This window comes from Apium graveolens, chromosome 2 (assembly GCF_009905375.1).
Source record: "Apium graveolens cultivar Ventura chromosome 2, ASM990537v1, whole genome shotgun sequence".
NCBI lineage: Eukaryota > Viridiplantae > Streptophyta > Magnoliopsida > Apiales > Apiaceae > Apium > Apium graveolens.
Window position 1 is genome coordinate 24,850,311 of NC_133648.1, and position 72,089 is coordinate 24,922,399.

Here is a 72,089-nt window from a genome sequence, read left to right on the forward strand (position 1 = left end):
AATCCTATCTAAATATTCTATTTTATTTCCCCCCACTTACTTGTCTATACCCATTCTCTCACCACCGACTCTTATCCTTCTCTTTTCTCTCCCTTCTCTCTGCCGCCATCAAAACCCTAATTTCTCTTCTTCATAAATATGAGTGTTCATTACGGGTTTTCCGATTCCGATGATGAATCTACAAATATGTACGAGTGCTCTGATCTCAATCACTGTGATAAAGGTGATTTATGTGATGGGGAACACAGTTACAGTCGAGAAGATATTCGATTGAGATGTGGTCCAAATAGTTTTGAGGAATCGGTGGCGAAATCAGATGAGACGGTGGCGAAATCAGATGAAAACCCTAAATCGGCGTTGCATGCAAATGAGATTGAAGTCCCCTTGGATCAAAACGATGCTCCTCCATCCCCTCTTTCTTCGAATCCAATGGTTGCTCCTTGCTCCGGATCCGTCGAGCGACGACTTGGATGTTGAGGCCGATTCAGAAGATGCATGTTCTCAGTCCTAATCGTTTATTCGATTGTTGTTGTAAGGAATCGTTTTACTTCGACTGTTGTTATTGAAAGAGATATGTCCTAAGTTCAATCATGTATGAGGATTTAGGAATAACTTTTATGTAATCTGTTTTGATTTCATTGATATTAATAAAAGACTTGTTTTATTTTTATTACTGGCTCTATCTATTTAAATGTTTAAACAAGATATACCACAGTTTAGAGTAAAGCTTTTGATGGATTGTGATGAGATCATAATAATGAGACCTAAAAGATGATAACTCTAAACTTAAATAGTTCCTGGTCGTAGGATTACTAACTGGTAATTAATAATCGGCAAAGATCGGTACATACTATGCTTGCTTCATTATGAAGGATATTTGTTCTCCTAGACATTTGTGTGGTGACACTATAGCTAGTATGTAGGTGCTTATTATATAATAAGTTCACTGAATATGACTCACACAGCTGCACAACTGATGGAGTTCACTCACGTGTCAGCCGTTGTTCACATAGTGATAGTTGTACAAGTATCCTTAGACTTGAGGTCATCAAGTAATTGACTAATGACACAACGGGCTTGTGTCGGTCACAGCCTTCCAACATGGTAGAAAGTGGTTCTTATTTTTAAATCATTGTCGTTTCGCAGGGCTTTGATTTCGAAATAAGAAATACTTGTCTATTACATAGAGATGTGTACATTGAATTAGAATCTAAAGGTCGGTACGTGCCACAGCCGTGGGCCGTTGGAGACTGATTCAATTGTACGAAATGTTGGGTTAGACTTGACTTAGAATATTGAGTTTGTCGTGCCACATCCGTGACTCAATTATTCAAGAGGCTAAAGTTATATTAGGGAATAACATAAGATGTAATTGACAAGAGTTTTCTGCCTATTGAACATCACATGACGTTTCGTGCCACAGCCGAGGTTGTGTGATGGAATGTAGGATCCCTATTCCCACTACCATTATGAATGCTTAATTTTCACTTAGGGGGTTGAATAAATTAGATATACTAGTGGGAGACACTTATGAATAAAGACCCGATTCATATAGTGTTTTGAAATGGAATTGAATATTTACTAAGTGTTGTTATGTGTTTATCATTTACAGATTTACTATATTCGTCATGTCTTCTGCACTATCACTCTGAAGCATACTAGATGCTCACAAGTTGACTGGTCCTAATTTAGCTGTTTGTTTTCACTATAACAAGTTGGGGCACTGGAAGAGGAACGGCAAGGTTTACCTTGCAGAATTGAAGAAGAAGAAGGGTAGTAAGACTACCGCTTCTGATTCAGGCATGTTCATGATCGAAGTTAATATGTCACTATGTCAAATTTCTACTTGGGTATTAGATACCGCCTGTGGTTCTCATATTTGCAATTCGTTGCAAGGACTAAAGGGAAGTAGGACTCTTGAAAAAGATGAGGTGATTCTACGTATGGGCAATGGAGCAAGGGTTGCGGCCATATCTGTAGGATCATTTAGTTTACATATGCCTACGGGCAAGACTATTATTCTGAATAATTGTTATTACGTTCCCTCTATTGTGAGGAATATTGTTTCTATCCCTATGTTGGATTTGGATGGTTTTTCATTTATTATTAAGAATAATGAATGTTCTATCCTTAGAGATAATGTTTTTTATGGACGTGGTATTATAAATAATGGTCTGTATGTATGTGACATAGAGCATGATTTACTTTAGATTGAACAAACTAATAAAAGAAAATGAGATGATGAAAATCTGACCTATTTATGGCACTGTAGGCTAGGTCATATTAGTGAAAATAGACTGCGGACATTGCATAAGGAAGGGTTACTTGACCCCTTTGATTTTGAATCATATCCTACATGCGAGTCTTGTCTATTGGGTAAAATGACCAAATCTTCATTTAGTGGACATGGAGAGAGGGCTGCAGATTTGCTATGATTGGTACACACAAATGTATGTGGACCAATGTCTACGCAAGCCATGGGTTTTCGTACTTCATTACTTTCATAGATGCTAGATCTAGATTCGAATATGTGTATTTGATGAAACACAAGTCTGAAGCCTTTGAAAAGTTCAAAGAATATAAACATGAAGTGGAGAAACAAACCAAACACAGTATTATAACTCTTCGATCAGATTGAGGTGGTGAATACTTGAATGGAGAGTTTCTAGATTATCTCAAAGAAAATGGTATAGTCTCCCAGTGGACTCCTCCATATACTCCACAGTTGAATGGGGTATCTGAAAGGAGAAATTGAACTTTGTTAGACATGGTTCGGTCCATGATAAGCTATGCGAATCTTCCAGTATTCCTATGGGGTTATGCATTGGAAACCTCAGCATATTTACTGAATAAGGTGCCTTCCAAATTTGTTCCTCAAACACCATATGAGATATGGAAATAAAGGAAACCGAGTCTTAAACACGTTAAGATTTGGGGATATCCAGCTTATGTCAAGAAAGTTGACCCAGATAAGCTGGAATCTCGATCCGTAAAATATAATTTTGTGGGACATCCTAAAGAGACTTTGGGGTATTACTTTTACACCGATCATCGGGTGTTTGTCTCCAGACATGCTACCTTCTTGGAAAAGGAGTTTATCCTTGAAGGAAACAGTGGGAGAAAAATTGAACTTGATGAAGTTTAAGAAGCACAAACTACTACGGATCAAGTGGAAATACCTGTTCAGACTGAACAACCTTCTGTGGAACAGCCCATTCGTAGGACAGGGAGAGTGTCTCGCCAACTTGAGAGGTATTGTGGCCTTGTCATTAAGAATGAAAATGAGTTGTCAATCACTGATGATGACAACCCTGTGACCTATAATGAGGCTATGAGTAGTGTTGACTCAGAGAAATGGCATAGTGCCATGAAATCCGAAATGGAATTTATGTATACCAACCAAGTATGGACTCTGGTTGAGGCGCCTGAAGGTGTTAAGCCTATTGGGTGCAAGTGGGTATACAAAAGAAAGATTGGAGCAGATGGCCAGGTGGAGACCTATAAGGCCAGGCTCGTGGCAAAAGGATTCAAAAAAATTCAAGGGATTGACTTTGATGAAACTTTTTTGCATGTAGCCCTGTTAAAATCAATTCGGATTTTGCTTGCGATTGCTGCTTACTACGACTATGAAATCTAGCAAATGGACGTGAAAACGGCCTTCCTCAATGGGGAACTTGAGGAGGAAGTGTATATGACACAGCCAGAGGGTTTTCTTTCCAAGGAAAATAAACACCTAGTGTGTAAACTGCTGCGAACCATATATGGTTTAAGGCAAGCTTCTCGCAGATGGAACATCCGTTTTGATGAGACAATCAAAGAGTTTGGTTTTATCAAAAACATAGATGAACCATGTGTCTACAAGAAGGTTAGTGGGAGCGTGGTAACATTTCTTGTATTGTATATGGATGACATACTTCTTATAGGAAATGATATACCGATGCTACAATCAGTCAAAGTATGGCTATCAAAGAACTTCACCATGAAGGACTTGGGAGAAGCATCCCACATTCTCGATATGAAGATCTATAGAGATAGATCTAGAAGAATGATAGGTCTTACCCAGGGTACATACATCCAGAAAGTGCTTAAAAGGTTTAGCATGGAAAACTCCAAAAGAGGTCTCATACCGATGAGCCATGAAGTGTCCCTTTCCGAAAAAATGTCTCCTAAGACACCTGAGGAAAGAGAGCGTATGAGTAAGATTCATTATGCTTCAGCATTAGGATCTATCATGTACGCGATGTTGTGTACAAGGCCTGATGTTGCTTATTCAATTACTGTGACGAGCAGATATCAGTCCAATCCAGGTGAAGACCACTGGAAAGCAGTGAAAAATATCCTTAAGTACTTGCGAAAGATTCAGGACATTTTTCTTGTTTTTGGTGGTGAATCTGAGTTGAAAATAGAGGAGATGTAAACGTCGAGAGAGTTGACACACATAACAACGTAGCAGACCCACTCACAAAACCACTTTCTCAGAGTCACTTTGATAGTCATAAAGACAAGATGGGTATTAGATAGCAGAGTGATTGGCTTTAGTACAAGTGGGAGATTGAAAGAGATATGTCCTAAGTCCAATCAAGTATGAGGATTTAGGAATAACTTTTTTATAATATGTTTTGATTTCATTGATATTAATAAAAGACTTGTTTTATTTTTATTGCGGGCTCTATCTATTTAAATGTTTAAATAAGATATACCACAGTTTAGAGTAAAGCTTTTTATGGATTGTGATGAGATCATAATAATGAGACCTGAAAGATGATAAATCTAAACTTAAATAGTTCCTGGTCTTAGGATTACTAACTGGTAATTAATAATCCGCAAAGATCGGTACATACTATGTTTGCTTCATTATGAAGGATGTCTGTTGTCATAGATATTTGTGTGGTGACACTATAGCTAGTATGTAGGTGCTTATTATAGAATAAGTTCACTGAACATGACTCACACGGCTGAACAACTGATGGAGTTCACTCACGTGTCAGCATTGTTCACATGGTGATAGTTGTACAAGTATCCTTAGACTTGAGGTCATCATAGTCATCTTGTGTACACTGAACTATGCTTTGGTTTAGTTCTTAGTCTCAAGTGACAATTATAAGGGCTCTACTGGGTATAGGAATTTGTACACGAAGATAGTGTATGATCAATAAAGGATCTACCCCTTCCAGTGTAGGAAGAGAATGTTCAATGCTGATCCACTTATGTTAGTTCAGGAATCTCTGGCCAGAGTGAATGAAATTAGAAAGGAGTTTCTAATTTACATTAAATAGAACTAAACATAGTGAATGGGAAAGTAAGTGATTAAATAAGATAGGCTTGACACAAGTTCAAAGCCTTGTATTTAATCGTGATGTTAGATATATTTGATAATGTCATGGCTAATATGATTTATGTTTAGTTTTCAGATCTTACTTAAACAGGATAAATCAGTACTTACTGGAAGTCAGGACTTAAGGATATCAGTACTTATATTATCAGGAGATAATCATCAGAAGATGGATATCAGAACTTAAGTACTGAAGGACGTTCAGATAAGGACAGCAGCTGATTAAAGGAAAGAAGATTGAGACAAACATAAGTAGAGATATGCATGAAGAAGGAATTCTATGAAGAATAGAATACTTGGAAGAAAAGATATCTGATTGATATATTTTAGGAAGCAGAATTATATTCCATATCAATTAGAGATTATCTTGTAACTGTGTAGTATATAAACACAGACATAGGGTTTACACTACAAGTGTTATCATATTCGAGAAGTTTATTCATTGTAACCCTAGCAGCTCTCGTGATATTTGTTCATCACTGAGAGGTAACAGTTCCATACTGTAACAGAGTTTATTGTTTCAATAAAGTTTGTTTTCTGTTACTTGAGTTATTAAAGTTCGATTTGATTGTACTATACACTGTATTCACCCCCTCAACAGTGTGTGTGTGTGACCTAACAAGTGGTATCAGAGCCTATCTGTTAACGCACAAACAGTTTAAGATCCAAACACAATCATGTCTGAAACAGAAACTCCAACTAAGCCCACCAAAACTGAAGAACCTCCTAAGACACAAATTCAAAGCCGATATGAGACGTACAGAGTTCCCATATTGAGTCCATCTGAATATCCCATATGGAAGGTGAGGATGACCATGTTTCTGGAAGCAACAGATCCAGAATATCTTGATAGAATCATGGAAGGGCCTCACAAACCAACCAAGCTCGCGGTTGCAGTTGTAGGTGAAGCAGCAAAGACTGTACCAAAGGAGAACAGTGATTACACTGCTGAAGATATCACATCAATTGCTAAGGATGCTAAGGTACGACACTTAGTGCATGATGCCATTGATAATGTAATGTCAAACAGGGTAATAAACTGCAAGACTGCAAAAGAGATATGGGATGCCCTGGAAACAAGGTGTCAGGGAACTGATACGATTAAGAAGAACAGGAAGACAATACTCACTCAAGAGTATGAACACTTTGACTCAAAGGCTAATGAGTCATTGACTGATTTATATGATAGATTTGTCAAACTCTTGAATGATCTGTCACTGGTTGATAAGGAGTATGATCTTGAAGATTCAAACCTTAAATTCCTGTTATCTCTTCTAGAATGCTGGGATTTGAAGGCAACAACAATAAGAGACAACTACAATCTTGATGAAACAACTCTTGATGAAATTTATGGAATGCTCAAGACTCATGAACTTGAGATGGAACAAAGAAGCAAGAGGAAAGGTGGAAAGTCAAGGACAGTTGCTCTTAAGGCTGAAGAAGAATTTCCCAAGGCAGCTACCTCAAGGAAAGACAAGGGTAAAGCTCTCTTCACAAAGTCTGATACTGAGTCATCAAGTTCTGAAAGTGATGATGACTCAGAATCTGAAAGCCTGCCTGAGACGGATGCTGATGAAGAGATGATGAAGCTGTGTGCTCTTATGGTGAAAGGGATCACAAAGATTGCATACAGGAAGTTCAGGAAGGGATAGAAGTTTTCCAGAAAAGGCACAAGTTCTGATAAGAAGAATTTCAGAAAATCTGAGAGCAGAGGAGGAAAGTCTGACAGAGGAGATTATACAAATGTCAAATGCTACAACTGTGGTGAGAAAGGCCACATATCTCCTGATTGCAAGAAAGTGAAGAGTGACAAAGGCAAGGCTTTTGTCATAAAGAAGAAAAGCTGGACAGATACCTCAGATTCTGAAAGTGAGGAGAATTATGCCTTGATGGCAAATGCTGATAAGGCAAGTGTTGAAAGCAGTTCTGAAGCTGCTGAATCAAAGGTACCTCAAACTACTTATGCCTTTCATACTGATGATATAAATGAGTTGAGAAGATATCTTAAAACCATGTTTGTTAGTTATAGAGATCAAACTTTAACATGTGAAAGATTAACTTCTGAAAATCTTGCTTTTAAGAAAAGAAATGATTTCTTAGAAAAGGAGTTAGTTATGTTCCATCAAACTCAGAAAGATAGAGATGATGATTTTTATGTTAGGGATGAAGTGCTAAAAATGAATGAATCTCTAAAAACTGAGTTAGAAAAGGAAAGAGAGGTTATCAGGACTTGGACTAACTCTGGCAGAACAACTCAAAATTTGTTAAGCAGTGAAAACTGGAAAGAGGGCTTAGGTTATGGAGAGGATAAGAATGATAAAGGAACTGAAGGTATTAAGCCTGTAGTTGTTAAACAAAAGCCAAAGTTAAAACCTGTCAAGTTTGTAGCTGTAAAGTCTGATAATGAGAAATCAGAAGTTAAAAAATGAATTAACTTCTGACAAACTAAAACAGAAAAAGACAGCTGAAGTAAACATAGGCTTAATGACTAAGAAGCAGCTTAAGCATAAGCTGAAAGATGTTAAGAATGCAAACAAGGTAAAATCACCTAGGAAAAATAGGAATGGAAAGGAAGGAGTGAATAAAAGCAATGATTATAAGCCTGTTCCTGAAGCTCCTAGGAAAACGTGTCATAACTGTGGAAGTTTTAACCATCTGGCTTCATTTTGCAGGAAGAATAAGAACATAAACTCCTTACCTTCAAAGTCAGGAGTTAAGAGTCAGTCTGTTAGATATAAGCCACAAAATCTTTGTTTTTATTGTGGTAGTTTATGGCATTCCATTTATACTTGTAAGGAATATCATAGTTCGTACTATGATTATTATCAAATAAAACCTTCTTTAAAGAAAGTTTCCATTGTTCCTTCTAGTGTAAGTTCTGATTCAAAGTCTGATAGTGTAAATTCTGATAAGAAAAATGTTAACATAAACTCTGATGCTAAATCCGCTGCAAATGTTAACAAACTTAATAAGGTTAAAGGATCCAAGCAAGTCTGGGTCCTTAAAACTAATCATTAGTGGTCTTTGTGATTGCAGTGCAACAGGAAAAACATCCTAGTTCTGGACAGTGGATGTTCAGGACATATGACTGGAAATAAAGCCCTGTTATCAGACTTTGTGGAGAAAGTTGGCCCAAGTGTTTCTTATGGAGATGGCAACATTGGAAAAACATTGGGATATGGCAATATCAATCTTGGGAATGTCATCATTAAAGAAGTAGCTTTGGTCTCAGGACTTAAACACAATCTGCTGAGTATAAGTCAAATATGTGACAGAGGTTATCATGTTGATTTCTTTGAAGAACACTGTAAAGTTGTAAGTAAATCTAAAGGCAAAGTTGTTCTGAAAGGATACAGGCGTGGTAACATTTATGAAGCTAAGCTTTCAACAAGTACTGATGGTTCTGCAATCTGTCTGATAAGTAGAGCATCAATTGAAGAAAGCTAGAATTGGCACAAGAAACTCTCTCATTTAAATTTCAACAATATAAATGAGTTGGTCAAGAAAGATCTTGTGAGAGGACTTCTAAAGTCAGTATTTGCTCCTGATGGCCTTTGTGATTCTTGTGAGAAGGCCAAACAAAGGAAATCTTCATTCAAGAGCAAGACTGAATCATCAATTCTTGAGCCTTATCACCTACTATATGTTGATCTATTTGGTCCAATAAATGTCATGTCTATTGCAAAGAATAAATATGCTTTGGTCATAGTGGATGAGTTCTCCAGATACACATGGGTGTATTACTTGCACACAAAAAGTGAAACTGCATCTATCTTGATTGATCATGTCAGGCAACTGGATAAATTGGTCAAAGATTCAGTAAAGATAATAAGGAGTGATAATGGTACTGAGTTCAAGAATTTGATAATGGAAGAGTTCTGCAAAAACCATGGAATCAAGCAGGAATTTTCTGCTCCTGGAACTCCACAGCAAAATGGAGTTGTTGAAAGGAAGAATAGAACTCTCATTGAAGCTGCACGTATAATGCTTAATGAAGCAAAGCTTCCAACCTATTTCTGGGCTGAATCTGTGCAGACTGCTTGTTTTACTCAAAATGCAACACTCATAAACAAGCAAGGAAAGACACCATATGAGATGGTGAAGAAAAAGAATCCAAATTTGAAGTATTTTCATGTATTTGGATGCAAGTGTTTTGTTCTTAAGACTCATCCTGAACAGCTATCTAAATTTGATTTAAAAGCTGATGAAGGAATCTTTGTTGGATATCCACTTTCCACAAAAGCCTTCAGAGTCTATAACTTGAGAACAAGAGTGGTCATGGAATCTATCAACGTCTCTTTTGATGACAAGAAGATTACTGGACTTGAAGATTTTATTGATCATGATCAGCTGATTTGATAATAAAGACTCAAATTTTGATACTGATAATCCTGACAATCTAAGTCCTGATACTGCAAACTCTGATGGATTAAACTCTGATGTTATTGAAACTGTGGTGACTACGCCAAAGGAAGATGCATATATGCAGGGGGAGCATACTCAAGATCTTACCACATCTCAAGAAGCATCAGAACATACATCTGGCTCTTCAAGTTCTGATTTGTCAAGTTCTGATTTGTCAAGTTCTGATAAGCCAAGTTCTGATAGGTCTGAAAATTAAATTCTGAAGAATCCAACTCAGAGAGCATAGTTTCAGGGGGAGCATCAGAAAATGAAAATGAAGACAGCATGGATCATGGGGGAGCATCTAGTTCTAGAGAAAACCTTCCATCTGCAAGGAAGTGGACTAAATCATATACACCTGATTTGATAATTGGAAATCCTATGAGGATACCTGTGCTAGATGCTGACCTAGTAATCTTCAATATACTAAAGAACCCATGTTAGAAGTAATTATTTATGTGGAAAATCTATTGACACAAGCGAATTCTGATATTGAGCTTAGATGAGTTTACTTTGTCTATCTTATTACTAAGTCACAAACTAGAATACCACTTCTCATCTGTTAAGTTCTGATGCTAGTAAATCTGTTGAATGTACTAAGTGCTGATAAACCTCACTTATCAAAAGAAAAAGAAAAAAAATCAAGGATTAAAATCAGGTACTCCTTTGAGATCTATAGTAAAAATGTGGAAGGGACGACCCAAGTGCATTACTGGTATTAAGTAAATATGCATAAGAAAAGTAAAATATTTTCTTGGTGACTTTTCACACTCTATGATTACTGGAGAAATACTCTGATAGTAGCATAAATTCTGATAAGCAGTCGTGACTCACTTACACTGAGAAGCCACTGTACAATGGAATTTAAAAAGATGCACAAAATTAGCATAAAATAGTTGAGGTGGACTCAAGTATGAACTCATTCAGTAGTAGGCTTCAGAATAATGACAGGTTTTTAGTAAAACTTTAGTTATGCCTTATTTCTAAGATGTACTAAAGTGAATCAGACTTTACTCTTTGTCTGATATTTAGCTTAATGCACACACTAAACACTCCATATAAATGATGAAAATTACTGTGGTGATCTATGTTATTTTAGATGAACAGTTTATGTGTCAGAATGCACAAATTCTGAGGACAAGTTCTGTTGAATGTTCTGATGACTAAGTTTTGAAGAATCTACATCAGAATTTGTGTGAAGAATTACAAAAATAGGCATTCATTTTTCGAGTTAAGAAATCATGTTCTGATAACTGTTAAGTTCTGATATAAGTCTAAGTTCTGATATTAAACTCTGATCCTTTACTTGACTTATTTGTGGATAAAATCTAAAAACAGTCTCATTTTAAATCAGAATATGTTTGGGTAGAATATTAACAGTCAATCTAATTAGGGTTAGTAAAATATGTACATGCACAGTAATTTTTTTTACTTCTTACTTGTGCGCATTAAACCCTGACTTATACTTCCAATGACTGTTTTTCGTCTTCCCAGTCTAGGGAGACGAGGTAGAATTAATTCTACCTGTCAGCATTAAATTTATTTGCGTCTCCTGGCATTATCTTGCCTATATAAACGAACACTTCACATCAGCCTATACATCAATTCTTTCCTCAAACACTTACTCTCTTTTCCCTCATATATACAATATCATGGCTAACTACAATATGTTTTTAAACTATGAGACCTTCAACATGAAGTTAAGCTGTGAAGCCTGGCAGCAGGAATGGTACGTCACTGCCATTCATGATGAGATATAGGACTCAGTTCCCCAGGAGGTACTCACCCACCTCCTGTTCTTCTACATGGACTACCATCGCCATCTGGAGCGATTGGATGAGGAAAGGCTGGAAGCTCTCCACCAGCAAGAGCGAATCATCAGACTCGCTATTCTGTTCGTCGAGAGTAGGAAGAAGAAATAACTTATTTTCTTCTTCCTGTTCTTCTTCATCGTCAGCCTTGCCCTGCTTCTTAAGCTAGGACAAAGGCTGTTGATGTTAGGTTTAACAGCTTAGGACAATCTTGTAAAGTTCTGATGTAATTTAAATTTCATGAATGTATTCTCTTAATATATTAATGAAATTTCTTTTTTTTTACAAGTTCTTGTCTCTAAGATGCTTTGTAATGCATTGATAAATCCTGATAAATATTCATATTCTGATGACCATTTCTATTTTGATTTAAATTAAGTCCTGATCTTGCAATATCAGTACTTATTTACTTGATTTAATTTTGGTCATTCTCATACTTGAATTTCTTCTCAGAATATTGGTGTTGCAGTGAAACATAATTGAATAAGTGGGAACAGTTTTAATTTTGAATTAAAACTGATTTACCTCGATTAATGGAATTACTAGGTAAGTGGAACGGTTTTTCCTTGAAAAACTGCAAGTGGGTAAGTAATGATTACTGTTTTTCCGTGCCCATTAACTATTCATTATTACTGCATGTATGACAAGTGTCCAACGGTTATATTTTTTTTAAGTATAAGTAAGAGAGAGAGAAGATTATACAATCTTTTATTTACTTTTACACTTTATCTCTTTTTCTTTGCTTCTACTCTCTTTCATCTCCTGACGTTGGTTTTTCATATAGACAATTTATCAAACACTTAACAGGCACTCTTAAATCTCAATTAATCTCATGGCACCTAAGGATTTGATCATTGATGGAGCCAAATTTGTTCCAAATAACTATGCTGCAATTCTTGATAATGCTGAAGCTCCGTCTGAGTTGCATTTTGTGCAAGATCTTCTTGCACACAGTGAAATTGGGTATGCATTGACCCAGCCTTCAGTCTTTTCGAGCCAACAAGTTCTGACATTTTGGCGGACTGGGCACTTTGATAATGGTGGTACAAATGGTACTCCCAGTATTGTTTTCGAAGTGGATGATTCTACACATATGGTAACTCCTGGTACAATTCGCAAGGCCCTACATTTACCAGAAGGTTGTATTTTTTCAACCCCGGAGGAATCAACTCTACAAGAGTTAATGGACAGTTTGGGATATGAAAAGAGTTTGGCAAAGCTTGGGCAGGATAAACGGGCTCATATCAGAAAGGAATGGAGCTTCTTCTTTGACTGCATCACTAAAGCTTTTGGGAATAAGTGTTCCAACTTTGATGTCATCCCTATAATAAGTCAGCACATCGGGTATGCTATAATTAACCAAACTCATTTTGATTTTGCAAATGCTGTGATAGGTTTTATTGGGGATAGGATGACAGAGGATAGGAATGTAGTTTACTTTTCTAGATTCTGTCAGCTTATATATACATTTTGCTGTGCTGATGCCCCTCAACTAGCCAGTTCTTTATATCCACCATTTAAAATTGCAAAACGAGCCTTTAATACTTGGTAAATGCTGATCTTAAGAAAACGGTGGTTAGACCTTTATAGATTACTCAGTCTTTAAAACAGATCTTGGTAAATGCTGATCCTGAAACCTATAGATCTGTTTATTCTGATGTCCAACCCACAACCACCTCCCAAACACCACAGCAACCATCAGAACATACCACTCATACTACTCAACCATCCCTCAGAACATATCTCAAATCATATCTCTCCACTTCACAGACAGCTCAACCTTCATCCTCAGCACCTACTGTTAAGCCTTCATCTTCCAAGCCTAAGAGGACAAAGACTGTTCCTCAAACACCTCAGAAGAGAAGGAGGATTGTTTTGAGAGATGAGTCTGATAGTGAGGAACATGTTTCTACATCGAAACCTGTTATCAAATAAGCTGAGAAAGTTCCTTCTTAGAAGGATTCTGGAATTGGGGGATCTAAGCTTCTCAAAAGGCTTAGAAGAATGACTTCTGCTGAACCTCCCAAGGAATCCCCATCTTCAAAGAAATACAAGAAATAAAGAGCTAAAAGGCCAGTTTCAGATGATGAGGAAGCAGCACCTAAGGAAGGAGATCAAGAATCTCTGATCTCACAAGAAAAGGAATCTGCTCAAACCCCTGCTTCTCCATTAACTCAAACTAATGAAGCAGCTACTGAAATGGCTAACACACCATATGTGTCTCCTAAGACTGTATCTCCTGTTGATCCGGGCACAAGTGTTGAAATTGATATCCAGAACTTGGCTGTGCCTAAAGTGCTTTACTTAGAAGCTCCAACAGCAACTAATCCATCAACAACACCTGTTACTGATGTTGCTCAAACTCCAGAACTATCTACTACACCTTCTCTGCATCTAGATGCTGATGATCAGAATATAGGTGAGCATCAGGATATGGCTGTTGATCAGAACTTGGAACCAGATCAGCAATTAGAAGATGATGATGAAGCCTCAATTGCTTCTCATACTGTTGTTTTATCAGAAGATGCTGATTCTGAAAGTTCTGATGCTGCAAATGCTGGAGATACTGGTGATGTTGCTCCAAATGCAAATGTTGATGAAGTAGGTCCTTCAGGACATGTCCCTCAACAAACTATTCTTAAATCTGAACTAGTTAAGAAGTTTGTCATCAGAGAAGTACCAGTGCCTTGGAGTGAAACTTCTGCAGGACAGGAGTGGATTAAGGAATGGAACTCAGTTACCTGTGTTCCATCTGTAAAGAATCTTGCTGAGCACTTGACAAAAGCTGATGAGATGTTAATTACTGATGATTTCAAAATACAGCTTAGAGTCACTGCATTGAGTACTAAACATCTACAAGGTCTCCATTCAACTACTCATGCAGAGTTACATAAGATTCAGGAAGAATTAATGAAGCAAGAACAAGTTCAGAAGATTGACAAGAAAAAATTCTTCCAACCTACCTTTGACAGAGTTGCTTATATTGAGAAGACTCAAGAGAAACAACAAGCTCAGATTGATGATATTCTGAAAATTCAAGCTTCTCAGCAATCTCAACTTAATGAAATCCAAGCCTCAGTAGAATTGCTTGTCTCTCTTCTCTTACCTGCTGATGCCACAAAGGGGGAGAAAGTAATTAAGTTCAAATGTAAAACTGATAAGACACTGAAGGGGAAGGATGATGAAAAAGATGACCATGGAAACTCTGGAATGGGTAGAGGTCATAGTCAAGGTAGAGGTTTCTCATCAAGAAAAGCTAAAATCACAAGTCACATGACAAGTTCTGATACCGGAAAAAGAATTACTTCTGCTACTGGTAAAAGGATAAGTTCTGATGAACTTTTAGATCTTGATGAAGAAATGTCAAGACAGTTATTTCTTCAGGAAAATCCAGGAATGGACTTGGAGAGTTTAATGGAAGAAGAAGCCAGACTTAAATCAGGAAAAGTCAAATCTAAATCTGAAGCTTCTGGTAAAAAGACACTTCCAAAATTCAAAGGCATTGCGATAAAAAAAAGGATAAATCCTGAAGCAACCATGGCTAAATCACAACTGCATATAGATCCAAGGTCCAAGGGCAAAGAAAAAGTTGGTGAACCTATCAAGGTTTATGTGCCTCCTGTGAATGAAGAAATTACTGATGAAGATGATAATCTTGCCCCGACTTCAAGAAAAGTTTTTAAGACAACCTCTGACAAGGCTCAAGTTGTTCAGAGTCAAGAGATAGTAAGTTCTGATATTTCAAAGAAGCAAGTAACCTCTGACATAGCTCAAGTTAACTTGATATCACTCCTACCAGGATTCACTAAAGCAAAACAGACTCAACCTTTGAAGACTGATGCAAGTGGTTTTGAAGTAAGAGTAGTTACTGGAAAGGAAGCAAGAGATAAAACTGGATTGGGAAGTGCTGATGAAAGAAGAATACAGAACACTACCAATGATCCAACTTCCTTAAGTGAACCAGGTATTGGAGCAACTTCTAATAGATTGAATCAACTGGAATCTGTACAAATGGTTTACCATACCTACTTGAAAGAACACATCTTGTTGTACTTCATGACAGATGGTAGGGTTTATCATATAAGGGAAAATGTCATTCCATTGAAGTATTTTGAAGAACTAGAACATGTATTATTCTTACTTCAAGTGAATGACAGAATAACAGAAAGTGCTGCAAACTATTTGAAGAATCAGATTCAGAGACAGAAAAGGCTTTATTATGTTAAGTCTGACAGCACATATCTTCCAAAGTACAGAGATCACAAGGGTGATATAGTTGAAATGAAGCCCCACACTGCCAAGATTATAACTACCTTTCTGGGTTACAGGGCTGTGGAATTCAATCTTGAGTCTGATAAGGCATATTTGATCAGACTGGATCAGGATATAAGAAAAGCTAGAATTAATGATCTCGGGGCTGCAATCTTTCAAATTGGTGAAGATACTGCAGAACTTAAAGATGTTAAAAGGAGGATGATTGATGAACTTAGATATGCTGAGAGATGTTTGTTGAAGAACTATCTCAGAACAAATCCTGGCATCAGAGAGATCAGAAGATGAAGCCAAGTCAAGATCTACAACTGCTTAAATTCTGATATGAATACAGACTGAAGTTGTTATCAGAAATTAAAGATTGGTAAAGCTTTAAGGACTGTAAGTTGTAGTTATCTAGTCAAATTCTCATGCATTTGTACTTAATGTTTTTGACATCATCAAATATCTGTTAAACTTGTATATTATGCTAATTTACAAGTTGGGGGAGATTGTTAGATATATTTGATAATGTCATGGCTAATATGATTTATGTTTAGTTTTCAGATCTTATTTAAACAGGATAAATCAGTACTTACTGGAATTCAGGACTTAAGGATATCAGTACTTATATTATCAGGAGATAATCATCAGAAGATGGATATCAGAACTTAAGTACTGAAGGACGTTCAGATAAGGACAACAGCTGATTAAAGGAAAGAAGATCGAGATAAATATAAGTAGAGATATGCATGAAGAAGGAATTCTATGAAGAATAGAATACTTGGAAGAAAAGATATCTGATTGATATATTTTAGGAAGCAGAATTATATTCCATATCAATTAGTGATTATCTTGTAACTGTGTAGTATATAAACACAGACATAGGGTTTACACTATAAGTGTTATCATATTCGAGAAGATTATTCATTGTAACTCTAGCAGCTCTCGTGATATTTGTTCATCACTGAGAGGTAACAGTTCCATACTGTAACAAAGTTTATTGTTTCAATAAAGTTTGTTTTCTGTTAATTGAGTTATTAAAGTTCGATTTGATTGTACTATACACTGTATTCACCCCCTTTACAGTGTGTGTGTGTGACCTAACACGTGACATTGCAGGGTAGAAGGAATTAATTGTACGGTAACTACTCACTGAATAGGTTCTTGGTATTCTAAGCAGTGAATTCGTATTATCCGGATAGTCGCGATATGCTGAGAAGTATCCCTCACGATGTAGAATAAATATGATTAATTAATTAATCATATTTAATGAATTAGAGAATTTATATAAATAATGATAAAATAGTTTTATTATTATTTATTTCTACTACCGGCTTAATATTGAACCTACAGGGTCACACCATAAAAGAGAATGATTTAATGATGGAGGAATTAATTAATAATGGCTGATAATTATTTATTTATGAAATAAATAATTAATTGGCAAATTTAATAATTGATTAAATGAGATTTAATTGATTATAAATTAATTAAGAAAAGGTTCTTAATATTATTAATTAAGAATTTAATTTTCGGAAATTAAATCAAGTGAGATAATTATTTCTAAAGAGTTTAGAAAAAGGATTAATAATTAAAAGATGTTTTAATTATTAGTGAGAATAATAAAGGGTCAATAATAATAATAATTTATGGGAAAATTTTCAGCTGAAAATTTTGCCTATAAATATACTATTATAAACCTTATTTTTGCCTAAACCAAAAAGATTTACAAAACCCTAATTCTCTCCATCTCCTCCTCCTTCATTACATCGTTTTCTTGGTGGATACCGGTGGAGTGCTTCACACTTGAGGAGCAGCTGCTAAGGATCTCCGTTCATCGTTCTTGGATCGCTATTAAAGACCTCCATCTTTCCATTAACGTGTAAAATTTCTTAAGATAAACATACTGAACTACGAATTAAATATTATTTTTTCGCATGGATCCTGCGGAGGGTTTCATTTTTTTTAAGATTAAATTTACGTTTTCGCTGCGTTTATGTGCTAAAAACCCTTCAGTTATTTCTTTGATTTATTCTGTTAAATCGATCGTTGTTTATTCGATTGTTGTTTTAGTTTATTCGATTATTGTTTTAGTGTATTCGAATGATGCCCTGTGATTATTTGAGTGTATTGATTGTAAGGAATTGGGGTTGTGGTTTAGTGTTATTTATTTGATTTATTCGGTTAAATCGATTGTAATGAATCCCTGTTTATTTGATTGTTTATGTCCTTATCGGCTTCGATCGTTGATTTAGTGTACTTTTATTCGATTGTTGTATATTCGATTGTTGTTTTAGTTTATTCGATTGTTGGTTAGTGTAATCGGATGATGCCCTGTGATTATTTGAGTGTATTCGATTGTAAGGAATTGGTGTTGTGATGTTATAATGACTTGGTATATTTGATTGTAAGGAATTGGTGCTGTGATGTTATAATGACTTGGTATATTTGATTGTTTATGTGTTTGATTGTTAAACCATCTGTGATTGTAATTACTTGGTGTTATGGTATACTCCAGTGTTCATCCCCCTATTTGTTGTAATTACTTGGTATTGTGATTTAGTGTATGTGATCGATAATGATAGTTCTTATTGCCGAGAAAAATTACTGCCCTTATGTGCCATGAGCAACCAAATTACTGGTGGCTTGTGTGTGCTTAATGGTCGTGGAGGTTGTCGATGATGCTTGGGGACATTCTGAGATCAAATATTTATATATATATATGTTGTGCTTAAAACTAAGCTTACTTTTAATACAACCACTGCTTAAAACTAAGCTTACTTGTAGCACTAATACTGCAAAATAATGCTTACATGTCCCCAATTAATCTGTTGAATTCGATGCTCTGTTTGGTCCATGTATATAATTCCATGCCTCGTGAACAGCCCACATTGGTGCAGTGACTTGCACTGGTAGTTTCCCCTCAGCTGCTAATTTTTTCTTGTTAACATGAGGCACAAGGTAATCATTCGAGCCTTTTACTTTCAGCACTTCATTCATGACATATTGATATGATAACCATACATTTGCTAGTGTCCTTGCATCTAGTTCATAGAATGCTTGATGTACTGCATCCAACATATCATCGACATCTTTTGGTATTTTCTTGTGCATTTAAGACTGAATGCTTCTAAAAAAACCCAAGTCCTGAATATTTAAATCTTGACTGTTTGGAGGTTGTTGCACCAGAATGAATGTAAATTCCCTTTGTTGATAAACTTGTTGCCCCTCTGGGTCTTCTTGGCATATGTGTGTCCTTGCGTTGTCTTGCTGTATGTATATAGTTTTATGACCTTCACTTGTTGGCCATTTCTGAATGATTGCTGGTATAATATCATTGATTAACATGTTCCTTGTTTCTTTTTTCCCCACTGATTCAACTATCTTGGTGATAACTGTCCCCTTTGCTCTGTATTTGGATGCCCTCTTGGCTGGTTCTTGGTAAGTGAATGGGAAGATGCCTATCTTCCCATCAAAGATACACTCATTTTCTGCATTATATCTTGGTCTTGCTACAGCTGCTGTGAACATAACTTTAGGTATGAATTTGCTTGACTTGGCTGCCCTGTATTTTCCTTTTTCATTTCTTTCCAGGTAAACCCTCTGTGATTTTTTGCTTAGATAAAACCACTTCTCATCAATGTGTATGAAGCTGAACATGGGATAATATTGTCTCTTTGTTGTTGGTGTGTCTCCCTTTAGCAAATTTAGAACCCATTTAACCCTTTGAAATAGATTTGCCTCTTTCAAAACAGGATGTAAAGGGTTTGTGTGAGGTTTAATGAGTCCCCTCTTTATCATTCTGTTTGCTGTAGTTGAAGAAACTTTCAATTGTACTGCCAAGTCTCTTATGCATGCTTTGTCCCCCATGTTTATCTCAGTTATTGCATTAGGTTGCACCTGTATTCTTTTTCTCCCTGAGTTATGACCCTTTATTGACATGTTGTATGGCTCACTTGCTGCCTTTTGCCTCCTTGTAGTTCTCCATATTGTGTTGATTGTTCTCCTTGATACATTGAACAGATTTGCCACTTCTTGAACTGCACCATGCTTCAATTTCCCCTCTATCTGATTGTTCAGAAGCCACATTACTACTTGCATCCTTAAATCACAGCTGAGCTTTGCCCTCCTTCTGTGATGATGATTTTTCAGTTCTTTTGTGTCTTCTTCTGCTGGTTCATTCAAATCAAAAGGGAAACTATAACTCATTTCTGAATAGAGGGGGGTAAAACAATGATGCAATCTGATGTTTCTTTTCCAATTTATACTTGTAAATTTTGATTGTAATTTGTGTGTATGTAATGCTGCAATCTGATTGGTTGCTTTCATAATTAGGCGGGAATATTTGTTAATATTTCCCACTATTTTTTGAAAATTTTCATGTAAAACAATTGTTTAAACCACTTGCATTTTTTAATTACCACTCACTGATTGTTTCTTAAAACATGTGTCATTCACAATATGGGCAATGTATTAAGGTACAGAGGGAGTATTAAATTGAGTATCAAAATTTGGTCTTAAATGGAGTGACATTGGTAACTTGAAAATTTGAAATAATATTATTGGTGAAATTTGTGTGAATGAAAGAGGTTCAATATTATTAATTAATTTGTAGTAAATTAGTAAATGACATGTGACATTTATGATCTTTTTTTATTATCAATTTGATACCTCTAAAATTATTCTTGATGATTTTTGCGCATTTTTACCTCAAGCCCAAACACAAAACCAAATCCACTCAATCAAAACATTATTTTTTATAATATTTCTACACTTTACCTAGCGTCACAAAATCAAATCCACTCAATCGAAAGCTCTCGCAAATTAGTTTTCTTTATTATAAAATGTTTTCTTCAAATTTAATCATAACAAATCTAATTTTGAAAATTAAATTAGTCAAATAATTTTCAAACTAAGTCAGACTAAGATATTTTTTTTAAAAAAAATCAAACAATTTTCAAAATATCATTATCTTATCAAATGTCCAATTTTGAAGATTTTATTTTTTAAAATAATGCTTAAGATCTAAATTAATACCGAAAATAAATTGCAAATTTCACGTGTTATTGTGTGCTTGATTACAAAACAATTAACAATACTGGTTTGTATTTACATACCACCTCTATCGTAAAATAAGAGTCGTTTTAATTTTGACACACATTTTAATGTGTTAATAAGGTACTTCGGCATCTTTTTTTTCAAATTTATTTTCCTAATTTAAAATTTAATATATTTTTTTATTCAGAAAAATAAAAGTTAGGAAAAACATAAGAAAATATTTTTTGTACATATTACAATGCGTGCCCATAGTCAAAACGATTCTTATTTCGAGACAAATATGGTAAATTTCATCAATAAAATCATTTCAATTTGTAAATCATCATCATCATGCAAGCATTACTCTATTTTTAAATTAAATAATTATATTCTTGTTCTATAAGAAAAATTCTCGGACCGGGTCTCCCCAAATCAATTTGGATTTTCATCCTTCGACACTTCCCAAAAAAACATAATTCTTTTTACTAATTTTTCTTTGTGTTATGTGAATAAATAAATTATCTCAATAATTTTACACATACAGAAGAGATCTTAGAATTTTATGTTATCACACTCATAGATTTTGTATTTCGAGCTCCGCCAAAAGAAAAAAAAAATCAAACTAACTCCTTTAGAAAAAAACTATTTTTTTTAAAAGGAAACGTTTATGATATTATAACCTTAACATTTTTTATGCTATTATATAATTTTTATTAAAAAAAAGCAATTAATATATTAGAATCATGAATTAGATATAAAAAAAGTTGTTTAAGAAAAAGATATAAAAAAAAGTGAGCCATATCTATAATTCAGCTGCTTCATTTTTTCTTCAACCCCTGTGGCCCTGTCAGAAAAAAGATGAAGAAACTACAACCCAACAAAAATAGAGTTAAACTGACACACACACTATATACTTATATATAAATCGAATCTTGGGAGTGAGGCTAAATTGAGGACTGAAATGCGGACGGTGGCGTTGGGAATTTCACTTACCAGTCTTTCTGTCAATTTTAATAACACCCCCACACCCACTTCTTCTCCTTGCAGATTCCCCTCTCATCTCTCCAGATCAGGTCTCTCTCTCTCTCTCCCCATCTCTCTCTCTCTCTCTGTCTCTCTCTCTCTCTCTCTCTCTCTCTCTCTCCCCCTTTCTCTCTCCATCTCTCTCCCCCCCCTCTTCCCATCTCCCTCTCTCTCTCTCTCTCCACACACACAATACCAGTTCTGTTAAAAATGATATATTGATTATCAAATATGTTTTATTGGGGGTATAGTTACGTTTCTTGTATATTTTATGATCAGTTAGTTGAATGTTTGTTCCGTGATTATATTTGATATTTGATATTTTGAGTGACCCTTGTTTTTAGTTTTGGCTTATTCTTTGTTTGTTTGTGGGTTTATGTTTATCTTTTAAGAATTGTCAACTGATTTGCCATCCACAAGTTTTTATAAACATCAAGGTTCTACAAGGGTACTTTTTTAGTGATTAGTGGAATTCATTTTTTTGATTCTGTTGTATATGGAGAAAACTTTGTAATTAGTTATCAGTTCATGTCAGTATGTCATGAGTTAACTACCCACAAGCATAAGTATGCAGTATATCCTAATTTATTTTCATAAAGGTTCGATTTTACAAATTTCGAGATGCTTTGTTTGAACATGATATACATGTAAGCACAATTTGGCGAGATGATCTTAATTTTCTATTATAGATAATATTTTATATGTTATGGTTCCTTTGATTTTCTGGGGTGGTGCGATTGTTGGTTGGTAGAAACCATACTTTGAGATAACAAACTTGAGGCTGAGCTGATAGTTTGGACACTGATGTATATACTTGTAGCAATGAAATCTAAAGATCATACAACTCTAATTTATTAAAGAATTGAACCTTAATCAGTTGCCAGCAATGTGCCTCTTATTAAATTTGCGTTTGCTAAGTTCTTTCAGTTGAGTATCTAGCAATAGTTAAAATTGAATTGTTCGAATAATCAAACTTTAAGGTTTCAAAGGCTTAATTTTTGAAATTAAGGATTCTGTACGTTAATGCGTGTAAACATCAGGTCCTAAATTGTTATTGAGCTTAAATCTAAACAACTTTTCTCTGATGTGTGCAACATAAAAGAACTTTCTTGCAATATTATGGCTTTTATGGGTGTAGAACCATCTCATCGGATCATTTTGTTTATGGTTATAGGGATATGCAAAGCCAGTCAAGTGGCGGAGTTATTCCCAACTCTATCACCTGAGATTGTTGTACGAGAGGCCAGATTAGAGGACTGCTGGGAAGTAGCAGAGACCCACTGTAGCTCTTTCTTCCCAGAGTACTCCTTTCCTTTAGATTTCGTCCTAAGGATTGATAGGTTGTTAGCTATGGTAATGGGATTCTCTGTACCTAATGGTTGTCAGAGAACCTGTTTAGTTGCTGTGACTGGCAGTTCTGATGAAGATACATTCTTCATTGGAAGTGAAGACCTCAAAATTGGCGGGTTTGATGGGAAATTTAGTCTAAATAAAGGGTATGTAACTGGAATATTAACTGTGGATACTGTCGCTGATTTTCTTCCCAGAAAGGGACCGCTCCGAAATAGAAGGTCAGTATATCTATCCACTTTCTGCATATATAACAAGGGCTCCCTCAAGACTGCAGTGCAACAATAAAGCTTTCATGTGAACCTACCATTAGTAGTTTCTGAATAAGATTATGTTGAGTTATGTTGATAATATCATAATACAAACCTTTTCCCCATCGATACAATGATAGTTTGGTATCTAGTACACTTTAAAAAGCCCTAGCAATAAAGCTTACTTAAACCTTGCTATTTAAGAGGATGTCAATTTCTTTATCTTTGTAATATAAGAAATATCCAACTATAATTTTATTAGTCATGCATTACTGTTTTAGCTTGAAATTACCAGCATACGTCACACTGAGTAGTTTGTTTGCTAATTTTGTAATCTGGTTTTGCAATTGCCTTCTTTAATGCACAGGGCGTAAAGTTGACTGAAAATGGAAATTTAACCTTGTTAGTATTAATAATTTGATTGGACTGTTGTCCATTTTGTGATACGTTCATCATGTTTGCCGTGATACTTAATTTCCCTTGAATTTACTATCCATGATGCAAACTTCTGCAACCATCATTACGTAAGCTAGATAATCACATAAATTTCTATTTGCTTAAATAACTTACATGCTTATGATGCATATAGAGCTCAATTATTTTTCACAATTGCAAATCAACTGTCTTTTTACATTCAGAATTTAATATTTCTTGCAGTCGAACATTTTAAATTTGCAGCTTAAGTAAGAATGATGATGATCTACTTTCAATAAACCCCACCAGTTTTCTTTTGCTTCTCTTCTAATAATGTATCCCTGTCTCGCTAGTAGGAGGTGCTAAACTGGTGTTTTGTTTTTAGTTTATAATTGTTTACTAAACAGTTATTAATATTTTTAAATATATGTCAAGTGGCGTAGAGAAAATATGTGAACTCTTTCACTTCACACACAAAAAATTTGTCTTTTTTGCTTAAAATTGCTATTGTTCTTTTCATATGACATACTCCTACTCTCCGCGATGGCATAGCATATTAAAATGAAGCGTGGTTCAAGTCTCATGATGAAGGGCACTTAATGTGAAAACACAACTCCAGTTCATATAATGTGCAACCATGCTGCTGATTTTCACCTTTAAAATGTTACGAAACTGAGACATAAATATTCTCTTCACAGAACTGGAGTTGCATATGTATCAAATGTTGCAGTTCGAGATAGATATCGAAGGAAGGGGATAGCTAAAAAGCTTATAGTCAAAGCAGAAGCTCTAGCGAAAAGCTGGGAATGTCGTGCCATTGCATTGCACTGTGACCTAAACAATCCAGGGGCAGTAAATTTGTACAAAGGTCAAGGTTTTAAAAGCATAAAAGTACCAGAAGGAGCGAAGTGGCCCCAACCTAAGACTGCACCAGATGTCCAATTCAACTTCATGATGAAGATTCTAAATGCCTAAAGCAATTATTAGTCATGATATATTGGTTATTGCCCTAAGGAAAACATTACTAAGAAAGTGAGGTAATCAAATGGTGTTTCCCACTTGCTTCTATGTGCATATGGGGCGTGTATATATATATTTTTAGGGAAATTCGAATATCTTATATTTTAGAGAAATTCAGATATCATGTTGACCGAATCATTTACAAATTTGTACTTCTGTATGTAGTTAATCATTTTCCTTGAATCTCAGGACAGGGATGCATATCAGTTAAATATTTTACTATGTATTCCCTTGTTTGTGTTATCGATGGCTTTTCTGATTCGATTTTTAGAAGTTGTCCATCGGAGTAGAGGAATGGTGAGGGGGGGGGGGGGATGCCATGTTTAGCAGGCATTCCCTACCTCTTTGTATCTGTATTTCTCTTCCTGTTAAATTCTTAAAGTTATGGAAATCGACATATTTACAACTATGAACACGACTCTAAATCGGGTAATTCTTTCTTGACAGGTAAAAACTTCCAACCCTGTGCATTGAATTCAATACATTGAATTCCAGTTTTGGACTTGAACAAGGAGTCACATTGGCATTGTAGGCTCCTATGGCCTAATGATAATATTTTTTTTCCCTTCTCTAAATTTCATTGAAAACATAGGTATACAAGTATATCTATGATCATCATCATCAACTAAAACAACAAACAGATGAAGTATTTCAATTTTTCAAGCTCGCTCATCAACTACAACAAATCAACCATAAATGTTATCTGACATTTTGACCTTTAAGAAGAAATTTAACATTACTTACATGAGTAAACTGAAAAAGACAAATAGACACCAAAACAATAATGAGATAATCCAGAATAACATAACATCACTCAATATCACTATATTTTAACAATTTTTTTATCTCTTGTTTTTGAATAAACATATCATTTTCATGATTATTAATGACAACAACATCTCGAGATTATTATAAAAACAACTTAGCAGCAATGACATTTAGAATGTGACTCTCTTCTTGTTATTAACGATTCATGAAAATGAATAGTGATAATCCATGTCGAATTGGCAATCACCGAGAAGTACTAGATTTTTAAACCCATCTATTTATGATCATTTTTATACATAATTAAATTTATGGATTTTTTTTTTACCTATCATTGTATATTTAGCAGGGAAGAAGAGAATTGCTAATCACAAAAATCCATTTAATCCATATATTTCACTCATATAAAATAATTATATTATTTATTAGCTTCACTATTTAAAAGATGACAAAATATCAAAATATCCATTTGGGGGCTAGTGACCAAAATAATGATTGACTCAATTATGGATTTTTTTTTACCTATCATTGTATATTTAGCAGGGAAGAAGAGAATTGCTAATCACAAAAATCCATTTTATCCATATATTTCACTCATATAAAATGATGATATTATTTATTAGCTTCACTATTTTTAAAAGATGACAAAAAATATGTTTTTCTGTGAAAAAACAAAATATCCATTTGGGGCTAGTGACCAAAATACCGATTGACGGGAATGTCCGCTCAAAATGACATATTCCACTTTTAAAATTTTAACAAAGAGCACGCATTTGAATGCGTTTCATTTTTTGTTTTTTTACACGTCATGCGCATGAGGTTAAATATTTAGCATGCATAGCATGTGCATTTTTTGTAAAAAAAATCAAAGATGAATACGCATTCATGAAATGTGTATTTCGTGGGAAATTTGGGCGGACACTCCCGCCAATTAGTATTTTGGACAGTTTAACCCCAAAAAGAGTTTATTTTGTGCATTATTTCTTTTGATATCCTTTTTAAACAATTGAAGATAATTTCTACCGGTTTAAAATTCACACTAGCCTACCAGGTACATAATTAAAATCTGAAATTCCATCAAAATTCAATTTTGTAAAAGTAAAATGAAATTTTATTTTATTTTTATCGTTCTCTTTATAAGATTATTCAAAAAAAATATTGTTATTTAAAAAGTAGGGGGTTTTCAAAAATATTAATATTGTAGAATGTATTTTAAAAAATACGATCCACGACACTTGCAATCTTGTATTCAATTTCGAGCAAATTCCTCTACAACATTTGTAACCTCGTGTGCAACTTCGAACAATATCATCTGCACCCTTATATGCAATAAAATATGTAAATAAGTTAAAAAACATATCTATTTTTGATAAATTCCCAAAAAAGTATTTGCAATTTTAGAAATAATTTATGTAAAAACTTCTTTTTAATTAGGAAAAATGTGTAAAGCCCAATACAAAAGACTATAACAAATCCTACATTCATCAAACAAGCCCAAACATCTATCATCAAAAGCCCGGTCCAAACCGGGCGGTCGGCGCTTGTTTTGCTTATATAAACCCACGCGCACACCCAGCTTAACCAATACGCTAGTGAGAGAAACAAAACAATAACAAAAAAACATTCTATCCATTCTAGAGAGAGAAAGTAAAGATGATTGAGGTGGTGTTGAACGACCGTCTTGGCAAGAAGGTTCGCGTCAAGTGCAACGATGATGACACAATTGGCGATCTAAAGAAGCTGGTTGCTGCACAAACTGGGACACGCGCTGAGAAGATACGTATCCAAAAGTGGTATAATATTTACAAGGATCATATTACTCTTCGTGACTATGAGATTCATGATGGAATGGGTCTCGAGCTTTACTACAATTAGACCGGCCCATCTTGTTTATCGGGTATGTTGTTGATTGTCTTTTCTTTGTGTTTGAATTTTTGAATTGGTGTTTTTTAGGGTTTTGTGAATTGGGTTTTGTTCAATTTGAGTTTGATGAATTGGGTTGTGTTTGAATTTGAGTTTAGTGAATTGGGTATTTTTTAGAGAATTATGTTATGTTTACGGATGATTTTCGACTTTTGTGTATTGTTATTTGTTGGTTTTATTACTGTTGTTGTACTGTTAAAGAATTAAGCCTCGGTGTTGCGAAAACATGTTACATGTGAGTGGATTAGGTGAGGGCCGTTTACTCTTTTGAAGGACTTGGATTGCTTAAAAAAGGGGAGATACTTTTAGGCCAACAAACATATGATGAACAACTTGTTGAATAGGTGTGTTGATGTAGGAACAGAACCCCTGGTTTATTCCCACGTGTATTACTCGTTAATTCCCGATATTCAATAGTTGTTAATTTTGTTCGGGAGGAGGGATCTGATTAACTTTCTATGGTTTTGGAAGGGATATCTTTGTTTTCATGATGTGTTGTATTTAGGTGTGCAAACCCCTTTAGCTTGTATAAAGTCTTTTCTTGTTTAATGTTATTTCTTTATTGTTATTTCTGGATTATTAGTATTTTTAATAAATTTAATTGCAAGGAACAATTCATGGTTGATGGTTATGCTCTAGCTATATGCAATTTTCTGAAAGTCAAGAAGTTGGTATCACTTTATTTTCCTTATGTGTTGTCAATTTGTCAGAGACTAACTAGAGAGTTTGGCTTACCCTTTGTCAAATATTGATATATTGTGGCGCATGTTTCGAGCTCTACGTAGTAGTCTATTGACATTAGGGTTCACTTTGGGTGGTCTACTCTATGCTATAGTGAGCCCCGGTGGGGATATTAGTGTTTAAAGTATAGTACTGTTCTGTGGCAGTGTCATTCCTTTTTTGGGCACGTTGTGCGCCTTTTTGCACTTGCTCAACACATTATTAGTTATTTGGTTCTCTTGACCATCAGCTTTTTTAAAAATATTTTTGAGATTCTCAACATATTTAAAAACTTTCCTGCCCCCGTTATCTTTTTTTAAATCATTAATTCGTTCATGTCTGATTTCATTTTGTTTCTGTGATTTTTTCACTCTTATCGTTCCTCACATTAACCTTTACATCTAGACTCTAAGTTAACATTTTACAAGTGTAAACATCTATTCACAAGTACCCATTTGTGAGAATGGTCTGTGTTTGTAAGTGTGGGTTTGAGCTGAATCCTTAATAAGTAACATAACAAAATTGAAAGTAAATAATTTCAACTTGTCTAACTTAAACAAAAAGATTGTGTAATAGCTTTTACAGATTATATAGGTTGTTCAGATTTGACTATGTTGTGGAATGAGCTTTAAGCTTGGAGTGACTCATTTGTGTGTTTTTGAGAGAAGGGTAGGGGAGGGTACAGGGTACTGCTTCAATAGCCAGGAACAGTAGATACAACTCTACAAGTATTATGACTTTCTTAGACATTCATCTGAAAGATAAAAGGTTGAGATTTAGAACAGGAATCACAATTTATCTTATAATTGAATCTGTGTAATTATCATGGGGTAAATGAATTAAAACGTGCCTTATAATATTATTCTGTTATGCTAATCAAGTTCTTTGAACTATAAATTTTTTTGAACTACATCCTCAGTTTTTTGTGTACCTTGTTGTCGCTGATGTGCTGCATATCTGTGATTTGCATGTGCCCCCAAAAAATATTAGAACTCTGGAATTGAAATTCTGTGGTGTCTTCAATTCACCCTTTTGTGCACTTGTGCCTATTATAACCAGTTGAAGAAATATTGGTATGAATCTTAAAATAATGACTAATCAATTCCAGTATTCACAAGAAACTGCACTGAACAGCTGTGCTAGACCTGAGTACAAATATTCTGAAAAACTACGTATACAAAAACCCAAGAAGAAAGAGCAAATTAATTGAAGTTACATGTTCATGAAAGACGCGCCACATGTTGAAAGTACACCACAATGATAGTCATAATTAGATATTATTTTAAGCTTTATTGCCTAACTTCTTAACCAGGCGTTGGAGGAACTTTCAGCCTTTCCTGTCGATACTTATTAACCATAACTAAATCCACCATTAGCGAGCAAAAAAAATTGTCAATACATGTCAATAATTTGTTTATACAGTACTATGGTTGCAAAGCCTAGATTGAAGTGTATGTGAGTGTCTATAGAGGGAGCGAAAGAGTGAATTGAAGTTTAGGAGTTAAAGTGGTTTGATGTCGTCTAGACTTGATTTAAAAAAGAGAGATAATAGGGGGATATAAATATTAGATGAAATTCTATTTGGAGTGTAGTAACTAATTAGTGGTTTAACAAATAAACATCTTAATTCTCATTTCTACCCGACGTTGAACAACCCTATGTATTAGTCACAGACGTTTTCCTTTTAAAACTGATTTGCATTGGTAAACAGCCGGGGTTGTGTTTTCTTTTTACATTGTACCCATGACTAATGTCGGGTTTTTTTCCCATATTTTGATTTCTTATGTATATATACTAACATTACATTGTCTGTATTATGCAATTTTTAGCGTCTTGAGTTGCAAACTAAACTTCTGAAATGCTTTCTTCTAGGTTGGACGGTCCAACATCTATGGTTGAGAGGAAAAGGCAGGGCTGCTGTTCTTGGCTAGTGATGTGTTACTTGATGGTCTCTATGTTATATATATGTGTTGGTACAGATAAAACCCCTAATATGGGCTTGTGACGTCAACTTGGTTATGTTTCCTACTATAATGGCAATTTGTGTCTTGATAATATAATTGTGTTTAAATCCTTTGTGATTGTAAGCCACTTAATATATTGTATTTGACTCATCTCTCATGTCTTCTTGCTTGTGCTTTTACATGCCATGCTCACTCATAAACAGGGTGATTGCTTTTATTCTCTGCAATCTGGTTTTCAGCCATGTTGGTGTGAACTGAGGGAGTTGTTCATTGTTTTTACTACTAAAAAAGCCCTCAACACCACTACACATTATACTTGCACAATGACCGTGATGGTTGATTTATTGTTTATAATTAAAGAGAAAGGTTCGGTCGAACAGAATTTTTATCATTGCTTGTGCAAGAAATTGAATAACTTCGGCAATTTTACAAAATCCGAGCGACTTCTTTTTCTTCCAATTGGAACCTCCCGAGAGGGGTCTTTTAGGTATCAAGAAATGTTGAAAAAATAAATCTTTAACATATTTATGGAGACAAAGAAAAAAAAAGCTTGAAATAATCTTAAATAATATATCAAAATATGAAAAAGAGGGCAGAAGTGCGTATATAGAAATAAATAAGATCTTTAATTTTTCTTTTTGGTAATATGGAAATAGATTGTAGGGAGGGAGAGCACTTGTTATTTTTTGGGTTAGCAACAGGAGTAATATTTTTCACTTAACAAAGTCAAGTATTTCCACATTTGTTTATTTGTATTTGTATATTCTACGTAATTTTCATAAGAATAAATGGTTATAATATTTGTGTACTAATTATATTTGTTTTATCAAATTTTGATATCTAGTTATGTTTTTTGATTAGCTAAAGATGCATACAAAAAGGAATAAATTACAGAAGTGCTATAATTTTATTATGTATAAAATGTGAAATTGGAAATTTTATTGGTGCCTTGGTATCTGGTTAGGTCTCAAAAGAACGTAACAGAAAGTGGCAACTACTGTCCTGGATAATTTGAGGGCTGTAGACTAGGGGGATCCTCGTATTTCCAGGAGTAATATTATACACTAGTTGAACAAACAGAAACCCTGACCTGAACAAACTCAGCAGCATTACTCACTACTTCACTCTTTTTAACCACCTCTCTCTCTCTCTCTCTCTCTCTCTCTCTCATCATTCCCAAATGGCATGCATGAAGTTGGGTTCCAAATCAGATGTCTTTTACAGGGATGGACAATCCTGGTCAGTCGTTTCTTCCTACTGGAGCATTATTGCATTTGCATTGTTCTTGTTTTGAATAAGATTACAGTTATGTAAGTACTTATACTCAAAAGTGTGCTTAACCTTCAGGCTATGCTCGTCTGGTCTTCCAAGTGATATCGTTATCCAAGTTGAAGATACATCTTTTCATCTTCATAAGGTTTATTTTTCACTTCTCAGTTGTGAATTTTTTATAATATTAACATATTGTGTAATGTATGTGAGAGCTAATATGACAGATTTCCCTTATTTGTTCTTGTTAATGTTTCACACTTTCACTACACTGTCATCCAATTTAGTGCATTACTCGTGCATGTAAGTTGTAACCATGCATAACATAAGACAATATATGACAGATTACACATTAGATCATAGGTGAACTGAAAATATTTCCTGTCACCAGATTTAGACCATGGACCTCATGAAATGTTTTTCTAACCATTTTTCCTGAATTGGAAATTCATATCTGCATTCACTGATGTATTTGGTGTAGTAGTTCTAGTAGCAGCTAATGTCCCCCCGCCCTTAAAAAAAAAACACCTCACCAAAGAATTATTCGTTTGAATGTAAACAGTCCTCTATTTCAGGAAGAGAAAGTACTATAAAAACAATTCAGCCGTCTTAAATCTAATCGATTAATTTAACTGTAAGAAATAATGATCTTGATAACTGATAGTATTTGTAACAAACTGATATAGTTTATGTTTTCATTTACATGCTCATCCAGAATTTTCACACTTTCTAAACCTGTAAATGTCCGTCTGCAGGATCATCAATGCGTAGCTATATACTGTAGCTTCATTGCTCTGGATCACTGCTCATGATTGATTATTTTCTATTTGATAGATGTTTATGAATTTTTTTAATAGTATACTATGTACCATTATCTTTTTTGGCCTGTCTTGCAGTTCCCTTTGCTTTCCAGAAGCAGGGCACTGGAAAATCTCACAAGAGATTCTTCTCCTGATGAGAATGAGGGTGTAGATTATAAAAAATGTCTTTTGCGACTCCATGATTTACCTGGAGGAGCTAAAACATTTCTTCTAGTGGCCAAGTTCTGTTATGGTGTTAAAATCGATCTTACTGCAAAGAATGTAGCAAGGCTTAGGTGTGCAGCCGAGTATCTTGAGATGTATGAAGAATGCGGAGAAGGCAACCTTGTTAAACATTCAGAAACTTTCCTCAATGCAGTACTTGAAAACTGGATAGATACGATCAAAGCTCTTGAAACATGTGAAGAAGTTCTTCCTTACGCAGAAGAGCTGCACATTATATCAAGATGTATTGATTCACTAGCAACAAAAGCTTGTTCAGATCAACCTTTGTTCAATTCGCCTGTGTCAGGACGTAATACTGGTCTGAGCCCAGAAAGAACGCTTGTTTGGAATGGAATATGCACAGCTTCAAAGCCACAACATGTGAGTGAAGATTGGTGGTATGAAGATGTATCTTTCCTTCGTTTACCTTTATACAAAAGGCTGATCTTGGCTGTTGGTTCAAGAGGTATGAAACCAGAGAGGATTGCTGGGTCCCTTATCTTTTATGCTAAGAATTATCTCCCTCAGATGGGCACACAATTAAACTCTCAGAACGGAAACGGTGCTGGTCCACAGTTAAATCTATCTGCATCATCCGAGGCAGATCAAAGAATTGTCCTAGAAGAGATAGTGGAGCTTTTACCTGATCAGAAAGGAGTAATACCAACAGAAATGCTACTAAAGCTTCTTCGAACATCAATGATCTTACATGCTAGTCAATCTTGTCGAGAAAATTTGGAAAAGAGGATTGGTGCTCAACTGGATCAGGCAGTTCTTGTCGACCTACTTATACCAAATATGGATCACTCAGTAGAGACTCTCTATGACAATGACTGTGTTCAGCGGATACTCGATCACTTCATGGCAGTAGAAAAGGATGTGACTGATACTCCCTTTAACTGTTTGGTGGATCAGGAGCAATTCCCTGGAATCCCACAATCACGTAACCCATTAACAATGGTGGCTAACTTAGTTGACAGCTACCTGGTTGAGATCGCGTCTGATGTCAACTTAAAGTTGCCTAAATTTCAGTCACTTGCTGCTGTACTACCCACGTACTCAAGGCGACTGGATGATGGAATTTATCGTGCATTTGACATATACCTTAAGGTAAAACTTGTTTTTAATACGTTACATGACTATATTATCTTCTCCAAAATTCATTTTAATTATTCTGGAGTTAATCCTCTCTTAGTAATCAGAACTACCAGAAGACGCTTGACTGCTACTAATCATCAAAAGAACAAAACCAAAGATCACGTGATCATGTTTTTTTAATTATATTTAGAAGATTTTGCAAGATAGAAACACAAGTACAAAATGCTATTTTTTTCAGTGTTATGAATGGCTAAACTGCTCTAAAAGCAAACCTTGCAGAGTTGCAAGAATCTTCCCCCGAGATAAATGTTTATTTTCTAGCTGATTCCAGTTGTTGAGTGTTTCTAATGGCAGTGAAATAGGCTTATATAGTCAACTTTGTGCTCTTAAGCTTTAGTCACTTCAAGTAGATAAACTTTCATGAGAGTCAAATTTCTGGGTTGATATTACCTGACCTATGTTTGTTCAGATCTGTTGGTTGTTCAAAAATGGTTGATTTAACTTTAAATTAGCTCTTCTAGTTCATTAGATGTCCTGTACTACCCGATGTTCTTCTCTCATCAACTTGAACTGTCCTAGATTATATGTACTTTAGTTCATATGACACCCGAATTTTCCACTCTTGTATTTGATTTCAGGCACACCCCTGGGTTACAGACTCTGAAAGGGAACAACTTTGCAGGCTGATGAACTGTGAGAAGCTGTCTCTAAACGCTAGCACTCATGCAGCTCAAAATGAGAGGTTACCCCTTCGAGTCATTGTCCAAGTTCTGTTCTTCGAACAGCTTCGCCTCCGTACATCTGTATCGAACTGGTTCTTTGTCTCAGACAATGATTCACAAAACCCAACTGGAAATTTAGCACTTGCAAGATATGAGAATGCCATCCAACCAGCATTCGGGGAAAAACAGATTGTTCATTTTGACGAGATGAGAGAGCGGTTTTTTGATCTGAAAAAAGAGTGCTTGTGCATGAAACAGGAGATTGATAAGATTATGAAGACAAAGGGGAGTTGGAACAGCTTCTTAAAATTGTTTGGACTGAAACTGAAGATGAAATCATGTCAGCCAAAAGCAGCCAAGAAGAAATGCAATGCTGAAGTTGTGCCCCCAACATCAATCACACCACTTCTGAATGGAAAACAAGATGAAGCAGCCAATTGTGAGTTGGCACACTAAATTTTATTTTATTTCTCTCCAAATAAGAATAACAGGAAGAACTATCACTTCTTTTATTTAATCTATTAAGTTCATTTTGCTAGTGCTATGGATTTCATTATGTTGAAGCAAGTATTCAGTTTGCTCCTTAGAATTATGTCTTTCTTGGAATATTGTTCCCTTTATGATTCTAAAAAAGTTTTGCTTTTGCTGTGAAATGCATCTCCTCATCTTAGATAAATTTATTACATTGTTGTATCTGCAGTTCTATTTTCTGTAATCATATAAATCCTTTACATTTGTCATTTCTTATAATCATCTATAATCATAGATGAACAGTTACACTATGGTGAACTTGGGCTACTCAGAGACCTAAAACTCTAGTGTGTAAATGTACTACAAATATTACTTGAAACTGCAGGTTTGATGGGCAAGAAGTATCTGTAACAGTTACATAAGGAGAAATAATGAACCAACAAGTATCCAGCAAACATTATAGTGGAAGAAGCTTTACACCCAGGGCCACCATTACCATAAGTCAAATTTGAGCAATAATTGAATTACTAGCTTTTTGATCAACTTAATATCACTACTGTAAAGGCAATCAACCTTTATGAATTATAAGGATGATACTGCTTTCTGATCTCACAGTTGCATACAAATGGTTTTAAGTTAATCAAGGCTTAACCTATCGTATACCTCTGACCTCTCTCTTTTTGCCGATAAGGGGTCTGAGGGTTAAAGTCTCGCCGGACTCCTACCATACCGAGAGAGGGGAGGCATCCATTGTGCTCCCTCTAAGGGTAATAATTCATCTTCTCACTTACATACTAGCAAAATGCAGAATAAACGTGGTAAATAAGTGGTAAGAGAATCAGAATGCACATAATTCGTATATTAACATAGTCATCACTACAGTTAAACGCTTTTATATGTTCTCAAGAAGGAAACCATTACCATTTTTACATCAACAGCACAATAATACAGAAAAACAAAAATGTAGTAGAAAGACCTAATGTTCCTTTTTTGTTTACCCCTTCCCCCTAGTATCTTTATTTCATTTTCTGGGTATTATTCCATTAAATAATTATTAAAAGGAACACTACTGACACCAAAACCGCTCCTCTTATCCCCTCCAATTTATCTCCAAAACAAAAAAAAACGAGAATTTAGGTATTTCAAACATTTAAGCCTAATTTACAGGTGTGATACTTCGGACATCACCTTGGCTTTGGTTGAAGAAGCCTATAAGCTAATGGACTCCCCAACAATGTGGCCTGAGAACGACTAAGCATCTCAGTCATTGACCGTGTTTGATAGGCTTGAACAAGACTTGAACTGTCTACAGAATCACCTCTTGAAGTCGCTCTCTGCCAAGAGTGCGAGCTTAGTCCAGATAATATATATGCCCTACCGGATGCCTCGTATACATGTCTGCTTGCCATCCTCTCTTGCATCTCCTTGAGCTCCGCATCCAATGCAATACATAGATGGTCGTGGGCCCTGGCTGATACAGTCTGCGACAACATGTTACGACAACTTTCAAGGATTGAAATTGCACCAGCTAGGTCACCCTGTTCAGCTGCAGCACGAGCTTCAGCCATTGACTCAGCTGCTTGCAGCCTGTTCCTTTGCCTGTCGACTTCAATGGACACTATGTCTTGTCCAGCTATTTCAGGTCTCATAATCTTAACAATATCACTATCCAGTGTTACTGTTTGCTTTGTTAGCGGATTAATATAATTCGATCTTACTTTCAGAATCGATGTTTCTTTGTTCAAAATCTCTTTGGGCAGATTCACTGAAACAAGAAAATCCCTTTCTTCATCCGCATACAAATCACCAACTTCGACATAAGCAGTCTTTCCATTAGGCATCATGTGGTTTGGGTAGCTACCTGTTTTTATAGATCCCAGACTAATCCGAGAGTCAACAGTCTCTATAGTCAGATGTAGTTCTTTAACAACTACACTCAGAAGCCCCCCTATGCATTGAGCAAATGCATCCTGAATTGTGCCTTCCTTTTCAATGAAAGAAAAGGTCCCTCCTGAAGTCTCAGAGATTGAGTGCATCAGTGAAGCATCGTGATCTGTGCCGAACCCAAAAGCATGCACTGGAACTTTAACACCATGACTCTCCTTTCCGTGAATGGATGTAGGAAGCAGCAACTCATAATTAGGTTCACTTTGGCTGCCTCTAGAACCACTTATGGTATATGTATCCTGTCCATCTGAAAGAAGTATTATACTGGAAACTGCATTTTTTTCCCTTCGATCTTCCATCGCCTTTGCACCCTTTCTCAAGCCCTCAGCAATATTCGTTCCACCATTTGCAACTAAAGAGTTAACTGCCTGCAGTGCCTGCTGTCTTCCTGTCTCAGACATACGACTGAGGGGGAATAGGCGGCGTGCTGTTGATGAAAAGGCTATGACTGTCAACCGATCATTTGGGCCAAGGTTCTGTATAACAAACCCCATGGCCCGCTTTAGCAATGCAAGTTTAGTACCTGCCATGCTGCCACTGATGTCAAGGATAGTGACAAGGTCAACAGGAGCACGAGGAGTCTGAGAAATTGGGGACAAATTAGACTGATTAATACTGTGACCTGAAAATGAAACAGGAGCCTTCAAATGGATCAGTACGGTGAAGTTATTAGAAGCATTGTACTGGGGGACTGCTGGAACTTCTGGGTATGTTTCGACATTTATTGTTGTGCAGGACACTGTATCTGCATGATTTTTAACTGTTAAAATTTCCTCAATACTCTCAGTTTTATGATCTAAGGACTCATCATCATCAAATACAGCAGGCTCAGGAGACTGCAATATTTGTGTGTCATGTCGATTAGAATTAGGACGACGAGGCAGTCTACGGACAACTGTCATCATACCATTGTTGTGCAGCCAGCCAGCAGGATCAACTCTAGACCTTCCAGAAGGAAGTTCCAGGGTAGGACCTTGACATGGAATCTCTTTCCACTTTGCTCTACAAACTGGGCAGAGTTGATTTCCATGTTTTACATTTGATGCAATACAATGGAAATGAAAGGAATGTGAACACTCTGCGGTGAAAATAGCATTGCCATCCCCAAGTTTCATATTAGCCAAACATATGGAGCATGTTTTCTGGAAATACAAAGAACAAAACAAATTTTAGTAGAAGGCTATATTGATTATTGATTGTACAAAAGAGAGCTAATCTAACAACAATAGATGGTATACAAAGATGACGCAGGAACAGAATCAGATAATCACATACAGCAGTGAAACAAATTATAACTTTTGAGTTTTGACATAAGTATCCATTTCAATCCATCCTTGTGTATCATTCCCATACATAACATTTCATAATAGTTGCAGTTCGAAAGTACTCGAACCCGTAAACAATATACAGTGTGTCTCATAAGTTAATTTTATTTTGTCACTAAATCATATGGATCTTATATTTGATAAGATTTTCCAGGATTTTATAGTCAGATTAGTTGATTTAAGGAGATTAACTAAATTTGAATACATAAGGTTAATTGATTGTTGTGGTTAATCTGCTACTGGCTAATCCAAATAAGATAAAAAAGGTAGTTTCAACATATATTCCGACAAATGGTTTCTAGCTTGTGTTATTGCAGATGTTTAGATATTTACTCGTGTTATCAGTCCATGTAGAAGGTCGAAATGATGCAAGTAAAACAATAAATTCTAAAATGGCTACAAGAAAAAATTACTCATAACACATTTAGCCACAGAGGAGGCACCAGAACACTCAAACTTATAGTCAACAAATGAGTTCAGTCCACCCATGAACTACTTTTCTCCACAAGGAACCAAAGATAAGGAAAGAAAGTAACAGACTGTAGTCCACCTTTGACTATGTTGGCAAACTGACAAGAGCTTAATAATGACTATAGTCAATAAATGTAAAATGATTTTTTTTCCAAATAGTTTCAAAAATATATCCTGCTATAATTATGATCTTGCAAGAAAACAAAGGCCACAGAGCAAGCTACATAATTATAATTTTACTTCATGTTCTACATGTACTAGTATGAATCCAATATAGACAAGCAAATCGAATAATTAATTGATTGGCGGCCCATCCCTATCACATACCCCTCTGTTATTGTTAATAAGAAACCGGAGAAAGCATGCTCTCCGGTTCAAGCATTTTCAAAAACAAAAAACTGATACAAGCAAATATGCAGAAGCCTAGATTGATACACAGTCTTCAAACTAGGCGGTGTGATAATACAAGGCATCAAGCAATTTAATAAATTCCAAGAAAAGTATGAAAACATCATAGAAAAGGTCAATAATTTACCATCTCTTATTCTCTTATACAATTAAAACCTTCACAGTTCCATTTTGTTTGTCTTAATAATACATATAACATTTCTTGGCAAAAAAATCAAAGACACCAACATTAATCTTTGCTTGTTAGAACTAGTAACACACAAACAAAGAGATGCAAAGAAGAAAAGTAAATGAAAAGAGGGGTCTAAAAAGATTGAACTTTTTAAAAGTCAGTCAAGCAGAATAAATTAAGTGTAGAATTACAAACTACAAGTGTGAGAAACACACATTAAAAGCAAAAGGAGAATTAAAGGGCTTAAAAAAAGACTAAACTTTTCAACAGTAATGCAAGTATCATATGTTAAGATTTAACACACACAGAAGCAATAATAAAAAGTTAATGAAGTAAGAAGACCTTAGACGAAGAAGTGCTGAAGCTTTTAGATAAGTGAGCAGAGCCAAAGGTCCAGGTGGTGGGAGAAAGCAAAGATCTTTCAGGAGAGTCATGAGTAGCTCCGGGAGGAACATAAACACAGAGGTTGAAGCCAAGTGCTAGCTTGAGTTTTCTCCATTTGCTGCTCATTTTTAAGTAAATGGGAAAGCTGAGTGTGTGTGTTTTAGGAAAGTGTAGGTGGGTGTGCACAATAAGCTGAGTGAGGGGTGTAAATACAAGAACCAGAGAGAGAGACTGATCTGAGAGTGTGTGTGTTGGGGTTTTTGACTTTAAGGTGTTGAGAAGTAAAAGGTGGGGAAAAGAAAATTCAATGCAAACATTGTATTAATGGAGTGCTGGGGCCTTTTTTAAAGTCATACTAATGGACTCATGAGAGTGCTCCACTTGTTTTCTGGGAGCAATTATATCAGGCTATCTCACTTTTTTCCCAGTGTTCTAAAAATAACCGATTTTACCGATTAATTATTTCAATATACTACGCTGATTTGATTTTATAATCTGATTAATCACTGCACTTTTTTCTTAAATTTATATATTTAGTTTAATAAATTAATTATTTTTATATTTTATTAAATATATCCGATTAATGCTCTGATCAATCAATCCGATTAATCATCGATTATCCAATTAATCACTAAAGGATAGCTATAACGAATAATGCCGATTCCCGCTTTTTAGAACAAAATCTCAGCTTATCTATGTTCTAAAAATTCCCCATAAATATCTGATTCATCTCTAACAAATTATTTAATTGATTTAATTTTTAAAATCTGATTAATTTTTACGAATTTCTTTTATTGAAGTATATATAATTATTTATTTAAATTAAATTACTAAATTAATTTAAATATAAATAATTATAGAAATTATGATATAATAAATATAGATTGCTTAATAAATAACTAATATAATTATAACAATATATTAAATATAATTTAATATTATAATACATCCGATTAATCCTTTAGATTAATCCCCGATTTTTAATAAATTTTAAATCGGTAACTCGATCGATATTCTCCGATTCCCGATTTTTACAATACTGATCTTATTACAATAAGATGCATGTTATCGTTGGTGAAGAATACGATTTTATTATTATCGAATAATATAAGATTGCGTCGTGAACATATAATTAAGGGGGAGTTTTGAAAAAATTAAGATTACGTGGAAATATTTGTCACAAAATTAAAAATTTATAGCCGCTAGTTCTTAAGATGATGTAGGAAGCTAGGTTTATGAAAAGACTCAATTCGAGTCCTTCCACCTTAGTTATGTTCCTGGGCGTTACTTAAAAACTGTGGTCAGAGTTTATTAAACCGACAAATGTTATGATGATTAATTGAAGATATAAAAACACGCTAAATTTGCATATATGGGTTCTGTAACAATGGACCATATATTTGGAAATGATTCTGAATGCCACCATAAATAAATTAGTCTCCAGCGGTTAAAAACGGGGTCCAAAATATGCCCCCAATAATATTTTATTTTATAATATATTGTTCCATTTTAGCCATACAAATCCGTTTCTCACCCTATTTGTGAAAACAACAGTGAGAAAGTAGTAGTAATGGCACCTTTTTAGTAAAATATAAAAGCATATGATATGGAGGATTCACTTGAAGTGGAGTCAAGTTTCTTCTTCACAACTCATGATTCCAAGAAGAATACATTATTTACAAGGGGATTATATTTCTCATCTTCCTCTTAATATTTGCAAAGTTGTATCACTCATCTTAGTCAACTGGGAATAGTACTGCTGCAACAATCTATCTATGGGAATTCCTTGTATGTTGAGTTGCCACATTCATAAATATTCTCTCAACTTTCAAGTCTCCCCTTGCAATGGAATATCAAGACATAATGAGTAGTCTCCTCCTCTCCTTTATATTCTCTTTTAGGTAACATATGCTTTATAACAAAACAAATCACCATGAGGAGCTAGGAGTTGAAAATAAAAAAGTTTAAAGCTAAATGAATGCATGAAATGAGTAGAGATGCATTAAACAAGGAAAAAAGAATCGTTTTGATTAAAATACTACACCCCCCCCCCCCCCTTTACTGGCAGATGCATCATGCATGGGATAGGATTCCCTAGCTTTAACATGTACACATTTTTGCAGGGGGGAAAAGGTCAACTACAAAGCTCACCTTTCTAACAAATTTACTCCATCATATATAAGAGTACATCCGTGTGGATGTGTGAGAGAACTCTTTTAATTACCATTGCCCCCTGAGCTTCAAGCACTTAAAAAGTATGCAGATATGAGAATCTATGATTTGTGCCACTATAAGCTAGCCTAGCTGCTTTGTGCCATGCATGCATAGGTATTCCCCTTGGATGCAACATCACCGCATCAAACACCATGACATCACCTGCATTAATTTGTCTTTCGGGTTCACCACAAAATTATAAGAATATCGGGGATGATAAGGGAGTCGAACATGAATAGTCTACTGACCTGAATTCTAATACCATATTAAAAAATAATTACTTTAAAATTTGAAGGTTTTCGAATCCTTAATATTATATTAGTATTCTAACGTAAGCTAGTATATTTAAATTTTATTTATAGGATGTCAAGACTCATGTGTTGAAACGGATAGAGTATGTGAATGCGAATGTTGACATAAGGAATCACACAGTTGTATGGGGTTTCGTCCCTTTTTTGGTATATTAGAATGGAGAAGTCATTTTTTTGGTACATCTGTTCAAAAAATTCCATTTATGGTACAGAACGCCTATATTTGTGGGATTCTACAACTGACACCCAGAACAAGTGGCGTTCTGGGGTCATTTTATTTATTTTTTTCTTTTTTTCCCGTGATGAAATTGTGTTAGTGTTTTTGAACAAAATAAAATTAGATAATGGCCTATTTTTGGACTCTCATATTAAAAAAATGGAAAATGTTTTTAGTATTTTTTTTTGTTGGCTTGTAATGTAAACCTAATTTATGTGTGTATTTTTTAATTTAAATAAAAAACCGTACAAATAAGATTTTTCTAACTCCGAAAAGGGTGTAGTGCAATGTGAGTGTATAATTTTTAGGTGAGTGCATGTTTTGGCACGTGCGTACGTAAATAACCGTAGTTTTTTTGGGATCCAAATTTTTTTGTTGTGTTGTAATGTAAACCTATATTTTGGGAAAATTTTAATTTTGAATTAAAAATTTATATGGCCCACACTTTTGTAGCTTCGAAAATGGTGTCTTGAGTGGCGAGTGCGTAATTGTCATGGGAGGGCAAATTTGTGCACGACATATTTAAATAACCGGAAATTTGTTTAGGTCCATTTTGTATGTATGTAAAAACATTTGGAGTCTGTATGATTAAATAATAAATAAACATTTGGAGTTTTTTTTATTAAAAACTAATATCACTAACACTTTTGTAGCTTCGAAAATGGTGCATTGAGCGGCGAGTGCTTAATTGTAAGCGAGGGCATGTTTGGGCGTAATTGGCAAAAAAATTGTATATGTTACATTTTAGTTTTTAATTTGAAACTCGAGAAAGGGTGTCATGAGGGATAAAGAATTTAAAAGTACGTTGTAACAGAAAGTGGATAATGAAATGATAAAGTAGGAAGTACATTGCAACTGAAAAAGGGATAATGAAAGAACTCTCAAATTCTTTAGTCATCCGCAAGATTAACAACGTAATGATCAAATTCTTGATCTTCAATCTCGTTAGCTTTCTCATAATTTTCTTCCTCATCCCTTTGAATGTGAGGGGAGGTATGCTTATGACCTCCCTCCCCATTTTTGTGGGTTGATGCGTGCCTACTCGACCGAGTTTGACGCGGTGGCCACGAGTCGGGGCCGTGAGTGCTATAACAGATGTTTGTAGCCATACCAACATCATCTTGGCCTTGAGAAAAATCCTCAAGTTTGACAATATACTTAGCATATTTCTTATCCCACTGTTGTTCCTCTTCACGTATCTTTTCACTCCTACACCTTGCGACTACATCCTCGGCCTCCCTTTTCCTCATCTCAAGCTCGTCTTCCATGAAGTGGTAGTATCGACACATTTCTTTTAATTCATAATCATATTCTTCCTTTGAAATGTTACCAGCGTTGAAATTCTTATTAATGTTATCTTCGTACCGGACCAATGATTTCATAAACTCGAAGTGCATTTCCCCGTACCCAATAAACTGTTCATTGTCACAGACGGCGAATCCTTGTGCAGCCCGTATAGCTCGCATTCTTCGGATAAATTATTTGACCTCACTGATTTTTGCTCTGTGAGATTCAGCAGGTGCCTGAGATTCGGTCCATTTATACCAATTAACTTCCCCGTTGTTACGCATTTCCGAGCTTGCGTGTCCCTTGCCCTTGTCCATGACCTCAGTGTATGAATCTAAAAATGTGGAGAATGTTAAAGTGGAGAGAGGTGAAGTTGAGATGATGACTTATAGGTCCACAGATATTTATAGGCCAAAAAATGAACTGGTAAAACTTTAAATTTTGAACTGGGGCAATAATGATGAAGGTGAATTTAATAGTTTGAGTTTTCAAATTATTTAAAACATTTGCACGTGACTAAAGTTCTGAATTATTACATGTGCATTACCTTTGAAAACACACAATACTTGTTTCAACTTATCTTATTTTCGAGGAGATTCGCACATGGGGTGTTTAATGCAGTAATGGACAAGAAGAAGATATTTGAGGGAACAAACTATTACAATGAGGCAAAGAAATGACATTGTTTGCTAAAAATCAGCAAGGTTAACAACATATTCATCAGACTCTTCACCAGACTCTTCATCCTCAGCCTCCATCTCTAGGTGTTGCTGATGAGCCACAACGTACCTTGCTATTAAGTTATCGTCTTGTTCGATAAGGTTGATTTCCATTATGTCATATTTTTTGTAAATCTCATCCACCTGACGGATACGTTCCTCCTCCGTTTGGGACATATCGTTATAGACCCTTTTAATCTTCATTTTATCAGCTTTTATTTCGTCCAATATTTTCTGATTAACCTTACCATACGATTTCTTCGCGATTTTGGATTCTTTCTTTTTCCTTCTACGTTCAACGGATTCAGCTAAACTTAGTTGACGCATACCTCTCTTAACATTTGTAGGCGTTGCATGCCCTTTGCCCTTATCCATTTTATGTGTAATAAGATGCCTACACTTGGAACATATGATTTAAAGTTATGAAGTATGATGTATTTATAGGGAAAAATGAGCCTTATAGTGGTACAGCGTAAAGGTTATTTTGCATTCTTACTGTATACTCAATGACAAATATAATATTAATATATCATCCAACAACCACTGAAATCTTATCAGCCTTTAATAAAGACTTTGAGTTGTCATATTTTCACATGCTATTATCTTCAATTATTTTGAAATGACTACTCGTTGTAGTGAAAGTAAGAAAAATGAAATGTCATTATGTAACAACTGTAGAGCGTGAATAAAGATTGAAAGGAAAATAAGATTGTCCTTAATAGTCCATTGCGTGTTTGAATTACTTTTATCAGTGGGTTGTATAGTCTATTACTGTCATTCGAAGTAGCTTTACAGTTGTTAGAACAAATGAAAATGCGAGTAGATAAGTATGGAGTTTATTGTCTCATGTTGGCAATGTGTTGCAATATCATATTTCCCGTTATCATTGATGTATCATTTTATTTTTCCAATGGTTCCCTTGTAACATTATTTTCATTTGGATCAAGTTTTAAATTTTTTTAAGTGTGCACCATTTGGAGCTAGTTTAGAAAGCATTGTGAATACTAATACCAGGAACGAAAATGAGTGATCGTGACATAATAAAATACAACAAGTCCGAAAGTGACCATAACTAATAAAGTAAAGTCTAAACTGCATACAAACTGAAAACATGGCATAAATAAAGACGAGAAAGCTGGGAAGATGAGCAACAGTGCTGATCAGCCACAGAACCTCCCGCCGGTGTGGCATAGCCTCCCTTTCCCTTTTACTGCTCTACGGGGCTGCTGCCTGACATGCACAGGAGTATCGGCTTCCTCACTAGCGTCATCCTGCTCATCACTGTCATCCCCCATATCTTCCTCCTGCATCTGATAGGGTGTATGCATCTGACGCCCCTGCTCGAAGCTCTGTGCGGAGGTGTCATGTACCAACCAAGGGTCGAACCCCCTAGCCGGGGTTTGAAAAGAAAATCTCGAATCACTAGTCTCGGGTGGAAAACTGCAGGTAGGCTGTGGAAAAGCCTGAACCACATGACCATAATCACTCTGAGTAGAATGACCCCAAGTGGATCCAGCAGCCCAAGCACTAGGAACAGCATAAGGGCTCTCAGAACTGTGGCCTATAGTAGATGTGCCGAAATAAGGGTTCTGAGTACTGTGGCCAAAAGTAGATATAGCAGTAGCATGGCTCTGAGATATCTGCCCCCACGAGGAGCCCGCAACATCATAGACTTGGGAACTATGACCCCAAGTAGATATATGAGAGGATCCCTCTCCCTGAACGTAGTGGTCCCAGGTAGGCTCAGTATGTCCCGGGGAACTTTGCTCCCAACCTGATGCAGACGAGGTGTATAGAGAAAAACCCTCACCAACTGATGGGCGAGGCCAAGGCTCCCAACCATCCAAAGGAGCTACTGGAACATGAAGAGAAGCGGTACGTGACCTACGTGCATGAGCACCGCTAGTACGTGGGGTAGCAGGAGGTGGATGCGGGGGCCTCTGTGAAAGAGAAGTGAATCCTATAACATCTAATGTGCCATGTAAACCCTGAAGTGCCTCATCCACAGTAGCATCATCCTCAGCCACGCCCGAACCCCGAATCTGGTGGTAGGCAGCGGACAAGCCCTCAGCCTGCATTGACAACATGTAAAAGTGTGAACATAAACTCATATAAGGAAAAAAATGAAGGTACTTGACTTAAGAATATAAATCTTACAGCCACGGGTAGGTATCCCTGCGACCCCTGGAAGCCTTGTTGGTCCCTACACATCCTAGGGTTGATCATGAAACGCCTTGTGACTCTATCGAACCACTGAGGATACTGAACTGCGCACATAGGTCTCCGAGTGTGCCTGTAAGCTGGTGGCTGAAGCACCGCACTGTGGCGTGAGTCCCACAGCTCACGCACCCTATCGAACTGCAAAGGCCATCCTCTCTGACCCCTATGGAAAGAATCATGGCCTCGGAGCGGAGAGTTGGTAGGGACCTGCTGCAAGTAGTCAAACTGTCTAGTGACCCTATCGGTGTAGCACCACTCCACCCATGTCAAGTAAAAAATGGGAGAAGGTGCACTCATAAGTGAAAGGCATTGTAAAATCTTAGAAAAAAACGGGCAGCATTTCCGCTATATTATCACTTTCCCAATCCAAAAAGCCATCCAACAAACTCAGTATAAAAAGCATGTCATCCAATGAATGTACGAACTAATTATTTTGGTGATAGCAATTAATATAAGCAGATCATTATTAATTACAAACTAATTTCGAAATCTATCTAGTGTAATTTTGTTACAAAGACATGTATCCAATTTTTTCTCAGTATCCGTTTCAAATAGCCATATTAATACAAAATCCCGGGAAAAAGTAACTAACTTTACTTTTAAAGTCATCCGAAATTAATATAAACCTTACTTAGACAATCGTAGATACAATTATGTATAATATAGAAATACTCAGATCAATTAAAAGATCACACCTTCTTAACAAAGAGAATTCACCTAATTTGAGTTACACATTCTACCTTCTTAATTAATACTACAGTACAACGTCAAATTTGATGCATTTTTATATTTATTATATCATAATTTCTATAATTATTCATATTTAAATTAATATAATATTTTAATTTTAATAAATAATTATCTGTACTCGAATAAATTAATTATGTATAATATAGAAACACTCAGATCAATTAAAAGATCACACCTTTTTAACTAAGAGAATTCACCTAATTTGAGTTACACATTCTACCTTCTTAATTAATACTACAGTACAACGTCAAATTTGATGCATTTTTATATTTATTATATCATAGTTTCTATAATTATTCATATTTAAATTAATATAATATTTTAATAAATAATAATCTGTACTCGAATAAATTAATTATGTATAATATAGAAACACTCAGATCAATTAAAAGATCACACCTTTTTAACTAAGAGAATTCACCTAATTTGAGTTACACATTCTACCTTCTTAATTAATACTACAGTACAACGTCAAATTTGATGTATTTTTATATTTATTATATCATAATTTCTATAATTATTCATATTTAAATTAATATAATATTTTAATTTTAATAAATAATTATCTGTACTCGAATAAATTAATTATGTATAATATAGAAACACTCAGATCAATTAAAAGATCACACCTTTTTAACTAAGAGAATTCACCTAATTTGAGTTACACATTCTACCTTCTTAATTAATACTACAGTACAACGTCAAATTTAATGCATTTTTATATTTATTATATCATAATTTCTATAATTATTCATATTTAAATTAATATAATATTTTAATTTTAATAAATAATTATCTGTGCTCGAATAAATTAATTATGTATAATTATCACGAAAGAAACTATAACAGTAAACATCTGGGCATAATTAACTGAATTATGTAGGTAGACAAATCACATTCAAATTTATCACACCTTTTTTACTAAGAGAATTCATTTTCACCTTAACAAATCAACTCTTAAAAAATCAACCCCAATAAATTTAAACCAATAAATTAAATCAACACCCGCCGCACAGAAAATTTGAAATGTAAAGTATGGCTAATTAGATTAACAGTAAATAACAGATGGCTAATTAATTAACATCAATAAACATCAATCAATTAACAGTAATGCAGAGAGAGAGCGCGGAACGCCTGTTGCTGCGGGGAGAGAGGCAGCAATTCTCTTCCTTCACCCTGCCCCAGAACGCCGGTTGGCCTGGGATTCTTCCGCCGGCGATTCTTTTTTCCCTTCTTTTTCTCTTTCCTTTTCCCTTCTTTTTTCCTTGTCTTTCTTTTTCTCTTTCCTTTTCCCTTATTTTTTCTTCTTGTTTTTTATCCGCTCATAACTCTTCTCCTAATACTTTGTATTTCTGTTATTACTAAGTTAAAAAATTTATATAATATTACTTGATAAAATATTTTACTTATTATTAATATGTTACTAAGTAATATTACATAATTTTATTAAATTTTTATTAATAATTTAGTTATTAAAATCTAAATTACTTTGTATTTATATTATTACTAAGTTAAAAAAATTATATAATATTACTTGGTAAAATATTTTACTTATTAATAATATGTTACTAAGTAATATTACATAATTTTATTAATTTTTTTTATTAATAATTTAGTTATTAAAATCTAAATTACTTTGTATTTATAATATTACTAAGTTAAAAAAATTATGTAATATTACTTAGTAAAATATTTTACTTAGTAATAATATGTTACTAAGTAATATTACATAATTTTATTAATTTTTTTTATTAATAATTTAGTTATTAAAATCTAAATTACTTTGTATTTATATAATTACTAAGTTAAAAAAATTATGTAATATTACTAAGTAAAATATTTTACTTAGTAATAACATGTTACTAAGTAATATTACATAATTTTATTAAATTTTTTTATTAATAATATAGTTATTAAAATCTAAATTACTTTGTATTTATAATATTACTAAGTTAAAAAAATTATGTAATATTACTTAGTAAAATATGTTACTTAGTAATATATAATTTAATTTTTTTATTAATAATATAGTTATTAAAATCTATATTTCATTTAAAACATATATTAGGTTAGTTGGAACTAATAAGGTAATATTCGAAGTGTCAAAATGTGGTAGAGGGCTATTTTGAGGCTTAATATGAAATTGATAAAAATATAATTTGCTGAAAATGAATACTTAACTTGAAACACAATTCCATCACATAAAATAAGGTACATAATATAACACAGTTGAAAAACTGTGCCTCGTTCGATACATAATAAAAACTGTGTCAATCATCGGACATATAATCGTCGGAAAGGTAGTTCTTATTTTGTAATAGTCTGTGTTGCTCATCTTCTGTAAGCTCTCTCCCAATGTTGCGGACAGAATCTCACGCCAGTTCATATATGTATTGACGACTCCTACGCAACAACATTCGGTTATTTTCTTTTCTAATACTTGTCACGGCCCTAATAACTTTCTTCCTAAATCCTGCCCAAGTTGGACTATCCCCCGCTTGAGAATATATGTCAATAGAATGTCGAGTTGGAACTCTTAGACCCATAGAAAGCAGGACATCTCTCAACCAGTCAGATTCTTCACGTCGATAAGCCCATTCGCGACGTACACCAACAAAGTACTCTTTAGCATCAATAACTCTAAGACTACGGTAATCATCATCTCTTTCTATGAGCAACCAGTTGCGATTTATGTTAGAAGACATGCTATTCATAGTTATAATTTGTTTCACATCTTGATTAATAGGTTATATAGAAAAATCCTGATTTTCTAGTCATTCATTTTCATTCCGTATTCCTATCTGAAGTCACATGCATTCAACATCAATTATTTAGAAGTGACTAGTCACTGTAAGAAATACACTGCAGCACATGAATGATGAATTATTAGCAATTTGAAAGTGTCATGAATAGTCAAATGCTTGGCTGCATTACTTTCATCAGTGATGTTTACTGTAGCAAGAAGATAAGGTATGATGGATAGCCTGTAAAAGAAACAGTGAATCCGTATTTGACATGACATAAAGTTATGCACCACTGCATCTCATTACTGGAAAGCGTAAATAGTTGTATCTTTGCACCTACTTTTATGTTATAAATAGAGTGTGTTATACCCCTTGTGATATTTAAATTCCACGATATACCAACAACAACATAATGAGTTATACCCCTGGTGATATTAACCAAGCAATTGGTAGGAAATGGTTTTGTGATGACAATTTTAGGTACTCAATGGATCCAAATGAACGTTACGCAGGAAATTCAATAATCACGATACAGAGGGAATGAAAATGGCGTGTTGGGTGTCTCAACAGTTGTATGGGACAATGTGTCCAGGAAGGAGTGCGAATACCAAAATAACGCGCCATACACATGCAGCGAGAAACGCCTCATCAGCTGGAATTAGCATTATTTCGTGCTAGAGAGGAAGAGAAGCGTATGAGGATGCGCTTAAACCGTAAAGACCTATAACGAAGAAGTCAGGAGTATGTTGAAGACGGCGACCACCACACTACAATGATGTATCATCATTTCGCTATAGGTCCTGATTATGTTTTTGATTGTTTTTTATCTGATGATGAGTAAGACAATTACTTATGCCAAGTAATTTTGCAAAACATAATTATTAATCACGGACTCAAATAAAATTAAAAAAAAACATAAACAACATAATACAACATTTGCTTTTGTTGTAAATTTCAAGAATCTTATCTTCTCTTTCATATCTTTCAAGTGGGACATAAATAGTAGATTTCTCTTTGACAAATATCCTATCGGAAATCTCCATTGGATTCTATCAATAATGCATTCATATCTGAATTCTCAAAATGTTTAGCTATCTCTAGCCTACAGCTTCTATTCCTATTTATATGTGTCCTCCAACATTGCATGTATTCAAAACATACTGCAATTCTAAGTTCCTAAATCTTTAGGAAAATAATATTGTTCATACTACAATTATAAGTTATGTCAGCATTACATGTATGTTTGTTTACATGTACAATCTTGATTTTGGTTTCCTAACTGTTAATGTTGTCTTCAACGCAGGGAGATGGAAGGCCACGTCAACGTCAAATTTTTTTGGGGTGGAGTAGTTATTCGAGATGGTAGTAATATCAATTACTCTATCGATCCAAAAAAAATGATGTTTATTAGGTTTGGTACCACTTACAATGAGATTAAAAGTGTCGTGTATAATTTAATGAACATTAGTTCGTATCAGTGTAATTTAAAATTGAGTTTAAAGTATCCATATCTTGGTCAGTACAACCTAGTTGAAGGTTTTTATCAAATGGATATTTTATGTGATGATGATGTTACACGCATGTTAAATGTTCCTGCCATGTTGCTAAACGTTCAAGGAGATGTTTATTTGTTCATCGAAACAGAAGAAATTATTGTTGATGACCCATACTCATTCCAGCATAATTTCGGGTCACAACCAACAACAACAACATACGGTGGTGATGTACAACCACTGTGGTCAAATGTACTTTTTGATCAAGGTGTAGGGTATGGAGGGAGGACTACTCAACATGGTGGAGGGTCTGGTAGGGGGGCTAGTGAACATGGTGAACGGTATGAAGGGGGTAGTAGTCAATATGTTGGAGGGTATGGAGGGGGGAGTATACAATATGATGGAGGCTATGGAGGGGGGATTAGGTAATATGGTGCAGGGTATGGAGGGGAAAGTAGTCAATATGGTGAGGGGTTTGGAGGGGGGACTATTGAACATGGTGGGGGTAATGGAGGGTGGAGTAGTCAATATGGTGGAGGCTATGAAGGGGGGACTACTGAACATGGTAGAGGGTATGGAGGGGAAAACAGTCAAATAGTAGCGGGTTTCAACATGGGGCTAGTTATGAAAGTGATGTGGTGGGAAGAGGTTCAGGTCAGCGGTTAGCCCTGCTGGCAGATGGAGTTGTAGCCAATTCATCAAGTGAGGAGAATTTTCACCTTCACGATGATGACGACGGGGAATCTTCTGCAACCGAAGATGGTGAAGGACATTCAGAGAGAAATGAAGAAATTTCCACTACATTTTTGGTACTTCGAGAAGAACATCATGTTCCAAGGGTTCCATGGTTTCGCACAGAGCAATACACTCCACCAATCATAGATAACCCTAATGATATATATGCTGATGAAGACCTTGACAAGGGGGAACTGGGTGAGTGAATGTGTTACCGTGACAAAGCAACGCTCTTGGGAGCAGTGATGCATGCACATATTAACACTGATCGTACATATAAAACTACAAGGAGTAATAAAGACCAACTCATTGTACAGTGTCGGGCTGAGGGGTGTAACTGGAGGATGAGGGCTGCTTTTGATGGAATTTACGGATGAGCGGAAGCGCGAAATAAATTTTTATTCCGTAAAAACCATATACCGCACATATAGAAAAATGTATAAAAGGGAAAAACTGAGGAATCGAAATCATACCTCGTGAATCGAAGCTTTATAAAATTGGAGTGCTAGCAGTTGCTCCTCAGTGTGTGAAGCACTCTACCGGTATCCACCAAGAACGATCCGCTTCGATGAACCTTTTTATAAAACTAAGCTTTAATAAAAATGGAGTTTTTGGGAGAGAGAGAGAGAGAAGAAGAAGATGGAGGTTAGGGTTTTCACAAAACCAAAATTGTGTGTATTAAAAATGAGTCATCCATGTCATTCTATTTATAGGGCTCTCCTAGGGTTTTATAATATATCTTTATATATATTAACCCCCCATATTTTATCTTCATAAAATGCTTTAATAATAATTAAAACTATTTTAATCATTATTTCTTTTCTTAACTATTTAGAAAATAATTCTCTCTCTCATTATTTTATCAAAGAAAATATTCTTTTATGGTGTGACCCTGTAGGTTCAATATTATGCCGGTAGTAGAAATAAATAATAATAAACTTTTATTAATTATTTATATGAATATTAAAATTCACTAAATATAATTAACTGATTAATTATATTTATTCTACATCGTGAGTGATGCTTCTCAACATATCGCGACTATCCGGATAATATGAATTCACTGCTTAGAATATCAAGAACCTGTCAGTGACTAGTTACCGTACAATGAATTCCTTCTACCCTTATAATATCCCGATTAAATACAAGGCATGGATCTTGTGTCAAGCCTATCAAATTTAATCATATGATTTCTTATTCATAATGCAAAGTTCATATTAATGCAAATTAGAAACTCCTTTCTAATTTCATACACTCTGGCCAGAGATTCCAGAACTCGCATACTAAGAATAACATAGGATATTCTCTTCCTATACTGGAAGGGGTAGATCCTCTATTGACGTTAACTATCTTTATACACAAATCCCTATGCCCAGAATAGACCTAATGGATGTCCTTGAGACTAAGGACTAAACCAAAGCACAGTTCATTATATATAAGATACCTTTAACGATCTCAAGTCTAAGGACACTTGTACAACTATCACTCATTGAATAACTATTGACACGTGAGTAATCTCCATTAGTTGTTCAACTTATCAAGTCATGTTCAGTGAACTTATTCCCTAATAAGCACCTACATACCAGCTATAGTGTCACCACACAAATGCCTATGAGAACAGACATCCTCCTGAAGGGAGCAAGCATAGTATGTACCAATCTTTGCGGATCCACTAACATCCGATTAGTTATCCTATGATCAGGAACTGTTTAAGTCCAGAGTTGTCATCTTCTAGATCCCATTATTATAATCTCATTATAATTCTAGAAGCTTTACTCTAAACTATGGAACATCTTATTTAATACACTTTAAATAGATAAAGCCCATAAAAATATAACAAGTCTTTTATTAATTCAAAATAAAATCAAATAGGAATACAAGAAAGTTCTTCCTAACTCATCATACATGATTGGATTTAGGACAAACACTTTCAATCTCCCACTTGAACTAAAGCCAATCACCCTGGTATCTAATACCCATCTTTTCTTTATGACGATCAAAGTAAATCCGAGACAATGACTTTGTGAGTGGGTCTGCTACGTTGTTATGTGTGTCAACTCTCTCAATCTTGACATCTCCTCTTTTAATAATTTCCCTAATCAAATGAAAGCGTTGCAAAACATGTTTGGAATTTTTATGAGACCTAGGTTCCTTGGCTTGTGCTATTGCTGCGTTGCTATCACAATACAACACAATAGGCTCCTCAATGCTAGGAACAACTCCCAACTCAGAAACAAATTTCCTCATCCAAACGGCTTCTTTTGCAGCCTCACTTGCAGCTATATATTCTGCTTCTGCTGTGGAGTCAGCCATTGTAGATTGTTTGGAACTCTTCCAACTAATCGCACCACCGTTCAGAGTAAACACGTACCCTGACATAGATTTGCTATCATCACTTTCTGATTGAAAACTAGAGTCAGTATAACCCTCTATTTTCAACTGAGATCCGCCACCAAAAATAAGAAAAATATCTTTAGTCCTTCGCAAGTACTTAAGGATGTTCTTCACTGCTTTTCAGTGGTCTTCACCTGGATTGGACTGATATCTGCTCGTCACACTGATTGAATAAGCAACATCAGGCCTAGTACATAACATCGCGTACATGATAGATCCTATTACTGAAGCATAAAGAATCTTACTCATACGCTCTCTTTCCTCAGGTGTCTTAGGAGACATCTTTTCGGAAAGGGACACTCTATGGCTCATCGGTATGAGACCTCTTTTGGAGTTTTCCATGCTAAACCTTTTAAGCACTTTCTGGATGTATGTACCCTGGGTAAGACCTATCATTCTTCTAGATCTATCTCTATAGATCTTCATACCGAGAATGTAGGATGCTTCTCCCAAGTCCTTCATAGTGAAGTTCTTCGATAGCCACACTTTTACTGATTGCAGCATCGGTATATCATTTCCTATAAGAAGTATGTCATCCACATACAATACAAGAAATGTTACCGCGCTCCCACTAACCTTCTTGTAGACACATGGTTCATCTATGTTTTTGATAAAACCAAACTCTTTGATTGTCTCATCAAAACGGATGTTCCATCTACGAGAAGCTTGCTTTAAACCATATATGGTTCGCAGCAGCTTACACACTAGGTGTTCATTTCCCTTAGAAAAAAAACCCTCTGGCTGTGTCATATACACTTCCTCTTCAAGTTTCCCATTGAGGAAGGCCGTTTTCACGTCCATTTTCCAGATCTCATAGTCGTAGTAAGCAGCAATCGCAAGCAAAATCCGAATTGATTTAACAGGGCTACAGGCGAAAAAGTTTCATCAAAGTCAATCCCTTGTCTTTGCCTGAATCCTTTTGCCACGAGTCTGGCCTTATAGGTCTCTACCTGGCCATCTGCTCCAATCTTTCTTTTGTATACCCATTTGCACTCAATAGGCTTCACACCCTCAGGTGCTTCAACCAAAGTCCATACTTGGTTGGTATACATAGATTCCATTTCGGATTTCATGGCACTTTGCCATTTCTCTGAGTCAACACTACTCATAGCCTCATTATAGGTCATAGGGTCGTCATCATCAATGATTGACAACTCATTGTCATTCTCAATGACAAGGCCATAATACCTCTCAGGTTGGCGAGACACTCTCCCTGACCTACGAATGGGCTGTTCTACAGAAGGTTGTTCAGTCTGAACAGGTGTTTCCACCTGTTTCATAGTAGTTTGTGCTTCTTGAACTTCATCAAGTTCAATTTTGCTCCCACTGTTTCCTTCAAGGATAAACTGCTTTTCCAAGAAGGTAGCATGTCTGGAGATAAACACCTTATGATCGGTGTAAAAGTAATACCCTAAAGTCTCTTTAGGATATCCCACAAAACTACATTTTACGGATCGAGATTCCAGCTTATCTGGGTCAACTTTCTTGACATAAGCTGGACATCCCCAAATCTTAACATGTTTAAGACTCAGTTTCCTTTCTTTCCATATCTCATATGGAGTTTTAGGGACAGATTTGGAAGGCACCTTATTCAGTAAATATGCTGAGGTTTCCAATGCATAACCCCACAGGAATACTGGAAGATTCACATAGCTCATCATGGACCGAACCATGTCTAACAAAGTTCGATTTCTCCTTTCAGATACCCCATTCAACTGTGGAGTATATGGAGGAGTCCATTGGGAGACTATACCATTTTCTTTGAGATAATCTTGAAACTCTACATTCAAGTATTCACCACCTCGATCTGATCGAAGAGTTATAATACTATGTTTGGTTTGTTTCTCCACTTCATGCTTATATTCTTTGAACTTTTCAAAGGCTTCAGACTTGTGTTTCATCAAATACACATATCCGAATCTAGATCGATCATCTATGAAAGTAATGAAGTATGAAAATCCACCCATGGCTTGCGTAGACATTGGTCCACATACATCTGTGTGTACCAATCCTAGCAAATCTGCAGCCCTCTCTCCATGTCCACTAAATGGAGATTTGGTCATTTTACCCAATAGACAAGACTCGCATGTAGGATATGATTCAAAATCAAAGGGGTCAAGTAACCCTTCCTTATGCAATGTCCGCAGTCTATTTTCACTAATATGACCAAGTCTGCAGTGCCACAAAAAAGTGATATTTTCATCATCCCTTTTTCTTTTATTAGTATGTTCAATTTATAGTAAATCATGCTCTACGTCACATACATACAAACCATTATTTAAAATACCACTTCCATAAAGAACGTTATCTCTAAGAATTGAACATTTATTATTCTGAATAACAAACGAAAATCCATCCAAGTCTAACATGGGAATAGAAATAATATTCCTCACAATCGAAGGAACAAAATAACAATTATTTAAAACAATGGTCTTGCCCGTAGGCATATGTAAATGAAATGATCCTACAATTTCAGCAGCAACTCTTGCTCCATTTCTCATCCGTAGAATCACCTCCTCTTCCTCAAGAGTCCTACTTCTCCTTAGTCCCTGCAACGAATTGCAAATATGAGAACCACAGGCGGTATCTAATACCCAAGTAGAAATTTGATTTAATGACATATTCACTTCAATCATGAACATACCTGAAGCAGAAGTGGTAGTCTCACTACCCTTCTTCTTCTTCAATTCTGCAAGGTAAACCTTGAAGTTCCTCTTCCAGTGCCCCACCTTGTTACAGTGAAAGCAAACAGCTTTGCTCTTGGGGTCTTCAGCTTTTGGTGGAACAGGCTTTTTCTCACCTACTTTCTTCTTCTTGGAAGGGTTCTTCTTCCTTTTCTTAGGATTGGAACCTTCACCAATTAGAAGAACAGAGCCCTTCTAAGGGGGAAAATTCGATTCCGCAGTCTTCAACATGTTGTGGAGTTCAGCCAGGCTGACATCCAACTTATTCATGTGAAAGTTCACAACAAACTGCGAAAACGAACCCGGAAGTGATTGCAAGACCAAGTCTTGGCTTAGCTCCCCATCCATGGCAAAACCAAGTTGTCCAAGACGTTCAATCAAATTGATCATCTTAAGTACATGGTCATTCACGGATGATCCCTCAGACATCCTACAACCGAACAGCTCCTTCGATATCTCATATCAAGCTGTCCTCCCTGCCACATCATACAACTCTTGTAGATGCATAAGGATAGTGTGAGCATCCATATGCTCATGCTGCTTCTGTAGCTCAATGTTCATGGAAGCTAGCATGATGCATTGAGCAACATTTGCATCATCTATCCACTTACGATACACAACATGTTCATCATTATGTGCATCGTTAGCAGGTTCAGTAGGCTTAGGTGAGTCAAGCACATATTCCAGCTTCTCCACCCTGAGAACAATTCTCAAGTTTCGAAGCCAGTCAGCAAAATTAGGACCAGTCAACTTGTGAGCATCTAGTATACTCCGGAGTGATAGTGCAGAAGACATAACGAATATAGTAAATTTGTAAATGATAAACACATAACAACACTTAACAAATATTCAATTTTATTTCAAAACACTATATGAACTGGGTCTTTATTCATAAGTGGCTCCCACTAATTTATACACCCCCTAAGTGAAAATTAGGCATTCATAATGCTAGTGGGAATAGTGATCCTACATTCCATTACACAACCTCGGCTGTAGCACGAAACGTCATGTGATGTTCAATAGGCAGACAACTCTTGTCAATTACATTTTATGTTATTCCCTAATATAATTTTAGCCTCTTGAATAATTGAGTCACGGCTGTAGCACGACAAACTCAATATTCTAAGTCAAGTCTAACCCAACATTTCGTATAATTGAACCAGTCTCCAACGGCCCACGGCTGTAGCACGTAACGACCTTTAGATTCTAATTCAATGTACACATCTCTATGTAATAGACAAGTATTTCTTATTTCGAAATCAAAACCCTCGGCTGTAGCACGAAACGACAATGATTTAAAAATAAGAACCACTTTCTATCATGTTGGAAGGCTATGACCGACACAAGCCCGTTGTGTCATTGGCCAATTACTACTTGATATTATTTAATTTTAGAGGGATTATATTACGTTACAATCATAATCATATTATAAAGAGATTTTTCCTTTTAAATTAAATATTTCAAATCAATAATCGATAATCAGATGATTCCCAGATCGGGTGGAGCATTGTCAAGAGGCGTCACTTAATAACCCTTTCTTACAGATAGAAATCTGTTGTTGACAGAATCATCCTTTCTCTCAAAATTGAAAATTCATATTTAATTACGTGTTTCATAAACACAAGAATCTCATGATTGTATTCATAATATTATTGTCAAGGCAAGAAACGATTCCTATTCTAGATTTTCTAGAACACGCCTTATATTGATTTAAGTTCACCTAAATCTATCATCGCATGGTAAACACAGGCATATATCTCATATATAAAAATAAATAAACAAGTAAGCATGCAAGTAATATCATGTCACACATTGATATAATGATGTATGGATTTATTATAGCATTTAAAAGCAATTAAAATAATTAAAATATGCTTTAAAACACTTTCGGGAATATAAACAGTTCAAAACTTTTATATAAAAAATATTTGACCACTCCATTAGATCTGTCTCGGAAAAACGAATCCAACGATATATTGTACGCCCAAAACGGAGTTACGAAACTCCCAAAAATCAAATTTTAAAAAGACAGACGGGCTGTAACGCATTACAGGAACGCGTTACAAGGGCTGTAACGCATTCCGGTAATGCGTTACAACACTTTTGAGCCTTTAAGTGTGTAACGCATCCCGTAAATGCGTGACCCCCTTTTCCCCGCGCGTGCGCTCCACGCGCCTGGCACAGCCGACTCTGCAGAAAACATTTTTTTTTTCTGTTGTTTCCTCCTTCCATTGCCATGTGAACAGTCAGCCGTTACAAAATAAAAGACTAACCCCCTTTCCTTTACTCCCTTAATTAATAACTCTTATTAATATTTTTATTATTTTAATTTTATTATTAATAAATCAATTAACATTTAATTAATAAATTAATAAAAATCAAAATAATATGATTTCTTAAATCAAGTAGTAGCAGAAAATTACCAGATCAGCCATGGGACCTTGTGCAAATTTTAATCATAATTATTCACATGCATAATTATTCCATGAATTTTAATTAAAACAATTTTAAAAAATTCATAACAAATAATCTACACATCACAAAATTATGAAAAAAATACCTAGACAATCTACAACACTTGTAAAACCCAAATCAGTAGTCAAAATCTCATGCAAAAATTATTTCGAATTATTTCATAATTAAATCTAAATAAACTTGCAAAAATCATAATAAATCCATACATGCATAAAAAAATCTGAAATTTTTTATATGAATCTCTATATGCAGAACCTAGCTCTGATGCCAATGATGGAATTTACGGATGAGCGGAAGCGCGAAATAAATTTTTATTCCGTAAAAATCATATACCGCACATATAGAAAAACGTATAAAAGGGAAAAACTGAGGAATCGAAATCATACCTCGTGAATCGAAGCTTTATAAAATTGGAGTGCTAGCAGTTGCTCCTCAGTGTGTGAAGCACTCTACCGGTATCCACCAAGAACGATCCGCTTTGATGAACCTTTTTATAAAACTAAGTTTTTATAAAAATGGAGTTTTTGGGAGAGAGAGAGAGAAGAAGAAGATGGAGTTTAGGGTTTTCACAAAACCAAAATTGTGTGTATTAAAAATGAGCCATCCATGTCATTCTATTTATAGGGCTCTCCTAGGGTTTTATAATATATCTTTATATATATTAATCCCCCATATTTTATCTTCATAAAATGCTTTAATAATAATTAAAACTATTTTAATCATTATTTCTTTTCTTAACTATTTAGAAAATAATTCTCTCTCTCATTATTTCATCAAAGAAAATATTCTTTTATGGTGTGACCCTGTAGGTTCAATATTATGCCGGTAGTAGAAATAAATAATAATAAACTTTTATTAATTATTTATATGAATATTAAAATTCACTAAATATAATTAACTGATTAATTATATTTATTCTACATCATGAGTGATGCTTCTCAACATATCGCGACTATCCGGATAATATGAATTCACTACTTAGAATATCAAGAACATGTCAGTGACTAGTTACTGTACAATAAATTCCTTCCACCCTTATAATATCCCGATTAAATACAAGGCATGGATCTTGTGTCAAGCCTATCAAATTTAATCATATGATTTCTTATTCATAATGCAAAGTTCATATTAGAAACTCCTTTCTAATTTCATACACTCTGGCCAGAGATTCCAGAACTCGCATACTAAGAATAACATAGGATATTCTCTTCCTATACTGGAAGGGGTAGATCCTCTATTGACGTTAACTATCTCTATACACAAATCCCTATGCCCATAATAGACCTAATGGATGTCCTTGAGACTAAGGACTAAACCAAAGCACAGTTCATTATATATAAGATACCTTTAACGATCTCAAGTCTAAGGACACTTGTACAACTATCACTCATTGAATAACTATTGACACGTGAGTAATCTCCATTAGTTGTTCAACTTATCAAGTCATGTTCAGTGAACTTATTCCCTAATAAACACCTACATACCAGCTATAGTGTCACCACACAAATGCCTATGAGAACAGACATCCTCCTGAAGGGAGCAAGCATAGTATGTACCAATCTTTGCGGATCCACTAACATCCGATTAGTTATCCTATGATCAGGAACTGTTTAAGTCCAGAGTTGTCATCTTCTAGATCCCATTATTATAAACTCATTATAATTCTAGAAGCTTTACTCTAAACTATGGAACATCTTATTTAATACACTTTAAATAGATAAAGCCCATAAAAATATAACAAGTCTTTTATTAATTCAAAATGAAATCAAATAGGAATACAAGAAATTTCTTCCTAACTCATCATACATGATTGGATTTAGGACAAACACTTTCAGCTTTCATGCATGATTCCGGGTACTGGCGGATTAATGTTAATAGAGAGGAACACAAATGCATGGTCGATCAGCCGTTACAAGATCACAAGAAGTTATCTGCAAGGATGATTGCGCAGCTTGTAAAACCACTTGTAAGTAAATATTTAGCAAACGTTACTTATTAAAGCCGAATTTTGTTTGACATTTACTTTTTTATGTGAAACAGGTAATAGATACACCAGGAATTCCCATTAAAACCATTATCCCGCTGATCAACAACGAGCACAACCACATAGTGGGGTACAAAAAAGCGTGGAGAGGGAAGCAAATAGCAATTGAGGAAGTGTATGACAGTTGGGATACAACATACTAAGCTCTACCCATGTTCCTCGCAGCCATTATGAAGATAAATCCTGGAACCATTGCTGAGATTAGAGCTGGCCAATCGTGCGGGTTTGAACCACCCGCTCGGGACCGGTTCGAACGGAAACCCGAAATTATTCGGTTCAAACCCGCACAGCTCGTTGATACTGAAGTGCCGAATACGAATTCGGAATTGAAAACCCGAGACCAAACCGGCCCGCACGAGCCCACACGACCCGCGAGAACCGCACAGCCCGCTTGAAGTCTTTGTTTGAAGTTCACTAACTTTGGTCTTTGTTTGGTAAAAGTAATTAAACAATTATTTATTTATTATGTATTATATATACACATGTTGTGGGGATTGACCACCACAATAATATCACTGCTATTCCATATAATAAAATAAATAAATTTAATCAAATGATTATGGAATATATTACTTAAATTAATTATTACTGCCACATTAATCGAAATTGAAATAAATAAATACTAAAATGAACAATCAAAAACAATGCTAGTTGGACTATTATGACAGTGCTACGATAATTACTAATTAGCTAATTATTTTAGTTGATGTACTGTGTGTCTTTGTGTGTCTGGTTCACTTCATATGTACTAGCCCGTCAAGCCCGCTCGTACAAGCCCGCTTAGCTCACAAGCTCGTGAATTACTGTGCCGGTTACGAGTTACTATCCTCCGGTTCGAGCCCGGCCCGAGCCCGGCTCGTTACTCCTACGTGTCGATTCAGTGTTTATGGTTCAAGTGCCCAACCCGTGATCGACCCGGCCCGAACCGCCCGGACCGCCCAAGTGGCCACCTCTAGATGAGATCGATGTTGTCCCTCATACTAAGGAGCGGGGCACGTCCGTCAGCAAGCGGATTTTTTGGTCTTTAAAGGCAATGATGGACGGCTTGCAACATGCACGTCCTGTGATTTCAATAGATGGGACATTCTTGAAAGGAAGATATAGGGGCAAGCTGCTTATTGCTATGGGTGTTGATTCGAACAACCACCCGTTCCCTCTCTGTTATGGCTTGGTTGATGAGGAGACGTACGAGAACTGGTCTTGGTTTTTGCAACGACTTCGAAGACATGTCTGTCGACAACGGACCGACGTCTGCATCATTTTTGACTGTGCTGCCAGCATTATCTCCGCCCTAAGAGACCCTCAAAACGGTTTTGCTGAGCCACTCGGCATCCATAGATTCCGTCTCCTCCATGTAAGAAGTAATTTTTGTAGTCATCACCCAGGTGATGAACTAAAAAAATTAATGTGGAAAGCTGGAAGAACCACACAAGTCTCAAATCACGACGCATATATGTCAAGGATTGGTGAAATTTTCCCCACCGCCCTACAATATCTTGCTACAATACCCGTGGAGAGGTGGACACTTTCCCACGATTGTGGTGTTCGCTACGGTCAAACAATCACAAACATGCTTGAGGGCTTCAACGGCAACATAAGGAGGGCTCGTTTTCTTCCAGTAACAGTAATGATGGAGTACCTCTTCTACAAGGTGGTCACAATTGTAGATAAACATCGAAACATAGAGGATGACGGTCTACAAGAGGGGCAACAATTATGTGCACGTTTCGCCGCTATGTTAGCTAAAATTCGGAGAAAGGCAACATGACATACAATTATTACTTTCCATCGTCTCCGCGGGATTATGAAAATACTAACACATCAATACACAACTGCAAAGGGGACGGTAAAGGGAGGTAAAACCCAGGTTGTCAACCTCAATGACCGTACGTGCACCTGTGGAAAATGGGCGACCCATCACATGTTGTGCTCTCATGCAATGGCAGGTTGTATAACACATGGATTGAGTTGGGAGCATTTCATCGATCATTTCCATAAGAACCAGGCAATGCAGGACTTGTACAGGCCAATAATTTATCCGTTGGAACCAACTGAATATTGGAACTACGACTTACTCGTATCTTGGCTGGGGTATGGAAAGTTAGTGCCGGAAGAGTCCTTGAAAAAATTAAAGAAAAAACACGGGGATAAGGGACAATCGGTGCGGATCCGAACGAAGATTGATGATCCGCGGTCTGGAAAGAAATGTAGTTTATGTAACCAAGAAGGTCACACCAAGCGTAGTAAGAAATGCCCAGGGCGCCCACACTAAAACACGTGATCTTCTTGTCAAACATATGTACTACTGTTATTACAAGCAGTCTACTTGTAATATGGTTTCGTTTCCTTGTTTTTCATTTCATTATTTACTTGTTCAATCATAATATTTTGGTTTCCAATACTCAATGCACATTCATTTTATGTCTACCTACAAAACAATAGAAAATGGCCCTAAACAAATTTCCGGTTATTTAAATATGTCGTGCACAAATTTGCCCTCCCGTGACAATTACGCACTCGCCGCTCAAGACACCATTTTCGAAGCTACAGAAGTGTTGGTCATATAGTTTTTTAATTCAAAATTAAAATTTTCCCAAAATATAGGTTTACATTACAACACAACAAAAAAATTTGGAACCCAGAAAAACTACGGTTATTTACATACGCACGTGCCAAAATATGCACTCACCTAAAAAATATACACTTACATTTCACGGCACCCTTTTTGGAGCTACAAATTTCATATTTAGATGGTTTTTTATTTAAATTAAAAAATACACACATAAATTAGGTTTACATTACAAGCCAACAAAAAAAAATTAATGAAAATATTTACCATTTATTTAATATCGGAGTCCAAAAACAGTCATTCACCTTGTTTTATTTCGTTCAAAAACACACTAACACAATTTCATCACGGGAAAAAAAGAAAAAAAAATAAAAAAAAAATTAAAATGACCCCAGAACGGCACTTGTTATTGGGATTATTTGGTTTTTTCCAAAAGAACAGGCGTTCTATATCATAAATTGAAAATTCTCACCAGATATAACAAAAAAATGACTTTTTCATTCAACTATACCAATAAAATGACGGAGCCGTTGTATGGGGTCGAAGGAATTACAAAAGATAGTGCAGAGAAAGAAACAATAAAGTCAGCTTTGTAGGTAAAGACATTGTTTTCGAGCCCAGTAATTGAAATGCACCAACCCAGAAGTACACAGTTTAATACTAATAACTACAGTACATACAAATAACAATACTGGGAGACTGGATTCTGTTTTACTGCCCCCCCAGATTCATTTGATTTCACGTGCCTGATTCCATTCCCCCAACCCCAATAGTCAAACTTCGATTATGCATTGTTTTTTTAACCATGTTTTTTTAATTAATTACACACACGCGAAGTTAAACATTTGACCAAGACAAAAGTTCAATCATGCACCAATCTTATTTAGGGGTCGTTTGCTTCGGTTAATTCTGGTATTGTTTTGTTCATTTCAAACTCATACCTGATATTTGGCTGACTATTTTTAAAATCTGATATCCATTCCTTATACCCGTCTGGAATCAGATTTGATATCCTAGGAGGAGGTGGGTTTGAAAGAGGGGTATGAGGTATCAAAATAAATTTCATTAGTACATTACATAAAGTTAAATACAATCTTAAAACATATTCAAACCCATACCTTTGGCTGACTATTTTTAAAATCTAATATTCATTCCTTATACCCGTCTGAAATCAGATTTGATACCCTAGGGGGAGGTGGGTTTGAAAGAGGGGTACGAGGTATCAAAATAAATTTCATTAGTACATTACATAAAGTTAAATACAATTTTAAAACATATTCAAACCCATACCTGGTATTTGGCTGACTATTTTTAAAATCTAATATCCATTCCTTATACCCGTCTGGAATCAGATTTGATACCCTAGGGGGAGGTGGGTTTGAAAGAGGGGTATGAGGTATCAAAATAAATTTCATTAGTACATTACTTATAAAGTTAAATACAATCTTAAAACATATATCTTAAATATCATATTTAATTTTATATAAGTTATGCTTATTTTTAATTAATACAAATATTTTTATTTACTTTAAAAATTATAAATTAACATTAAAATTAAAATTTATAACTTTCTAATCACTTATATTTAATCAGTTTTTGTTTGTAAGTTGAATAACAACTTAAATTTGACATATGCAATATATAAAAGTTTAATTCAATCAATAAATCAAAAATATTTAAATGAAACATATTTCATTCCAGCACCGAACCAAACACGTGATATCAGGAATGATTCCTCAACCCCATACCAGCCTAACCCGATTCCTTATTCCAAACCCATACCGTCTTCTGAACCAAACGTCCCCTTAACTGTAACAAATCTGGATTGAAATTAATTTTGGAAAAAATTAAGTTGTTTGATACTACAATTTATAGCACATTTCATATATTCATATGCAGTAAAATTCCTATAAATTAATAATTTTGAAATCAAAATATTATTCATTTATTGACGTTACCAATATCTTGAGGAATAAATATTTAATGTATAAAATTTTACTTCACATACAAAATATTTATCCATTGAATCATAAGTGTCAAACTTCAATATGGGCTAGGTTTGTTGAAGCTAATAATTTCACATTACTATATTACCAGGTGCACAATTTTATCTTATTTTTTGACAAATACTCCCTCCGTCCTTTTAATTTCTTATCAAAAGGATTGGACACATAGTTTAGTAGTGAAAAAGAAAAAGAAAAGTGTGTGAAATAGTGAGACCCATTAATTTTTAATATATAAAATGGAGATAGTGGAGTAAAAATAGTGTGAAAAGGAAGAAAAAGTAGAAAAATGGTGGAACCCATTAACTATTTTTAATAAGTTTTGAAACGTAAAGAAATGAACGGGACATTCCAAAAAAGAAAATATAAAGAAATGAAAATGACGAAAAGAATATGATTTATAGCCTAACAAATTATTATATATTTTAAGAAACGTCGAACCCCGGACCTTAACGACGAGGATAAACTCTTGCGACTAACCAACTTTGTGCATATCGAAGTACAATTTGTTTTCAAGAACCCCAAACTCTGAGTTTCAACACCAAAACTAAAAAAGGTAAACCATGAGCGAACATAACCAAAATTCGATATTTAGGCCCAATATGCCTCACTGGTAATAAAGGCCAATAAGCATAATATCTGCTGCTCCATCTCCCAGGCACATACATCATAGCTAATTGGATCACCCTACATAATTTTCCTTTCACTTTCATCTCATATCATTCCAACTTCTCTTACAAATTAAAACCTCAGATTGTAACCAACAATTAACACATTCTTATACAATATCAGCTTCCAATAGACACAACAAAAAATACATTAGATGCTCATCCATGTTCTTAAATTGTCTTCCATCTTAATTCCACATGTACCATTCCATTCTTCGAATCTATCAGATGATATTTGCGGTTAATACGTCCATTATGCACTACATCGGCAAGGTCAATGTCTACATGTCCCAGTGACTCCTGCGCAAGGGTTTAAAAGTTTGAAAATTAAAACATAATCATTATGATTATGGTAAAACTGCTAAAGTTAGGATGGATAGAAAGAAATGCTTGCCTTTTGTCGGAAACTTATGCCTCTTGGTCTGCTTAAAACTTTAATTTGGATCTTGTCATTTACAGGCGGTTCTTCGAGCACAAATTGGTACTCTTCATTCCAGAGAGGGTCACGAGTTCTTTTAATCATCTGACCAGAATCAAAAGTTATAGAAGTTAATAAGCTATAAACATTGTTCAACAGGTGAGACATTGCTAGCTAAATTTTTTACAATAAAACTATAGAAAGAAAAATAACCTTAAAGTGAATATGACATGTATTGAAACAAGTGCAAATCATTGATACCGTTGTTTCGTTAAAGTTTCGATTGCATAAAAAGCCTTAATGCGCTGCTAATACACAAACAGTTAATGTAATGACTTGTTGAAACACCAACACGTTCACTATCTTACTTTATATCATTAATCTTTTAAAGTAATAGTGTGTCTGAATATGAGCAATTAACTTGAGCATGTTAGACTTTAGGAGTTTCTCAGCATCAAGATGTAGTTTCATCAATAAAATTTCTTGATGATGGAATGAGAAGTTTCATGCTTATGGTACATATAATTATTAAGAATTTCAAAGAAAACCCTTATTTTTTGCGACATTATCTGAAAAATTAGAAAGATTGCACATTCACAATCATGTAAATTTAATTTTAAAAAACTATATCTCACCTTTGATTTCTTCGTTTCTCCTTTAAAAATTACTAAAGCGTAAGGATTGTTGTGATGCTCCCCCTCTACATCTTCAGCTCCTTGGACAGTGACCATTAGTACCCCTGCTCCACTTGGAATCATAGGACCACATTCCCCGTCATTTTGACTTTCGATCCTTAGAGATCCATCGAGAGCTCCACTAAGAATGTTACTATCTTCTCGGAAAGGAGCATATTTCAGCTCTAATACAATCTTTCCTCTGGGCTTCTTCTTTTGCGGATCACTTATATTTGTATTTTTAAGCAAATCAAGCACAAACTCCGTAGATTCTTGTGGTTTTAACAATTTTAGAGGAACTACTTGTGACCCCAGCTTATCATGTGCCCCTACCTTAAAAAATTGTAGACGAGTGAGATAATCTCAAATACTCAAAATAAGCATCCATAACAATTTTAACTTAAATAGGAGTATCTGCAGTGATGTACCAGAAGTTTGTTTGATTTGGGGGGGGGGGGGGGATGTATACTCACCAAAAAGTTTTAACTTGTATAATTCCATAGTCTAATGTTTAAGGTAAAAAACTAACTGTTGAGAAGTATAAAACACTTAGATATACATAATTAGTGTGGGACTCAGAAGGGAATTAGTGTGGGACTCAGAAGGGAAAAAATATAGATTAGTTCATCAGAGAACAACCAATATGAGTATCAGTAGACTAAATTTATAATAGTGATTAAAAGTTCTAATTTTGATACCGGCATGTATATGTATGTGAGCAGAAGCATCGGTTCTATGTTATCCTACAACTAAGTATTATCAAAATTTTAAAGGGGAAGAAACCAAAAAATCTAGGGTACGCCATAAAACCCTCTCATGTTTCGCCTCGTAGTCCTAACTGGCTACACCGCTGTGTAATATGACGTGCGTCAATAACCAAATAGTTTTCACTTGAGTTACGAGTGATTGCTTTCTTATTTTTGTTTACCAAAATCAAAAAGAAATGGCAAAAGTTTATAAGTCAAACCTTGTCCCAATCAAAGACATTTATATTGAGAACTTGGGATTGCGGATCCTTCACAAGCAGCTTAAAATTTTCGTTCCATTCTGGATTCAAATTCCTTTTTTTGATAGTTGTTTTCTTTGATGGCAACCTTTCTCCACTCAGGCTCAGCTTAACATATGGATCGGATGTTCCCAATATGTCCATTTTCAGAAGTTTGACTGCTCGTACCACTTTCACATGCAGTATTCCAACAGGTTTCTTAATTGCTACTCTGTTTAAACAGATAGAATGCATAGTGATAAACTAAATCTTCTAATATAGATTAAAAAAAAGAATCATATAGTAGTACATCATATATAAAACAACAAACTTACGAAGAAGCATCAAGGATGGGTATCTCAAAAGTTCGTGGCCAGAGATATACACTTGCAACCTGCTTTTTGATAATATCCTGATAAAATTGTGTATGAAGATGATCAATTGCAATTTCTGCTATTTAAAGTTTTCACTAAAAAATTAGAGAAAGTGATACCTGAACTGGTCGATATAAGCCAGGTATAGACATAATGTCGCAGCCCAACACATTCATGCCAAAATCTATGTGCGGCTGCATAGTCAGAAAAGGAGTTAAATATGTGTATTCACTTTTCATACACTTCACAGACCAAAGAAAAACAGGCAGTGGCTTGAAGTAGATATTTTCACTTACTTTATCCATTAAAGATACCACTATGCTCGCAAAACAGGGAAATGTTGGCACAAGGCATTTCAGTATTATGCGTGGTGAAGCAAAAACTTGCATATCCACCAACTGAGAGGAGACATGTACAATAAGTATTTAAAGACCTTAATAAGATAAAAAATTAACACCTATTTTGTACAGGGATATGTTTGTCACTATGTAAAAAATGTGGAGTCTGACCTGAACTGTGATACGCTGCGATAAAACTTTGATTGCAACAGTTATATTCTGATTTCCAGCCCATTTAATTGCTGGCTCCATGACTAGATCCCTTTCATTTGTCTCATAAATTTTAATACCTGTTATGTTAAAAAGTCAGTGTACAGGCACAGGAAAACAAGATTAGATCAAGAAGCAAGTTTTACAAGCTGAGCAACAATTTGAACTACAGTCCTAATATAAGGACTAAAAATAATGTCATAGCAGTTCTCAGTTGACCAAGCTACGGTCTAAGCATTTGTGTGCTTAGAAGTGCATGTATTTACACTATGTTGGTGCTCAAGTTAATGATACAAGTCAGAAAAACATTTTGAGGTAAGTGCAGCTAAAGAGAGAGATATTTAATCTTACATTTATGTTCAGAAAGTGTTCAAAAACAAGTTCGAGAAAAATTACCATGAATTGTAGGAGGGAGTGTCCCCAGGTTCAGAATTTCAAAATCAATAGCTTCACATCGAAACTTTCCAATGTACTCGGCAAATATAGGTTCAGCCATAACCCTAATCATTCCGCAGATAGCCTGCAAACCAGAAAAATTATCCTACAGCAATATATAATACCAAATGAAGTTTTCATTTTTTAAAAAGAAATTGGGGTTGTTAAAGAGGCCCCCCTACCCCTTATGAAGATCCAAACCCCTGACCATGTCATGGGGCAAGGGGGAGGGAGATTGGCCATTAGCACTAGGCTATCACCAAAACCACAAAAATAAACAAATTTTCTCTTCACCGGCACTAGTAAATTACCTTGTCAAGGTAAGGCCACATATCAAACAAAAACTTATTCAACCAGTCCACCTGTACATAGTGTAAGCATAGACAATAAGTCAACTAAAAATATAGAAAAATAAGAACAAGAATAATTAGACATTTGTGAGGAGAAAAAACTTACTCGGTCATAATCAGACCTTTTCACCCAGATAGGTAGCTCAGTAATTACTTCATCTAAAGAATCTGTATCGAGCTCCGATAGAGGCCTAGTAAAAGGATCCTGCAATTAATATGAAAAACGCTCCCTTAAGTAAAAAGCACATTCTAACAACTGTTTAATGAAACATGCGTTAAAACTTAGAGCCTCTTCACATTGGAAATTAAGTTAAGAAAACTAAAAATAGAAACTTCCGCATACAAGTTATATCATAAATGTCTTTGCTTTCCTAGAACTTGTGGTATCAAGCATAACAAAATCAAAAAAAGTACTGCGGCGCGTTGGTCAAATAACAGGTCTATGATGACAAAGAAAGTCTTTAACGCATAATTACAGAGTAACTGCTCAGGTTCCAGGCATTATTAAAGGAAAAAAACAGATATGTATTTGTAAATCAACATTTATATTACATAAAATCCATATAATAATCTATAAGAAGAATACTTCGAAGTTCGAACCAGCTAGACTGGAGTTCAATGAACCATAGCAAAAATGCCACATATCCCAGACAACAGTAATAAGTTGAAATGCCATACAATTTTAACTGTTAGAAACAACAGTTTTAAAAGTGCTGCTCAGGAAAGTTTTAACTTGAATGTCTACGATAATAAATTAGCATATTATTTTGTAAGCTAACTTTGCAACAAAGGAGGCAACAAAGCTGAAACTACACCATGATCGGGCTTCGTAGATGTTCTTCTAGCGCATTAAAACTCTTAAAAAAACCTTAACATATTTAGGGTCCATGTCATATCAAACCGAAATAAGCAATGATCATATTGTAGGGTAAACGCTGAAAGTTGATGTTTATTTACTACGATTATTAGCTAATTGAAGACAAATTTAGACACTGAATTACTAAAACATCGCCTGAACTAAAAATTCACATCTTTAATTTCTTAGCTCTTGTTCAACTTAGGATGAAGCTTTACTTTATTGCTGCTCCAACTTCAAAAAGTATAGACAAGCATAAAAGCCAAAAAAACATGGCAAGAAAGCTACACAACTACATAGTTGCTAAGATATTAACATTATAATGGGACCTGATATTATTAATAGCGAAAGATAAACTCTTA

At 35.2% G+C, this 72,089-nt stretch overlaps 7 protein-coding genes across 7 annotated transcripts in view; 4 read left to right on the top strand and 3 right to left on the bottom strand.

Moving 5' to 3' along the window:
• Window positions 1–18,915: 18,915 nt before the first annotated feature.
• LOC141686873 (uncharacterized) lies at window positions 18,916–20,010 on the bottom strand. The gene has a single exon (XM_074491969.1). The coding sequence runs from the start codon at window positions 20,008–20,010 to the stop codon at window positions 18,916–18,918; it is 1,095 nt and encodes a 364-aa protein (XP_074348070.1).
• A 1,647-nt stretch (window positions 20,011–21,657) lies between these two features.
• On the top strand, window positions 21,658–25,122 carry LOC141707139 (GCN5-related N-acetyltransferase 4, chloroplastic). The gene is made up of 3 exons (XM_074510155.1): window positions 21,658–21,911; window positions 23,036–23,432; window positions 24,575–25,122. The coding sequence occupies exons 1-3, from the start codon at window positions 21,800–21,802 to the stop codon at window positions 24,849–24,851; spliced, it is 786 nt and encodes a 261-aa protein (XP_074366256.1). The 5' UTR covers window positions 21,658–21,799; the 3' UTR covers window positions 24,852–25,122.
• Window positions 25,123–27,231: 2,109 nt separating this feature from the next.
• Window positions 27,232–30,418, top strand: LOC141707140 (ubiquitin-like protein 5). Its single transcript, XM_074510156.1, has 2 exons — window positions 27,232–27,558; window positions 30,177–30,418. Exon 1 carries the CDS (start codon window positions 27,315–27,317, stop codon window positions 27,534–27,536), a length of 222 nt encoding a protein of 73 aa, XP_074366257.1. The 5' UTR covers window positions 27,232–27,314; the 3' UTR covers window positions 27,537–27,558; window positions 30,177–30,418.
• Window positions 30,419–31,232: 814 nt separating this feature from the next.
• LOC141707143 (BTB/POZ domain-containing protein At5g03250-like) lies at window positions 31,233–35,039 on the top strand. Its single transcript, XM_074510158.1, has 4 exons — window positions 31,233–31,507; window positions 31,616–31,685; window positions 32,434–33,672; window positions 34,299–35,039. Exons 1-4 carry the CDS (start codon window positions 31,449–31,451, stop codon window positions 34,836–34,838), a joined length of 1,908 nt encoding a protein of 635 aa, XP_074366259.1. The 5' UTR covers window positions 31,233–31,448; the 3' UTR covers window positions 34,839–35,039.
• Window positions 35,040–35,688: 649 nt separating this feature from the next.
• Window positions 35,689–39,847, bottom strand: LOC141707142 (E3 ubiquitin-protein ligase WAV3). Its single transcript, XM_074510157.1, has 2 exons — window positions 39,519–39,847; window positions 35,689–37,942 (listed from the first exon to the last, which is right to left on the bottom strand). The coding sequence occupies exons 1-2, from the start codon at window positions 39,684–39,686 to the stop codon at window positions 36,038–36,040; spliced, it is 2,073 nt and encodes a 690-aa protein (XP_074366258.1). The 5' UTR covers window positions 39,687–39,847; the 3' UTR covers window positions 35,689–36,037.
• Window positions 39,848–62,883: 23,036 nt separating this feature from the next.
• On the top strand, window positions 62,884–63,615 carry LOC141686883 (uncharacterized). The gene has a single exon (XM_074491978.1). The coding sequence runs from the start codon at window positions 62,884–62,886 to the stop codon at window positions 63,613–63,615; it is 732 nt and encodes a 243-aa protein (XP_074348079.1).
• A 3,640-nt stretch (window positions 63,616–67,255) lies between these two features.
• LOC141707144 (synaptotagmin-3-like) overlaps window positions 67,256–72,089 on the bottom strand; it is a 6,067-nt gene continuing 1,233 nt past the window's right edge. The window contains exons 2-12 of the mRNA XM_074510159.1: window positions 70,978–71,076; window positions 70,833–70,883; window positions 70,483–70,606; window positions 70,048–70,166; window positions 69,835–69,936; window positions 69,658–69,732; window positions 69,500–69,576; window positions 69,147–69,396; window positions 68,141–68,512; window positions 67,482–67,610; window positions 67,256–67,387 (exon numbers count right to left, since the gene is read on the bottom strand). Coding sequence (XP_074366260.1) covers window positions 67,259–67,387; window positions 67,482–67,610; window positions 68,141–68,512; window positions 69,147–69,396; window positions 69,500–69,576; window positions 69,658–69,732; window positions 69,835–69,936; window positions 70,048–70,166; window positions 70,483–70,606; window positions 70,833–70,883; window positions 70,978–71,076 — 1,527 coding nt within the window. The 3' untranslated portion in view covers window positions 67,256–67,258. The remainder of the gene's footprint in view (window positions 67,388–67,481; window positions 67,611–68,140; window positions 68,513–69,146; window positions 69,397–69,499; window positions 69,577–69,657; window positions 69,733–69,834; window positions 69,937–70,047; window positions 70,167–70,482; window positions 70,607–70,832; window positions 70,884–70,977; window positions 71,077–72,089) is intronic.

Bases quoted from the DNA above. Each gene is read 5' to 3' on its own strand.
- LOC141686873 (XM_074491969.1), bottom strand. From the start codon at position 20,010: ATGAGTTATAGTTTCCCTTTTGATTTGAATGAACCAGCAGAAGAAGAC.
- LOC141707139 (XM_074510155.1), top strand. From the start codon at position 21,800: ATGCGGACGGTGGCGTTGGGAATTTCACTTACCAGTCTTTCTGTCAAT. The intron at 21,912-23,035 runs GTCTCTCTCTCT...TTATGGTTATAG, and splicing joins CTCTCATCTCTCCAGATCAG to GGATATGCAAAGCCAGTCAA. The intron at 23,433-24,574 runs GTCAGTATATCT...TTCTCTTCACAG, and splicing joins GGACCGCTCCGAAATAGAAG to AACTGGAGTTGCATATGTAT.
- LOC141707140 (XM_074510156.1), top strand. From the start codon at position 27,315: ATGATTGAGGTGGTGTTGAACGACCGTCTTGGCAAGAAGGTTCGCGTC.
- LOC141707143 (XM_074510158.1), top strand. From the start codon at position 31,449: ATGGCATGCATGAAGTTGGGTTCCAAATCAGATGTCTTTTACAGGGAT. The intron at 31,508-31,615 runs GTCAGTCGTTTC...CTTAACCTTCAG, and splicing joins TACAGGGATGGACAATCCTG to GCTATGCTCGTCTGGTCTTC. The intron at 31,686-32,433 runs GTTTATTTTTCA...CCTGTCTTGCAG, and splicing joins CATCTTTTCATCTTCATAAG to TTCCCTTTGCTTTCCAGAAG.
- LOC141707142 (XM_074510157.1), bottom strand. From the start codon at position 39,686: ATGAGCAGCAAATGGAGAAAACTCAAGCTAGCACTTGGCTTCAACCTC. The intron at 37,943-39,518 runs GTCTTCTTACTT...TTGTATTTCCAG, and splicing joins TCAGCACTTCTTCGTCTAAG to AAAACATGCTCCATATGTTT.
- LOC141686883 (XM_074491978.1), top strand. From the start codon at position 62,884: ATGGACGGCTTGCAACATGCACGTCCTGTGATTTCAATAGATGGGACA.